The sequence below is a fragment of the Carassius auratus genome, chromosome 9 (genome assembly GCF_003368295.1).
Source record: "Carassius auratus strain Wakin chromosome 9, ASM336829v1, whole genome shotgun sequence".
NCBI classification, from domain to species: Eukaryota; Metazoa; Chordata; class Actinopteri; order Cypriniformes; family Cyprinidae; genus Carassius; species Carassius auratus.
In genome coordinates this window covers 32,335,710-32,405,170 of record NC_039251.1, presented here as the reverse complement: position 1 = coordinate 32,405,170, position 69,461 = coordinate 32,335,710, and the positions used below count along the sequence as shown (strand labels likewise).

The following is a 69,461-nucleotide window of genomic DNA, read 5'->3' as shown; positions in this document are numbered from 1 at the left end:
TAAATTCGTTCATCGGCTTCAATCAAGGTGCGATTCTACGCAATCAGCAGCCAGAAATGATAGAGACCAGATCAATGCTATGAGGTTGGAAATTGACGAGCTGTGCTCCAAGGTGGCAGACATGGAAGACCGAAGTAGAAGGTCCAACCTACGTTTAGTTGGGCTGAGGGAAGGAGCGGAGGGTGACAACTGTATCGCCTTTTTAAAGGCGAATCTATCTCGGTGGATCCCATCTGTCGCTAATTGAGACATAAAAATAGAGCGAGCTCACCGCCTGTACGCGGATAGAAACACCAACGTTAGCTGCCCTCGCACAATTTTATTCAAGTTGCTAGATTATACTGATAGACAAGCAATCCTGAATGGTGCAAGAGCCGTTTTTCCCGTTAAATATGGCACGGACACTTTGCGCTTCTTCCCGGATTTCAGCGCAGACACTACTAAGAAACGAAAGGCCTTTGCCGAGGTGAGAAAGCAGATAGAAGCATCTGGGATTCAAACGTTTCTCTTGTTCCCAGCCACACTGAAGATCACTTACCGCGGCAGGCAAATGTTATGTCGGTCTCCACCTGAGGAGGAACAGTTCATCCTCTCTAACAACCTGCCCTGCAGAAGTGCCAGCTCTTCACCTAGGCGAAGGGGCGAAACGTCGGAGATCCATATGGACACCCACCAGATGGACACAGCAGAGCATCAGCCTACTTTGGCCACTGCAAGCAACATCGCAAGTTAGCTGGTTCAATATTTCAGTACGGGACTGTGGACTTTTTTCTTTGTCATGTCATATGGGTGAAGTATGTTTTTTGTGTTTTTCATTACAATTGAGACTATCTCGACGCCTAAGGTATAGGCATGTAATGTATCACTTGTTATAGGCTAGCTTAGACTGCAAGAGCACCAATAAGACTGGCCTAGTCTTTTTTTTACAAAGGGACATATCAACATACTGCTTTATTTCCCGTTGAATATCGCCTTGTCTATGTTACTCTTTGGGCCGATAGCTGAGGTTTATTTCACTCTTTTTGTCTCCAGCTAGAACCAGGCTAATCATTTTCTTTATTTATTTTATTGGTTTATTGCCCGTTGAATATTGCATCACTGTAACAAGTGGGGTGGGGGAGTTTGCATCATTAGGAGGAGTCATGTCTCTTACAATCTCTAAATTTATACTGGCCAAAGGGGCTCTCATGTACTCCTTGCGGCTTGTAAAGTATGTTTTGTATATAGTTCGGAATGTTATTATTTTGCTGGCAGCTGTAAACTTTATTGCTACTCTTTCCTATTTTGCTCTAAGGGCACCAAATGTTTCTTTGTTAAAGTTGCTTCCAATCCTGTTATACTACTTCCAATCAGACTATGTCTGATCTAAACATTATATCCTGGAATGTGTGTGGCCTGAATACACCGGTTAAGCATACCCGCTGTCTAGAATTTTTACATCGCAAAGCAATAGATATAGCCTTAGTTCAAGAATCGCACTTGAAAAAGGAGGATGTGTCCCGCTTCCAAAATAAAAACTACAAGTTACTGGCATACTTGTGCGCCCCTAATAAATCCAAAGGTGTGCTGATACTTGCAAAGAGGTCGCTACATTTATCCATAGACTTACTGGGAGGAGATGACATTGGCCGTTTTGTGTATGCAGCTGTAACACTAAATCATTCTAAACTCATGCTGGTATCCATCTACGCTCCAAATGAGCCTGATCAGCTTTTTCTGAATAATATCTGTGAAAAACTACTACAATTTAGTGATCTGGACGTCATCATAGGGGGAGATTTCAATGCCTCAATTAATCCTCAACTTGATCGTTCATCTAGTTCTAACCCCTCCATTGCAATGTCCACATCTTCTCTAAATAGGTTCATTACAGAATTAAATTTAATTGACCCATGGCACATACACAATCCCCACACGAAGGGTTATCCCTTATGAAACAAAAATATATTGCAGTATATTGGAAAATATCATGTAATATATTAGGCATATATTCTTATATATATTAATTTTTTCCAATATATTGCAATATTTTGAAAGCGGCAATCATTTGTATATTTTGCAATATATTATATAATATATGTGTCATCAATATATTATTAAATGTATTCAAATATATAAAATATTAGAAATAAAAAGGAAAATAATATATTACAATATATATATATATATATATATATTTTCCTTTCGTAAGGGATACATTCTATTCCCCCAGACACAAATCCTTTTCAAGAATTGACTATATCCTAGTGCCCCTTTGCTTCAGTATATAGCCAATATTGTCATCTTGCCTATTGATTTCAGATCACTCTCCCATTATCTGTAATATCCAGGGCCAGCGCTCCGCACACGCACATCACACACTGCGCGTAGGGCACCAAGTGCTTGGGGGGGCACCAAAAAATCTGGGTCGTGAAAAAATCATCACAATCGCTCTTTGTCAGACACGTGGTTTTGTTGTGTGTGACGTCACCGCGGCACCATTTTTGAGGTATCGCTATTGACTAAAACAACTACGATTACAAGAATAGAAGTAAATAATAGAATAAATAACTAATATAACTACTTAGATAATTATCTAGATAATTAGTAAATATAACTCGCAAACCTGGAGAAGCAAAAGAAGATTGAGAAAAGGCTGTACCAAGATAAATTCCATAAAGATGCCAGGGACCGTTATATCTGGAGAATATTTCAATATGAAGAGAATACTTCAAATTCATTGTGGTCAAAGGCAAGAACGTGCATGTAATGTGTACATGCAATGTGTGACACGCATCTACAAAGCTAGTTTCGAACCCACAAGCTAGTGCTTAGGGCACCCAAATGGCTAGTGCCGGCCCTGGTAATATCACACCTACTACAGCTCATGCTAAACCCCGTAGATGGCGCTTAAATGACTCTCTGCTGTATGATACTACATTTATGGATCAACTCAAATCTGGGCTTAAAGAATTTTTGGAAATGAATATGGTTATCATTCACAGAACTAAGCAAAATTATGGTAACACTTTAGAATACTGTTTCTTACTTACTACATAACTAATAAGGAATTATTGAAGAACTAACAGGTGATTTTTCATTAACACTTAACTCACTACTGTTAACTACTAAGGAAGATGTGTTAACTAATCAGTATGTAATATAATTTTATGATTGTGTTAAGTAACAGTTAGCTAATCAGTAACTAATGTATTCTGTCATACCTCCTGAAGAACTACTATTAATTATCTACTAGTTAGGGTTCAAGAAAAATAACTATGAAGTAACTACTAATGAACAGTTTTTACACAATTACATTGAATTGTGACCCTTCCTTATAAATGTTATTAGCAGTAGTAGTAGTAGTAGTATGAAAATGCAATATTAATAAATGCAATACATTTTATAGAGGTTTTGCCTATGTAGTACATTGATTTGTGAGTGTGTTTTGTAAGAAATCAGCTTCCAATAGGAACCCCACCATGACTCCAGTGCCTTGCGATAACTTACCTTAGTTTTTATATTTTATATGCAGTACTGTATGTGTGCATCCTCAGCATATACAATACCTCATTACCATTAATTTAATTTCTTTATGCAAGGCAAAGCCTGAGGAAAAGTGAAAATACATGTATCCAATTTGTAATTAATAAAGAATTATAAAATAATTCTGCAGGATTTATTTTGAACCTGAAACATTAGGCCTATTTTAAAGTGAAAATGTTGGGAACCCATTAGTAATTAATAAAGAATTATTATACAATTCTGCAGGAATTACTTAGAACCTGAAACAGTATTCTAAAGTGAAAACATGGGGAACCCATTCGTAATTAATAATTAATTATCAAATAATTCTGCAGGACTTATTTTGAACCTAAAACATTAGGACTATTTTAAAGTGAAAATGTTGGGAACCCATTAGTAATTAATAATTAATTATCAAATAATTCTGCAGGACTTATTTTGAACCTAAAACATTAGGCCTATTTTAAAGTGAAAATGTTGGGAACCCATTAGTAATTAATAAAGAATTATTAGATAATTCTGGAGGAATTACTTAGAACCTGAAACAGTATTCTAAAGTGAAAACATAGGGAACCCATTAGTAATTAATAAAAAAATTATCAGGTAATTTTGCAGGACTTACTTAGAACCTGAAACCGAATTCTAAAGTGAACCTATTAGTAAATAAAAATAAACTAAATCATTTTGACTAAAATCTGTTTATTTCAGATGAGAACATTTCTTAATACGGCATATTTTATTCCATTTTAATATGTATACTGCCCACATTTTAACTAATTTAACAAACATTTCATAATCAAAAGTTAAACATTTAGAAGCAAACAAAATCCATATTTCATTTCCAATATAAGCTAATCAGTGGGCTGTAACAAAGTTGCTACTATATTCTTGTCCTTTTACTCAAGTAATTTTGAAAATGAATAGGCCTACTTATAATTTTACTGGAGTAATATTTTATTGGGGTATCTGTACTTTTACTCAAGTACTTGATTTGTGGGGCACAGCCTGATTATTATAGTGATTTTTTGCATATAAATGTTCAGTAGTAGTTATTTCATAGTTATTTTTCTTGAACCTTAACTAGTAGATAATTAATAGTAGTTCTTCAGGAGTTATAACAAAATATATTAGTTACTGATTAGCTAACTGTTACTTAACACAATCAAAAAATTATATTACATACTGACTAGTTAACACATCTTTCTTAGTAGTTAACAATAGTGAGTTAAGTATTAATTAATAATCACCTGTTAGTTCTTCAATAATCCCTTATTAGTTATGTAGTAAGTAAGAAACAGTATTCTAAAGTGTTACCCTTCCATTCAGACAGAATTAGCCATCTGCTTGCACTGAGGTTAAAGGAATCTGAGTCCAAAGCGAATATTGATATGCTACGAAGTAGTGATGGCAAATCAGTTACAGATCCTAGGGCTATTAATAACACCTTTAAAGCATTTTAATCTACACTGTATTCTTCAGAGGTGGTTCTTGACAGACATGCATGCAAACAATTTTTAGAGAACTTGAACCTGCCTAAATTACCAGAAGAGGACAAAAACCTTCTAGAAGAACCTCTAATGTTGGAGGAACTTCACAGTGCGGCCAAATCTCTTAAAAAAGGAAAATCCCCCGGTCCCGATGGAATTCTGCCGGAGCTCTACCTGGCTGTTTGGGATGTTGTTGGGCCCTTAATCTTGAATTCTATGAATTTTGCTATTAAACATGGTATGCTTCACAGGGACCAGAACCTAGCACTTATCATTTTGTTACAAAATAAAAATAAAGACCCATTGAACTGTTCTAGTTACCGTCCAATATCTTTAATTAACAGTGATGTAAAAATTCTGGCCAAAGCCTTGGTTTCCCAGATTGAGCCCCTCATGGATATTTTGATTCATTTTGACCAAATAGGATTTCTTAGAGGGCGGCTGGCTGCAGACAATATGCAACGTTTATTGCACATCATTGAACATTCTCACACTTATACTGACACTTGGGCAGTTTTTTCCCTTGACGCACTCAAAGCTTTTGACAGACTTGAGTGGGACTTTCTATGGACAGTACTGGATCATTTTGGTTTCGGTCCCAAATTTATATATGCCATTCAAACTCTTTATAGTAACCCAACAGCCTCTATTTCAACAGGCACTTATCAGTCTCTATCCTTTCCATTACAGAGGGGTTGTCGTCAAGGCTGTCCCCTATCACCGCTTCTTTTTGCAATTTTATTGGAACCCTTAGCCCAAGCTCTCAGGCAAAGCCAAGTTATTGCACCTATTACTTTACTAGGTTCTCAGCATTATATATCGTTGTATGCAGATGATATTATTCTATACCTTTCAGACTTGAAAAACTCTATACCTAATGTCTTAAAGTTATTCCATCACTTTAGCAGCATTGGGATAAATCCTCCTTAATGGCCCTTAACAATACCTCTCAACACATTTCCCTTCCTAACAATATTGTGTTTACTAAATCATTCACATACCTAGGAATCAAAATAATGAATTCTTTGTCAAGAATCATCCAAGTAAATTTTGGAGAATTTAGCCAGAAAATAAAACTTGATCTTCAAAGATGGACTAAACTTCAAATCTCAATGCAAGCCAGAATCAGTACAATCAAGATGAATATTCTACCACGCCTGAACTTCTTGTTCTTTATGATCCCATTCACACCACCTCCCAAATATTTTAAAGATTTAAACTCTGCAGTATCTAGATTTTTCTGGAATGGCAGACAACCCAGAATACGTTTTTCTGTTTTGCAGCGCACAAAATTAGAAGGTGGTCTTGCCCTCCCTAATTTTCAGATCTATTACTGGACATTCCAGATTAGAGCTATAAGAACATGGACGGACAAAGACAGTAAAGTGCCATGGAGAAGCATATAATCTGCTATTGTACATCCTCATAGACTTCAAGATCTGCCCTTCACAGGCTTAGGACGTCGCAACTCTCACCAAACAATTTGGTAATGTTATCTTATCCACTTTAGCTGCAGTGCTGAAAAAGCAATAGGCCATTCAAAGAAACTCTCTCAGCAATCTCCTCTATGGAACAATGCTCACTTTTTATCTGATCAACAACCTTTTGTTTACCCTTTGTGGCAGTCTAAAGGGGTTTCTACTTTTTCAAATATTTTTGACGGGACTGGTTTGCCCACATTCCAGGATATCCAAGCAGAATACAGCCTACCTGGCTTTTCTTTTTTCTTGTACCTGAGTTTGTGTTCTGCCATGAAAGCTTATGGCGTGCCATGGAATTCTGTTTTGAGTGACCACCCAATGTTTAGTTGGATTGAGCCTGTCAAAGATCCTAGAGGGGTGGTTTCAGTAATTTATAATTCTTTACTCCGTAGTGTTTATAAAACCTTTAAATATACTAGCAACGTGGGATTTGGAACTTTCTTGGTTAGGATTCCACCCTGACTGGGAAACAGTGTGGTCAAACCTTGGCCTTACTTCTAAAAACCTTAGTCATGCACTTATTCATTTTAAGACAATTCATCGTTTCTACTAAACACCTTACAAGCGATATCGCATGAAACTTTTACCCAATCCATACTGCAGCTTCTGTAACACTGACGCCTCTGGTACATTTCTACATATGTTTTGGGACTGTCCAATGATTCAACCATTCTGGAAGTATGTGATTGTTATGTTACATGATCTTACAGGTCTTTATCTGGATCTGGACCCATGTCTACTATTATTGAATGAAGATTCAAAGTACCAATTTTCTTTAGATGACAAAAGAGTGTTGATGGCAGGGTTCACAGCTGCAAAAAAAGCTATTTTACAGCAGTGGATAACCCCAGATACAAATCTGAAACAATTTTGGATCGTCTCTTTTCATTATATAGTTTGCCTTCAGTGTACAACTGCAAAGATCAATAAGGCAAAGACAACCACTGTGAACACCTGGCCTCTGCCCTTAAATAGCTTCTTTGAATATGTTACATTTAATGTAAGTTTGCTGCCAGTGTTTGTTAAGTGTGTTGTGTTCTGTGTGCATGTGTGTTCTTTATTTTTATTTTACTTTATTTTAATGTTATTTATATTCTTAACCGTATGCTCTTTTTGTATGATGTGTTGATTGATGGAAAATAAAAATCACAATCACAAAAAAAAATATGTCATATGTCACCACATGAGCGCTACTTCAGAGAGCAGAAAGTGTCCAACATAATTTCTGTTTTAAAAAAAGTGATGTGACGTACAACCAAGTATGGTGACCCATATTCAGAATTCATGCTCTGCATTTAACCCATCCAAAGTGCACACAGACAGCAGTGAACACACACACTGTGAACACACACCCAGAGCAGTGGGCAGCCATTTATGCTGCTTCGCCTGGGGAGCAGTTGGGGGTTCGGTGCCTTGCTCAAGGGCACCTAAGTCTTGGTATTGCCGGCTCGAGATTAGAACCCACAACCTAGGGTTAGGAGTTAAACTCGCTAACAACTAGGCCACGACTTTCCCCAGTCTGTTCTGAGACTATTATAACTAGACTATTATAAGTGGTTATGACTATTATGAGTGGTTTTCAAGGCCTCCAAGACTGCAACTGACAAATCAAGCTATTACAGATGTAATAGATGTAACATCTCAACCCAAATTTCCTCTTGTACATCACTAGGGTGCCCTCTCCAGGATATGGAACTGTTAGTCTAGTTCCTGTCACATTACTTCCTGCTATTTCATGTTGGAGCATATAGTTTTCTCACTTAGTTGTTGTGATTTTTAATTTTTTTTATCTAGACTGTTATGAGTGGTTTTGAGGTTTTTACTATTTCCATGCCATGTTGTGGATTACCCACCTTTGATTTTAAGGTGTCATTTAGAATTCTTATAAAATTACTGTGAAAAGTTGTATTAAAGGGTTTCCCCACTAGCAGGGAACACTCTTAGAACATTCTTGGCTAACATTCCGTTAAAGAATTTTAAATGTTTAAAAGAAAACATTTGAATGTAACATTTAAAAAAAAAAATGTTCTAAGAATGCTTATAATAATAATTGAAAAAAAGTTCCTATAACGTTAAGTGAAAACAAAGCTAGAACATTCTTCCTGCAACATTTTGAGGATTTTTTGAGGATGTTGTTGAGGTAACATAATATAAAATGTTATCAAAAACACATTGGCACAATGTTTCAAGATAACAAATGAAGAGAATTCTCTCAGCCATATTAGTAGAACGTTATAAGAACATCATTGAGGCTTGAGGTGATTAAATATTTTCATAAAATATTCTTTTAATGTGATGGTTTAACAAACATAGAACATTTTATCCGCAACATTTTGATGATGTTATTCGCGTAATAATAATTATACAATGTTGTCAATAACACATTGGCACAATGTTTCAAGAAAATAATTGACTGATTTTAAGGAGGGAAAAAGCGCTTCCAATTGTGTTCTTGTTAGCAGTGGTTACGTGCATTACGTGCAGCCATCATCACGTTGCATCAGAATGGCCTCAATGCAAAGTTCATCCAAAAATTAAGAATTTGTAAGATAAATATCCATATTCAAAATTGTATAATTAGGGCTGGTAATTTAACATTTTAATTAGATTAATTAATTATGGAGAAAAATAATCCATCGACTCTTACAGCGGACGACTTTGCAGTTTTCTTCACAAATAAAACAAGAACCATCAGTGACCAATTCTCCACACCGCAGACTGAGGACAACTTCAAAATGACCGATGCACACACTTTCTCCTCCTTCTCCCCACTCTCAGAGATGGATGTTTCTAAACTTCTCCTGTCCAATCATCCTTCTACTTGTCCACTTGATCCGATCCCCACTCACCTCCTCCAATCTATCTCTTCTTTAGTCATACCTTCGCTTACTCACATTATCAACTCCTCTCTTCAGTCTGGAACATTTCCCTCAGCATTCAAGCAGGCTCGGGTAAGCCCACTGCTCAAAAAACCATCTCTAAATCCAGCGCTTCTTGAAAACTACAGACCGGTATCCCTTCTACCATTCATTGCAAAGACACTTGAGCGAGCTGTGTTCAACCAACTTTCTATGTTCCTTGTACAGATCAACCTCCTGGACAGCAAACAATATGGCTTCAACAGTGGCCACTCAACTGAGACTCCTCTGCTCTCTGTTACTGAAGCCCTGCGACTAGCAAGAGCAGCTTCAAAATCATCAGTACTCATCTTACTGGACCTGTCTGCTGCTTTTGAAACCATTAATCACCAGATTCTCCTGTCCACCCTCAGAAAGATGGAAATCTCTGGAACCGCACTCCTGTGGGTTAAGTCCTACCTCTCTGACAGATCCTTCAGTGTGTCTTGGAGAGGTGATGTTTCTAAGTCACAACACCTTGCTACTGGGGTTCTTCAAGGCTCAGTACTTGGACCACTTCTCTTCTCCATCTACATGACGTCATTAAGATCTGTCATTCAGAAGATCCTTCAGTGTGTCTTGGAGAGGTGATGTTTCTAAGTCACAACACCTTGGTACTGGGGTTCCTCAAGGCTCAGTACTTGGACCACTTCTCTTCTCCATCTACATGACGTCATTAGGATCTGTCATTCAGAAGCATGGATTTTCTTATCACTGCTACGCTGATGACACCCAACTCTACTTCTCATTCCAACCAGATGACCCGACGGTAGCTGCTCGCATTTCAGCCTGTCTGAGTGACATTTCTAGCTGGATGAATGACCATCACCTTCAGCTTAACCTTACGAAGACAGAACTCCTGGTCATTCCAGCCAACCCATTGCTTCATCACAACTTCTCTATACAGCTGGGTTCATCAACCATTACTCCTTCGAGGACAGCCAGAAACCTAGGAACCTAACATTAGGAACATTAGACCCTTCCTATAAGAGCAAGCCACCCAACTTTTTCTCTCCAGACGGGGCTATTGTAATGCTGGCGGGCCTTCCTGGATATACTGTCAAGCCTCTGCCATTGATCCAGTATGCAGCAGCAAGGGTTGTCTTCAATGAGCCAAAAAAAGCTCTCCTCTCCTCATCAGGTTTCACTGGCTACCAGTAGCCGCTCGCATCAAATTCAAGGTACTGATGCTTGCCTACAAGACGACCACTGGCACGGCACCAACATACCTAAACTCACTGGTTAAATTTTATATGCCCTCCAGAAATTTGCGCTCTGCAAGTGAATGACGACTTGTGGTGCCATCCCAAAGAAGTTCAAAATCACTCTCACGGACCTTTTCCTGGACTGTGCCTAGCTGGTGGAGATTAATTTAATAATGAAAAAAAAAAAAAAAAAACCTGACTGCTTCTATTGTTCTCATTTGTAAGTCGCTTTGGATAAAAGCGTCTGCTAAATGATTAAATGTAAATGATTAAATGTAGGAGGCCTTTGTTCACCCCCTGGAGCCATTTTTTTTATTTTTATGGATTAGCTTTTTATGAAACTTCTCAAAAACCGATGCAGTGCAACACCAACTGAGTGACGTCAAACATCTTGAAAATCAAAGACAATCTTTAAAACAATTCTGACTGGATTCGGATGAAAGAAGAAAGTCATATTCACCTAGGATGACTTCAAGGTGAGTAATTTATATGCTAATTTTCATTTTTGAGTGAACTAACCCTTTAAAATATACTGCAATATTAATGTCTAATATACAATTCCTCTAATACATTATTACATTTAAACTATGACAATGTAAATAAATGCAAATCATTCTTGTGTTAATTTTATTAATTCATACATTTTATATTTTTTTATAAATGTAAAATATTCTAATGCCAACGCAGGCTAAACACCTAAATTCAAAGTGGAATATGTCAAAGATCAATCTAAGAGCTCAATTGTAGAGAAGTTCCCTACATCCTCTACTGCACCTCTTTCTTTCCCTGTGGGTCTCTGGAATTGTCAGTCAGCTGTCAATAAAGCAGACATAATTTCTGGTTTTTACTTAAACTCCATACTCAGCATCTTGGGCTTGACTGATACCTGGATTCATCCATAAAGACTCAGCAACCCCAGCTGCTCTCTCTGACAATTTCTCTTTCTCCCACATCACCTGTCAGGTTAGCCGGGCGAGGGCACTGGCGTTTTCATTTCTAATAATTGGAAATATTCAAACCACTCTCCCCTATGCAATTATAGCTCATTTGAATCTCATGCAATCACTGTAACTGCTCCTATAAAACTTCAGGTAGTGGTAATTTACAGTCCTCCTGGCAAATTCTAGGCACCTTCCTAGAGGAGCTGGATGGCCTGCTGTCCTTATTCCCAAAGGATGGCAGTCCACTTTTAGACTTTGGCAACTTCAACATTCATCTGGAAAAGCCTCATGCTATAGACTTCCATTCACTCCTTGCTTAGTTTGATCTCAAACTACTTACTACTAAAAGCACACACAAATAAGGCAACAAACTTGACTTAATTTACACACACAATTGTCAGGATGTCAATTGTCAAAATTCAGGGCAGCAGAGAGAAAATGGCACAAAAGATCAGTCAGAATGGAGAATGTATCAGTCTTCGCTTTCATCTTTCTCTGCTAAAGTCCATACTGCAAAATAGTCATACTTACACAACAAGATCAACAGCACTCCAGACACACATAATCTCTTTAAAACATCAAATCCTCTCCTCTGACCCACTCCAACACCTCCCACCACTTATATAACAGCTGATGAGTTCCCCACATTCTTCACAGACAAAACCAGAATGATAAGTAGTCAGTTCTCAGACCCGCACACTCACACAGGCCTTCAAACCAGCCACACCTACTGCTAAAACTCCCATCTTCTCTTTCTGTCCATTAAACACTTCACTTACATAAAGCTACAGACCTGTAGCTCTCCTTCCATTCTTAGCAAAAACCCTCAAAAGAGTTGTTTTCAATCAGGTATCATTGTTTCTTTCACAGAACAACAAACTGGACGCTTACCAGTCATGTCTCAGGACTGGCCATTCAAGGGAGATTACTCTCCTTCAGGGAAGCCCTGCATAGTGCAAAAGCTAAATCAAATTCATCAGTTCTTATTCTGCTGGATCTATCTGCTGCTTTTGACATAGTCAATCATCAGATCCTTCTGTCTGCCCTGTCAACAGTGGTCATCACCGGGATTCCACATTTGTTTGAATCATATCTTACCGTTGTCTTTCAGAGGGGGTTTGGCAGGGGAGGTATCCAAAGCACATCAAATTGTCACTGGGGTTCCTCAGGGATCAGTTCTTGCGCCCCTCCTTTTCTCCATATACACTCCAAACGTATTCGCAATTGGTTCTCTCTCCGTGAATCCTTGTATCCCGGTCGCGACAGAAGGACTCTGTCACACAGAGAGCCAGCGGTATGTCTGCTTGTGTCTCCTCCCCAGCCACAGAGCGGGGGAGGAATGGGTTTGAGGGAACTTGCCTGTTGGTTTTTCGGGGGACCATGGAAGGTCGCAGAGGCGGGAGTGGTCGAGAGAAGGCTCAGCATCGCTCTCAGCCATGGCCTCCCTTCGACCCGGGGCTCATGTGGGATGGATCAGAGCCACCATCTCACCATGGCGGAAGGAGAGGGGAGAAGCGCACGTCTGCCATGGTGGCACCACTGCCCATGATGGCCGCTAGACCAGCGCCACGAGGCAGGATGGACGCCAGCATTGCGCCACAGCACAAAGTGGTCACCAGTCCAGCGCCACGGTGCAAGATGGCCGCTAGCTCAGCGCCAACGCCCAAGATGGCCACTGACACATTGCTGGATTATTTCTCCACGCTCTCAAAGATCCTAGAGACTCCCAAAACTGTTCACGTCATGGCTGCTGAGCCAGCGCCACAGCCCAAGATGGCCGCCAGCCCAGCGCCACAACACCAGGTGGTCGCCAGCCCAGCACCACAGCACAAGATGGCCGCTAACCCAGCGCCAATGCCCAAGATGGCCACTGGTCCAGAGTCACGGCCCAAGATGGCCGCCAATCTAGCGCCACAGCACAAGATGGCTGCCAGCCCAGCACCACAGCACAAGATGGCCGCTAACCCAGCGCCAATGCCCAAGATGGCCACTTGTCCAGAGCCACGGTCCAAGATGGCCGCCCGTCCACAGCACAAGATGGCTGCCAGCCCAGTGCCACAGCACAAGATGGCCGCTAACCCAGCGCCAATGCCCAAGTTGGCCTCCGCAGTCAAGTCAGGTTCCAGTTGACCCTCTAGAGTCGAGTCAGGTTTCCAGTGAACTCTCCAGAGTCGAGTCAGGTTCCAGTGAACTCTCCAGAGTCGAGTCAGGTTCCTATTGACCCTCCAGAGTCGAGTCAGGTGTTTGTGGACCCTTCAGAGTCAGGGCTAGTCACCGATGACCCTCCAGAGTCAGGGCTAGTCATCGATGACCCTCCAGAGTCAGGGCTAGTCATCAATGACCCTCCAGAGTCAGGGCTAGTCACCGATGACCCTCTGGAGTCAGGGCTAGTCACTAATGACCCTCCAGAGTCAGGGCTACTCGCCGATGACTCGTCACCAATGTCCTTCCAGAGTCAGGGCTAGTCACTACTGACCTTCCAGAGTCAGGGCTAGTCACTGATGACCTTCCAGAGTCAGGGCCAGGTACCATGGACTTTCCAGAGACAAGGCTTGTCACCGTTGACCTTTCAGAGTCGGGTCAAGTAACTGGTGGTCTTCAAGGACAGAGTCAAGTCACTGGTGATTTTCAAGGACTGAGTCAAGTCGCCGGTGATCTTCAAGGACTGAGTCCAGTCACCGGGATTTTCAGAAACAAAGGCAAGTCACCAATGATTTTCATGAACAAGTACAAGTTACCAATGATCTTCATGAACAAATGCCAGTCACGAATGATCTTCGCAAGCAGAGTCAGGCCAGCGCCAATCTTCTGGAGTCCAGTAGAAACACCAGGGGATTACCAGAGTTTCGTCGTCCCGTTGGTCCGGCCGCACGGAGGTCTGCTCCGCCCTGGGGGGCTCTCGTTCTGATCACACGGTTGTGGTGGTCTTCTGGTCCGCCCTTGGGGGGCATTCGTCTTGACCACACGGTTGTGGTGGTCTTCTGGTCTGCCCTGGGGGGGCCCTCGTCTTGACCACACGGTTGTGCTGGTCTTCTGCTCCGCCCTGGGGGGTTCTCATCCTGACCACATGGCTGTGGTGGTCTTCTGCTCCACCCTGAAGGGCTTCCGCCCTGACCACACGGTTGTGGTGGTCTTCTGCTCCGCCCTGGGGGACTCTCGTCCTGACCACATGGTTGTGGTGGTCTTCTGCTCCGCCCTGGGGGGCTTCCGCCCTGCTCACACGGTTGTGGTGGTCTGCTGCTCCGCCCTGGTGGGCGCCACATGATGTCCTTCTTGGACTTATGTTTTGTGGTTTTTGTTTTCTGTTGTGTTTTCTATCTGTTTCCCTCTGTTAGCCTGGCCCTCCATCCTTGCCCTTGTACCTCCCCCTGTCCTCCTCCCTTCTGGTCTCTGTTTTGTGTCTGTTCCCCATATTTTTTTTTTCTGGCCCTCCGTCCCTCCCCCTGAGCCTCCACCTGTCCTCCTCCCTCCTGGTCTCTGTTTTGTGTCTTGTCGTGGAGCATGTGGGAGCCGCTCCGTAGAGAGGGGGTATTGTCACAGTGTCTGGGTTGTGTTCCCTGGGAATCCACTAGATGTCCTCCTTCTCCACGGTGTCTGTCACTTTATGATCACATTCTTCGCGTTCTCTGCTTAATTATCGCACCCAGCTGTCACTAGTTACCAATCATCACACTCTGTCAATTTCCCATTAGCGTTTGTCTCTCCTTGTGTATTTAACCCGGTCTGTCTTAGCATGTGTCACGGAGTCCTTGTTTATTCATGTCCGTCAGTTCGTGCCCTTGCCCTATGTTCATGTTTAGTTTATGTTTGGATTGATGTTTTGGTTTCGACTCATGCCTGGACTGTTAATTCTCTTTGGATTACCCCTTAATAAAAACGTAATCGCAATTGGTTCTCTCTTCGTGAATCATTGTATCCCGGTCGTGACAAACCTACCATTGCTATGCTTATGACACACAGCTCTCTCTCATTTCAACCAGATGATCCAAAGGTAGCTGGACGGATCTCAGGCTGCTTGGTGGACATCTCGGCATGGATGAAAGAATATCACTTACAGCTCAACCTGGCAAAGACGGAGCTTATAGCTTACTTTTCCCTGCCACTCCAGCTCTACACTATGATTTCACCATCCAGCTAAGCTCTAGAGTCTAGACTACTATTTCTCCATCAACTTCGGTCAGAAATCTTGGTATAAACGTTGTTGACCAGCTGACCTTCAAAGACCACATTAGAAAGCTCGATCTTGCAGGTTTGCATTGCGCAACATCAGAAAGATCAGGCCCTTTTTAACGGAGCATGCTGCACATCTTCTAGCCCAGGCCCTTGTCATTTCTAGGCTGGGCTACTGCAATGCTCTTCTGGATGGACTTCCATCCAGCACAGTCAAACCTGTACAAATGATTCCAAATGCAGCAGCATGACTGGTCTTCAACGATACCAAAAGTGCTCATGTTATACCTCTCTTTGTCTCCTTGCACTGGCTACTAGTTGCGGCTCGCATTAAGTTTAATGCTTGTATATAAAACAGACTCAGCACCCCTCTACTTCCACTCACTATTACGAATCTAGATCCCCTCTAGAAATCTGAGATCCACTAGTGAGCGACGCATCCTGGTACCATTACAGAGATGCTCAAAATCAGAATGCTGAATCCCTGACAATTTTCAAGCTGAAAACTCATCTTTTTCGAAACTTGGCTTCATAAAAAAAAAAAAAAAAAAAAACTTTATCTTTATTTATTCCTTCTTTTTCTAGCTTATACTTATTTTAAGAATGTATAAAATGTGGTATTGCAAGCACTTCATGTGTCTGTTTGCCTCTTTAAGAAGAATCACTTTATGTATCGCCCAATTGTAAGTCACTTTGGATAAAAGCGTCTGCAAAATGACTACCCGTAAATGTAAAGTATACAGGTACAGAAAGTAAAAAAGCAGTAGTGAAACAAGCTCGAAATAGTCAACCTTTGAAGTGGATCAAAAAAATTAATCTAGGTTGTCCTAAGACAAGAATAGGTTATAGGTCTTAGGACAATTTTGATGAAAGGTTTTGGTCCACTTCAAATGTTGACCAGTGTATATCTGCCTAGTTGTGCCAAAAAAGATTGATTGATCTAACATTGGACACTAGACAAGGCTGATATTTCATTCACTAATAATAAAAGAGTAGGGGACAGCGTCTGCTTGTCTGTGGTTATTTCAAATGGTAAACATAATTTTTAAATACTTACAATGCTTGTTTATGAGACTGTTACATATGGCAGGAAAACACGCTGCCTCAAGCATTCCAAGCAGTGACCGCAGAGGACTAAACAGCTCTCCACTGCACACTGAATGTCAAATCTCTTCTCTATCATGTCAGCTCACACAGTAAAGAATTTGATTCTTTCAAATCTAGGATTTTATACTGTGTTGTTTAAGTATTCAACACTATTCTAAATTATATTGTGGTTACACTTTGATATAGGAATGTAGGAAATTATCATATCTTTACAGTATTTAACAGAACAGTGTGAAATCATCACGTCTCTGCCTGCCTGTGCATCATGAGAAACAGAAACTGCTGTGGGTTGAGCTTCAGAGGAAGAACATACTTTTGTGTGGCCAAAGCCCCTCTGTTTGACCACAATATAAATGTTAATATAAATACAGCAAGGAAAGGAAATGCTGATAAGAAAACATGTCTACAATCTACACTGTGCTTACCTCAGCCTTTAAACTAACATTTTCCATATTAAGCCTAATATTATTCAAATGTTATTACATATGAGAAGGAATGATGCATTGAAGAATCACTTTCTCTTATGTGTTATTTTTAGGATGCCCTCTTGTGTTGCAAACTAGTAAACACTACTAAAATGATTAAAGATAAACAATGTTCAGAATAAATTAATGAATATATTCATATATTCACATTCTTTGGTTTCTCTGCTGCCACCGTTTTCTTCAAATCTCACCATAGATTCTCAGGGGACTTTAAATTTAGAAATTTCAAGAACATTCAAGCCAGGAAACCTAAACCAGTCTTTAGCAGATTTAGCTGTACCATTGTCCTTCTAAAAGTCGAATAATCATCATCTCTTTATTTCACTAAATATTCGTCTAGAACTTTCAGAAGCCTATCCAAAATCTTTTTTTTTTTTTTGCATAAGTATAGTGACAAAATACAAACACTGTTACTATGACTAATCAGGCTATATATTTTGGATATTTTTACATTATTAGGTAATAAATATTTTATGTTGACTTTTACTTCACAAATTTTTTAAAAACGAAAATTTACTGTTTCAACAATAACATTTCTCCAGATCTTTTTGTTACATTTGAGATTTGGAGTTAGAAACCCTAAGGTAAGCAGAGGGCGCCCTACACCAAAACAAACATGTTTAAGGCTGTTTCCAAAGATAACTACACACTTCACATTATACATGCCACATGCAACAACGTTCCAAAACTATGGTATTACCTTGGTGTTTTGGAGACGCCAGAGTAAGCTACCTCTGTAAATATCATGATACATGATTTGAATCATTCTACTGTATATGAACCATATACTGTATGAGGTATTCAAATATTCAGTTAGATCCAGTGGGCACAACAGGACAATCCCATTCAATATAAAGCTGACTGACAGACATCAGATCTACACTTCCTTTTCTTACCCGAGTATGACTGTTTATATAGTTGCCATGGTGAGAATGGAGTGTTGTCAACCAACAACACCACACCCACGTTTGCTCTCTCTCAAATCTAATGCTGGTTTGCCAGAAGCGTTCACACCACTGATCTATCATAGATACCTAGCCATCAGTGTATTTATATTCTGGGTTGAAATCAAACCAAAGTACACAAAGTACAATGTACAAGACAAGAAATGAGCCTTCTCAGACTGTCCAGTGTGTGTTAAGACACAGAAAACCCAGTTGTTCATATTAAGGATAGCAAAATTAAGGATTGCAAATTAGGAAAATGAAACCTCCTCTGCCTCGGTGTCCAAGGTTAAGCCTCCTCAAGGCTCGGGAGCTTAACCGGTGTATTCAGGCCACACACATTCCAGGATATAATGTTTAGATCAGACATAGTCTGATTGGAAGAAGTATAACAGGATTGGAAGCAACTTTAACAAAGAAACATTTGGTGCCCTTAGAGCAAAATAGGAAAGAGTAGCAATAAAGTTAACAGCTGCCAGCAAAATAATAACATTCCGAACTATATACAAAACATACTTTACAAGCCGCAAGGAGTACATGAGAGCCCCTTTGGCCAGTATAAAGTTAGAGATTGTAAGAGACGTGACTCCTCCTAATGATGCAAACTCCCCCACCCCACTCGTTACAGTGATGCAATATTCAACGGGCAATAAACCAATAAAATAAAGAAAGAAAATGATTAGCCTGGTTCTAGCTGGAGACAAAAAGAGTGAAATAAACCTCAGCTATCGGCCCAAAGAGTAACATAGACAAGGCGATATTCAACGGGAAATAAAGCAGTATGTTGATATGTCCCTTTGTAAAAAAAAGACTAGGCCAGTCTTATTGGTGCTCTTGCAGTCTAAGCTAGCCTATAACAAGTGATAAATTACATGCCTATACCTTAGGCGTCGAGATAGTCTCAATTGTAATGAAAAACACAAAAATCATACTTCACCCATATGACATTTCAAAGAAAAAAGTCCACAGTCCCGTACTGAAATATTGAACCAGCTAACTTGCGATGTTGCTTGCAGTGGCCAAAGTAGGCTGATGCTCTGCTGTGTCCATCTGGTGTGTGTCCATATGGTTCTCCGACGTTTCGCCCCCTCGCCTAGGTGAAGAGCTGGCACTTCTGCAGGGCAGGTTGTTAGAGAGGATGAACTGTTCCGCCTCAGGTGGAGACCGACATAACGTTTGCCTGCCGCGGTAAGTGATCTTCAGTGTGGCTGGGAACAAGAGAAACGTTTGAATCCCAGATGCTTCTATCTGCTTTCTCACCTCGGCAAAGGCCTTTCGTTTCTTAGTAGTGTCTGCGCTGAAATCCGGGAAGAAGCGCAAAGTGTCCATGCCATATTTAACGGGAAAAACGGCTCTTGCACTATTCAGGATTGCTTGTCTATCAGTATAATCTAGCAACTTGAATAAAATTGTGCGAGGGCAGCTAACGTTGGTGTTTCTATCCGCGTACAGGCGGTGAGCTCGCTCTATTTTTATGTCTCAATTAGCGACAGATGGGATCCACCGAGATCTCCAGTTGTTCAATCTGGCCGGTGGCTGACGTTATAGTGTCCGTGGTGTTCTTCAGTTCAAGTCTAAGGTCCATTATTTGCGGGAGCAGCACATCATCAAAGGCAGCTTTTACCGCAGCAGTGACAATTTGATTTAGCTCAGCTCTCTGCTCAACTAAGGCCTGCTTCACTCCTGCTAAGATGGCGTTGTCCAGGTCCGTTTTGGAGATGCTAGTCTGTGATTCCTTGAATTTCTTCTTGATAGGTGAAAGTTCGGTTTCTTTGGTTGCACCCTTATTATGTGATACCGACATTTTAGAGGATTTGATGTAATTCAACATAATTTGCTTTCTAATAAACTGAAAGTAACGAGTAGTAAGTGGAGCATGCAAGATTCACGTCTGCACTGCCATGAATCAGTCACGTGACCCCATGACATATGATGAATCAGTATAATCTAGCAACTTGAATAAAATTGTGCGAGGGCAGCTAACGTTGGTGTTTCTATCCGCGTACAGGCGGTGAGCTCGCTCTATTTTTATGTCTCAATTAGCGACAGATGGGATCCACCGAGATAGATTCGCCTTTAAAAAGGCGATACAGTTGTCACCCTCCGCTCCTTCCCTCAGCCCAACTAAACGTAGGTTGGACCTTCTACTTCGGTCTTCCATGTCTGCCACCTTGGAGCACAGCTCGTCAATTTTCAACCTCATAGCATTGATCTGGTCTCTATCATGTCTGGCTGCTGATTGCGTAGAATTGCACCTTGATTGAAGCCGATGAACGAATTTACATTAACATAGACATTAATGTATTTTTTTTTCTTTTTTTTTCAGAACAGATTTTGCAACTTTCTGTTAAAATGTAATCACTTTATGGAAACACTCACTGTGTATAATCAAATAATAGTGCATTAAAAAAAAAACAACTGCTGGTATGTTGTATTGTTCTGTCCACATACGCAGTAATGAGAATTTGAGGACATTGACGCATGTGAAGATCAGTGTGGTGCCAGACGACGGGAAACCATATTTATCACACTTGTTTCCTCTTCATGTGATGTCACAGTTGCTTGTTTCAGATAACATATATCAGGTTTAAGGCACTCTCAGTAAAACCTGCAATAACTTAGAGATAAGAAAGCAAACGGATCGATCAGTTTAAGGATGGTAGACTTTTGGTGCCAAAAGTGGAAGCTGCCACTATTGTTGTGTCTCACAGGACTGCTGCAGTGGGGTAAGACTGAACTGAATCACAAATATGAACCTTGACTTATTTTCTCTGAGGATATAGAAGTTTTGGGACATTATTTAATTTTCTCACCCTCATGTTAAATCAAATCTTATGTGAGATGCAAAAAGGCTAATAAACATTCAAGCTGGATTTCCCATACAATGAATGTGGATGGTGATTACTTTCACTACCATAAGGCTTTAAAAATGAAATAAACGTTACATGCAAGTGGTTTATTCAAGGTCAATTTCAAGTCTGCTTTATTGTCAATTTCCACATGTACAGTACATACATACAGAGAATCGAAATTGCGTTACTCTCAGACCCAGGTGCCTACAGATAACATTAACATTAAAGCCTAAAAAAATAACTAGATCAAATATAAAATGTAGATACAACTATACAATAAGGGAATGATAAAAAAAGACACATAATAAAATTAAAAATAAAGTTAAAAATAAAGTTAAATAAAGCAGTGCAAGGTAAATGACAGATATAGTGCAAATCAATGAAGATTTTTTAGTGCAAAAAATCACTTATTAAGAATATCTTATTAAGTCTGATTAAAGTGACAAGTGACCAAGAGCAGTTATTTAACTGACTGATGAGGTAGTGGAATGAGTCAGTTCCATGCCAGATGAGGTAGTGAGGGGTGTTGTAACTGTTGTTGTTGAATAATTATTTAAGATTTTTGGAATAGAAGCATATGTGATGCTAAGTGTAAATAATTATAAACACTTTATTATTTTTATTATGTTTTTGTTTATTTTGAAAGATCGCAATGATGTATCTCACCCTGTTATACTTCAAGTACACACTAAGTATGCTGATAACTTTATTAATCTTTTAGCCTTGTCAAGTAGGTGAGTTGTGTGGCTTTTTTCTTCTTGTGTTCTGAAGTAAAAAGAACGAGAAATATGACATCCGTGTAAGCGTCTCAATCTTCAAGAACTTTTTACTAACATTTTTTGGTGCCGAAACCCGGGATAGCGTCACAGAATGGTCGCGGAATAAGAATCTCAGAGTAGGAAAGTGAAAGTAAGTTTAATGAAGATGGCTGAACAGTTAGAACGGATGAAGAAGAAGAGGAAAACAATCCGCAGCTCAACGACGAAGTTACTGACTCATATGTGTCATGGTTGGTAAACCGTGATCTCGGGTTGTTTACACTTTGTGGTGAATTCTGTGTGTTCTGCGTCTGCACTGATTAGTTGTGGGCGTCTCCGTTAATTGTATCAGCAACAGCTGCCACTCATTACTCATCTCCTATATAATGGCTTGTCTCACGTCTTGTGTTTGTGAGATCGTTGTTTCATGTCGTTGTGTTTACCCCCGTCTGGCTTCTGTGTAGTTTTCGTTGGATGTTTGTGTTTCCCCAGAACCTCATCCACTCTCTGCACGATCACTCAGCCACGGACACTTACCTTCGGCTCTGTTCCCCACAGTTCCTGTGCCACTCTCTCCTGCTGCCTCACGCCGTCAAGACCCGGACTCCTCACCTACACTCCACTACCATCTGGATTTCTCACCGTCCATCGTCTCCCTGGAGTGTTATCGCCTCATCGTCTTTGTGTGTCTTTGTACTATATCTCATCATCTCATTAAATCCTGTTAACTCGCTATTGTTTCCGGACTGTCTTTTCACCAGCCGTCACAATATGCAAGAAGAGATTGGTAAAGAAGAACCAGACTGTGAAAAGCTGCGCGAGTTACTTTCAATGTTATCGACGAAAGAAGAAAGCTTGGTGGATCCTGACAGAGGCATCGAAAACGAAACTCCCACGGACGATCTGGAGAGAGAGACAGAGAGTGCGCTTGATTATCAGGACCGCATTATCATGTGGAAATCCCGTGCAGTGAGAATGATAGAAAGGGAGCGTGAACAAGAGAGTGAACGGGTAAAAAACATCTGTCAAGCTCCCCAAATTGGTTATTGATAAGTTTACAGGAGAAATAAGCAAGTGGCAGGAGTTTTGGAGTCAGTATGAAGCCGCAATTCATTCTAATGAAGCGCTGTGTAAGAAAGAGACATTTGAAAACGCATTTGGCTGACGCAGCGGCCAAAGCAGTGTCAGGGCTCACTCTGACGGACAGTAATTATGATGCAGCTATTGAATTGTTACAGAACAGATTTGGAAGGAAGGATATTGTTATCAGTGCTCACATGTCTAAACTGCTTAATTTGACTCCTGTAAAGAGATCATCAGACGTAAACGCGTTGAGAAGTTTACATGATGAATGTGAAATTCAAATTCGTAGTTTGGAATCTCTGGGTGTTCCTTGTGACACGTATGGCAGTCTTTTATGCCCTGTGTTATTGCAATTGATGCCAGAGGACATTGCTTTAGCTTATACTCGTCAGTTGGACTTTGATGGTGAATGGAAAGTGCCTGAGCTTATTCAATTTCTACAAAAGGAAGTGCAAAGCCTAGAAAGAGCACTGCAACTAACTAGACCAGAAAGTTCAAAAAGGGACAAACAGATGAGTAATAGATCTTTCGCTAAACCTGAGATGATTCATGAACCAAGGCATAAAAAATGGACAATGTCTTCTGCAGCTGCACTGCACACTGTTAGTCATGTTCCCAAGGCTTGTATATATTGTGAGAACCTGAACCAAAGCCTGAAAATTGCTCTGAGTATTCAGTGTCTGCTCGAAAAGACAAGCTAAGAAAAATGGGAAAATGTTTTGCTTGTTTGGGTCCTAAACACATAGCAAAGTTCTGTAGGGTTAAAGGAGTTAACTGTGCTAAGTGTGGACGTAAGCACCATCAGTCAATCTGTGAGCAAAATCATAAGCAGCCTCAGAACAAAAACGACAGTGTGGAAGATAGCAACACTAGCTCTGAAGCTGTAGTGTCGTCTTTGTCGAACACTGTAAAACCAAAGGCTGAAGGGCAACCAACTGTGCTGCTTCAGACAATTAAGGCATGGATAGAAGGTCCAGCAGGTAAAAAATTAGTACGTTGTTTATTGGATGGAGGCAGCCAAAGAAGCTTTGTGCGAGAGAATCTTGTGAAAACACTAGAATTACCAGTGCTGAAAAAAGAGACTTTGAATCTTCACACTTTCGGAGCTGAGTGTCCTGTGAGTACAGAACGTAACATCGTGAAATTGACACTTGAAAGTGTATGGAATGAAAATAAAAAAATAGAAATCGCAGCAATAGGGACGCCTCAAGTCTGTACTGCTGTTATGAAAGTTCCTGGAGAACATGTGCAAAATAAGCTTAAAGCTAAGGCAAGACAAGTTTATTTATATAGCACATTTCGTACACAATGGTAATTCAAAGTGCTTTACATAAAAGAAAGTAAAATAATCATGAAGAAAAAATAATAACAAAAATAAAACAAGTAATTTTAAAACTTTTAAAATGATTAAAACTAAAAAGTTAATAATAAAACAATAATAAAACAATAATAAAACATAAAACAGTGAAAATATAGTGCAATCAGTTCGGACATTGCACAGTGCTCATTCAACAAATGCACAGCTAAAAAGATGCGTTTTGAGTCTAGATTTAAATGTGACTAGTGTTTTAGCACATCTGATCTCTTCTGGAAGCTGATTCCAACTGCGGGCAGCATAGTAACTAAAGGCAGACTCCCCTTGTTTTGTGTGAACCCTTGGTATTTCTAACTGACTTGATCCTAATGATCTGAGTGCTCTGTTAGGTTTATATTCAGTGAACATATCTGCAATATATTTTGGTCCTAAGTCATTTAGTGACTTATATACGAGTAAAAGTACTTTAAAATCAATCCTAAATGTAACTGGAAGCCAGTGTAAGGACCTGAGGACTGGTGTGATATGCTCAGATTTTCTGGTTCTAGTCAGAATCCTGGCAGCAGCGTTCTGGATGAGCTGCAGCTGTCTAATGGTCTTTTTGGGAAGGCCAGTGAGGAGCCCATTACAATAGTCCACCCTGCTGGTGATAAAGGCATGAACAAGTTTCTCCAAGTCTTGACTGGAAACAAAACATCTAATTATTGCGATGTTTTTTAAATGATAGTATGCTGATTTAGTTACTGCTTTGACATGACTACTGAAACTAAGGTCTGTCTCCAAAATCACACCAAGATTCCTGACTTGATTTTTAGTTGTTTGACCCCTAGAGTCAAGGTATGCATTCACCTTGAACACTTCATCTTTGTTTCCAAATGCAATGACTTCAGTTTTTTCCTTGTTTAACTGAAGAAAGTTCTGGCACATCCAATTATTAATTTCTTCAATGCATTGGCAGAGGGAGTCAATGGGGCTGTAGTCATTTGGAGATAAGGCTAGGTAAATCTGGGTATCATCAGCATAGCTGTGATAGGCAATCTGGTTCTTTCTCATTATTTGACTTAGTGGAAGCATATACAGGCTAAACAAGAGCGCTGCAAGAATTGACCCTTGTGGGACTCCGCATGTCATGGACGTCCACTTAGACTTATGCTCTCCTAGACTCACATAATAGCCTCTCCCTTCTAAGTATGATCTGAACCATTTGAGTACCATCCCAGAAAGCCCGACCCAGTTTTCCAGTCTCTCTAGTAGTATGTTATGATCGACAGTGTCAAACGCAGCACTGAGATCTAGCAATACCAGCACCGATATTTTGCCAGAGTCACAATTTAAGCGAATATAATTTATTATCTTAATGAGTGCCGTCTCTGTGCTGTGATGTGGTCGGAAACCAGATTGAAAATTGTCCAGGTATCCATTTGAGTTTAAGTATTTGTTCAGCTGATTAAAAACTACCTTTTCTATAATTTTGCCTATAAAAGGAAGATTAGATATTGGTCTAAAATTGCTCAAAATTGTGTTATCAAGATTGGTCTTTTTCAGGAGGGGCTTTACAACTGCAGTTTTTAGGGAGTTTGTAAATGTCCCAGAAAGAATTGAGGCATTCACCACTTCTAAGAGATCTGCTTTTAAGCAGTCAAGCACACTTTTGAAAAAAGATGTGGGAAGTGTGTCAAGACAACAGGTTGATGATTTTAGTTGCTGCACTATGTCTTCCAGAATTTTGCTATCAATTTTTTCAAAATTAGACATAGTATCTTTTCGATATTTTGGCCGAATCTGTCTGACCTCTGCATTACTTGAGGATGTGCTAATCGCCTTCCTGATATTTATGATCTTCTCAGAAAAGAAAGAAGCAAACTCATTGCATTTGCTGTCTGATAGCATATCAGTGGGAATCTGACTTGGGGGGTTTGTCAGTCTCTCAACAATGGCAAAAAGAGTACGAGTGTTATTTAAGTTACTGTTTATAAGGTTTGAGAAGAAGTTCTGTCTAGCTGTGGCTAGTTTCACATTAAAAGCATGAAGGATGTCTTTATAGATGCTATAGTGAATTTCAAGTTTCGTCTTCCTCCACATCCGCTCGGCTTTTCTGCATTGTCTTTTCATAGTCTGAACTGCTGTTGATCTTCTCCAAACTGATTTCTGTCTGTTTGTTTTCTTACTGACTATTATTGGTGCAATATCATCAATAGCATTCTTAACTTTTGAGTTGAAGGAATCAAGGAGAATATCAACAGAGTCTGCAGAAATGCTTGGTGTTAAAGATATAGCCTCCATAAATTGTACACTTGTGTTCTCATTTATGCATCTCCTTCTGACAGAGACAGATCTAGATTCAGTGGTAGCAGAGATCAATTTATCAAATAAAATACAGAAGGGATCAGATAGTGCTACGTCCTTAATAACAATGGATGAAATGTTTAGACCCCTACTGATGATTAGATCCAGAGTGTGTCCACCTTTGTGTGTGGGTCCATGCACATGCTGAATCAGGTCAAAGGTGTTTAAAACCGTTATCATTTCTTTTGTAGTTTTGTTTTCTGCATTATCTATGTGAATATTAAAATCCCCTGCAATTGTAAAACAGTCAAACTCTGAGGAAATTATTGATAACATTTCTGTGACCTCTTCAACAAAGGCTGGAGAGTATTTTGGAGGCCTGTAAATAATAATAAACAGAATGCGTGGAGCACCTTTCAGCACAATCCCTAGATATTCGAAAGACAAGTACTGACCAAATGACATTTGCTTGCATTGATAAACATCTTTAAATAGAGCAGCTACACCCCCACCTCTCCTAACAGTCCTGCAAACACTCATGTAAGTGAAGTTAGGAGGGGCTGCTTCATTTAGGATTGTTGCACTGCAGCTGTCTTCAAGCCATGTTTAATTTAGAAACATAAAATCCAGATTGTTTGAGGTTATAAAGTCATTGATTAAAAATGATTTATTTTTTAGTGAGCGAATGTTTAAAAGTGCTAGCTTGATGGCAGTGCTATGTGTCTTTACATCAATCTTAGTTTGATGCATAATAGGCCGCAGATTAGATGAGTTTGCCCTTTGGCTTGAGAAGGCCTTAGACTTTCTATCACATGATAAAACTGAAATAGAGAAAGCTACAGGCACACTGGGTTCCCGCTTGTTCAGTAGGCATTTGTGAATGTTGCTGCTATTATAGCGGGGACCCGACACATATCACTGAGAGCTGCTATCAGTTGTTTTTGGTTCACCTTCAGCAGATAGAGGGTTTGGGCCCTGGCGTTGTGGCAGCGGTCGGAGAGCTCTCATAGGAACAGGGCCCACAGGCTTTGGTGGTTGGGGGGCCCGCCGTTTTTTAGTTGATATCTGCGGGCTAGCAGCGAATGAGTGGGAGAGTTTAGTCCCAACATACACCAATTCCTCCATTTTCTGTGAGAAGCACAGAAGTGGAGATGCTGGAGAGAGGGATAATGTGTCTGGTGAGATGGGCTGTGTCTCTGGTGTTTCCGGTGGCTGTGATGTGTTGTCCTGGCTTCCCTGGCTGTTTTCCAGAAAGTCGTCCTTGGGTGGTGAATCTTGTAGCTGTTTTGATACATCACAGTCTGTCTGTGAGGAGCTCTGTGGGCAGGGCTCAGCAGGGATAGTGTCTATCAGCAGTGATTGTTTTGGCTGCATGTTGTTATCAGTGTCCTTGTGGGATATGTCAACCACATGATGACTCGGACCCGGTGTGTGTGTGCTGAATGGATTGACACACTCTGCTGAAGGATGACGAAGGGAGAAGAAGATATTGTCCTTAAACACTCTTGTACCTAGTTTGTTTGGGTGGAGGCCATCCGGTTTAAACAATTGTCTATGGCCCCAGAAAAGATTGAAGTTGTCGATGAAATTTACTCCTTTTATATTACAAGATCTTTGTAGCCATGTGTTCAGCCCAAGAAACCGTGAAAACATATTTGTTCCCCTTGCTGGGAGTGGTCCACTGATGAAAGACTGAACTTTGAGTCAATGAACAGTTCAATGAAGTCCTTCTTAAGGAGTTCTGACTGCTCTTTCCGAATATCATTCTTCCCCACATGGATGATGATTCGATTTGCAGTTTTGTGCTTCATCAGAATGTTCTGAAGTTCCTTGTTCACATCAGAGACCGTTGCTTGAGGAAGGCAGCATGTTGTTGTAGTCCTGCTACGGATGTTTCTGATAACAGAGTCACCCACTATCAGAGTCCTTGGCTCGGCTGCGCTCTGAGCTGAAAGCCGCTGTCTGCTCGTCCTTGAGCGCCTGTTAGTAGCGGTGTTAGCTGCTGGCTGATCAGATCCATATTTAAATAAATTAAATATTTGGGGATTCCTCACCCACATTTATTAATGCTTGAAATCTGTTCTCCAGATGTATAGGGGGTGGTAGAATACCAGCATTTACAAGCCTTGTCATAGTCGAATCTGGGGTAGAGGAAGCTATGGCAGCAATACGAGAAACTCGTGACAATCTGATGTCTCGTGTTCCTTTGGGTCTTGCTCCCTGTTTGTGCCAACGATTAGTGTGGTGATCAGTTTCGGCTTGTTCCTCTACACTTGGTATAAACTGTTGAGATTCAGAAGATTCATGGGACTCACCGGCTGTATGCTGAGAGGGTCCATGACGACGGTCTGCTTAGTGTTCCGTCTGTTTTGGAAGTCCAGAAAGTAACTTTGTTTCAAGAATCACAATCCTTTGTAGAAGTTTGCAGCAGTTCATGCAACAAGTAGATCCAACAGGAGGCATTTTCTCTCTCTTCTGTTTGGTAGGCAGTTGTTTTCCCGTCTCCGGAATGTAAGCTGTTTGCAGTGGGAGACGAAGTCTTCTTTTTGTAGTATTATTCCAGTCCCAGTGTTTTTAGTTTTAGCGTTTGTGCCAAAAATCTGTTGTTTGAGCACTATGCTGATCTGCTGAAGTAAAAATCTTAGAAAAATCTGAGAAAAGTACAGAAATAAGAAGCAAAGCACAGAGCAGTAAGCTAGAACGTCCGAACGGTAGCAAAGCCGGAAGAAGAGTCTAAGGGCTAAGGGTCTGCAACTTGCAGATTTTTTTCTCTGAGGACACCAATGATTCTGAGCTTTCAGTATTAATAGGAGCAGACTACTACTGGCAAATAGTATCAGGTAGAGTTGAGAGATTAACTGAATCTCTTGTAGCCCTGGAAAGTATTTTTGGATGGACTGTTCAAGGACCAATTCCCATGTTGAGTGTACCTGACACAACCTGCATGCAAATTTGTTTAGAAGAAGATACGCAGATTTCAAAACAGTTGCGTGCTTTTTGGGAAGTAGAGTCTTTGGGCATACTAAACAAGACAACTGAGAGTGCAGAAGAAATAGAAGACGTACAACACTTTAACCAGACAGTAAGGTTTAAGGATGGTCGTTATCAGGTTGAATTACCTTGGAAACCAAATAAACAAGAACTACAAAATAATTTCAAGGTGGCTAAGACAAGGTTTGAAAGGCTGCACAAAACTCTAAAAGCTGATGTAACCTTTTACACACAATACAAAGACGTAATACAAGACTATTTACAACAAGGTATTTGTGAAGATGTTCCAGGCAATGATTCACAAGTAAAGGAGACAGGTGCTGTTTAATATTATATACCACACCATGCTGTACTCAGAAAAGACAAACCAACAACTACACTAAGGGTAGTGTTTGATGCATCCTCACATGCGGAGGGTTGTCCATCACTAAACGACTGCTTGCTTGCAGGACCAAACTTGGATCCTGACTTGCTAGATGTGCTTGTCAAGTTCAGATTGCACAAAATTGCATTTACTGCTGACATCACAAAGGCATTCTTGCAGATCGCTTTGGCAGAAAAAGAGAAGGATGCTGTCAGATTCCTGTGGCTACACGGTTCTCCAACTGATGATAAGAAAAATGATATACGCATTATGCGAATGTGTAGAGTGGTTTTCGGAGTGTCCCCAAGTCCATTCCTGTTAGCTGCAACTATTAGGCATCACATTCAACAAAAGGAGTCAGAACAGCCTAAGGCAGTGGAAGCCTTGAGAGAATCGCTCTAAGTGGATGATTTCATTGTGAGTTCTCGTGAAGTGGATGAGGCACACACTATTTCTACAGCTGCCAGAGACATCTTACTGGATGCAGGCATGAAATTGTGTAAATGGGTGACGAATTCACCAGAACTGAGAGCAAGATGGACAGGGAATGCAATGGAGCAAAACTTAGTATCGGACAGTAGTGGAAATGTACTGAAGGTATTAGGTTTAGTATGGAGACCAGAAAGCGATGATTTTGTGTTTGATTTCAAGCAACTGTTGAGTGTTTTGGAGAGGAAAGAAAACACAAAGAGAAATGTGTTGCAAACATCATCCCGTATCTTTGACCCCATAGGATTCCTAACTCCCTTTACTGTTAGAGTGAAATGTCTTCTTCAAGAAATGTGGGAAAGCGGACTTAGTTGGGATGAACATTTGTCTTCTGAATTGTCAAGGATGTGGAATCAGTGGTGTAGTGAAGTGCCACAGCTTCGTTTGATTTCTATACCAAGATGGTACAAAATAGAGAATTAACCTAATGTTCAATCGCACAAATTGCACGTGTTTTGCAATTGTTTGCAATAGTTGCATACCTACAAGGAAAAAATGAAAATGGAGAAACTGTAAACAGTTTTGTAGCATCAAAGGCACGAGTTGCTCCTTTGAAGAAGCTTACTTTACCACGTTTAGAGTTAATAGGAGCTCTAATCGGAGCTAGAATGGGACATAATCTGCTTCGTCCCTTGAAGATGGAGAAAAATCAAATTCACATATGGACAGATTCAGTAATTGTCTTACACTGGATACAGAGTTCTGCACAGAAATGGAAACCATTTGTTGGTAATCGAGTAGCTGAAATACAGAATCTCACAAACCCTGAATCTTGGTCCCATTGTAATGGGAAAGACAATCCCGCTGATTTACCCACTCGAGGAAAGAGCGTAGATGATCTCATACAGAGTGAACTCTGGTGGTATGGGCCGGCATCTTTAGTTCCAGCTCACTTGGAAGAGCCTGAGCAAAATTGTGTTGCTGAAATGAACATTGAACTGAGGTCTAAGTTTCAGGTCACCGTGCAGTTTGGTGGTGTTTCAACAACAGAACCTCTTTTGGATTTATCAAAATTTAGCAGACTGAAGACAGTGTTGCGAATAACTGCATGGATAAAGAGGTTCATAACTAATGCCCGATCAAGATGTAAAATCCAAGGCGAGCTCACAGCAAAAGAACTTCTTGCAGCTGAAATTTACTGGGTAAAGATGACTCAGGAACAGAGTTTCAGCAAGGAAATACATTTGCTCAAACTAGGACAAATGGTTGACAAAGACTCAAAGATCAAGGATTTGAAACCCTTCTTAGATGAAAATGAACTCATTAGTGTAGGTGGACGATTACAACAGTCTTCAGAGTTCAGCTTCAGAGAATGGCACCCATGGGTGCTCCCCACAAAGCAAAGATATTCGGAATTACTAGTTCAGAGTTATCATGAAAGAGTGATGAATTCAGGTGTAAGAGATACACTGGTTCAGGTTAGAGAGAAATATTGGATTTTGCGTGGCCGACAGCTTGTGAAGCAAATACTAGGACATTGTCATGTTTGTAATAGATTGAAAGCCAAGGCAGCTCAGCAAACTACTGCACCTCTGCCAAAGGACAGAGTTACTGAAGCACCACCCTTTGAAGTCACAGGGGTCGATTTTGCTGGCCAATTATATGTTAAATCTAATGGTGTACCAAAAAAGGCATATATTGCACTTTTTACATGTGCTGTTACTCGGGCGATACATTTAGAGTTAGTGTCTGATCAGACCACAGAGAAATTCCTCCTTGCTCTGAAAAGATTTATAGCAAGAAGAGGTCTGTGCAAAATAATATACTCGGACAACGCAAAAACATTCAAAAGGGCAGACCAAGATTTAAAGGAACTGTGGAGATCATTTAAAACCTCTGAGCTTACAGATTACTTTTCTCCAAATTTTATTACTTGGAAATTTATTGTGGAACGCGCAGCATGGTGGGGAGGCTTTTGGGAGAGACTTGTTAGATGAGTAAAGAATTGTCTGAAAAAAGTCCTAGGAAAGGCCTCACTAAACTTTGAAGAGATGACTACTATTTTGACAGAAGTAGAAGCAGTTATAAATTCTAGACCACTTTCGTACGTACACAATGATGCCAATGAGCCCCAACCTCTGACGCCTTCACATTTCCTGGTAGGGCAAAGACTAACCTCTCTGCCACCAGAGACTGTGGTCTCTGAGTCTAATTCCTCTATTCCGACTAAAGAGCATGCTGTTCGCCGAGGGAAGTATCGTCAGAGACTTCTAACTACATTTTGGAACCGCTGGCGAAAAGACTATTTGATGGACTTAAAGTCAGCTCATAAGAGTGATTCAATAAAAGCAACTATGCTGAAGGAAGGTGATGTTGTCCTAGTTGGAGATGACAAAGTACCCCGACAAACTTGGAAAATGGGAAGAATTGAAAAATTGAATTAAGGAAGAGATGGCCTGGTACGTTCATGCATTGTCCGTACTTCATCAGGCAGTGTGTTAAGAAGACCTGTGCAACTGCTATATCCCTTGGAGTTAATTTAATTCAACGTCCTTAAAATTAGTATAGATTAACCTAGTTCATCGGGTGGGAGGATGTTGTAACTTTTGTTGTTGAATAATTATTTAAGATTTTCGGAATAGAAGCATATGTGATGCTAAGTGTAAATAATTATAAACACTTTATTATTTTTATTATGTTTTTGTTTATTTTGAAAGATTGCAATGATGTATCTCACCCTGTTATACTTCAAGTACACACTAAGTATGCTGATAACTTTATTAATCTTTTAGCCTTGTCAAGTAGGTGAGTTGTGTGGCTTTTTTCTTCTTGTGTTCTGAAGTAAAAAGAACGAGAAATATGACATCCATGTAAGCGTCTCAATCTTCAAGAACTTTCACTAACAAGGGGCGAGTGAGCGGACCAATGCTGCACAAGTGACTAGTGCATGCCATCATATAATTAGCGGGGGTGGGGGGTGGGGTCATAGTTCAGTGGTGCCTGGGGAAGAAGAGGTTAGGGGACAGGTTTGGGAGGGAGTTCAGCTTCCTGACAGCCTGGTGGATGAAGCTGTCCTTCAGTCTGCTGGTCCTGGCCTTGAGACTCCGCAGTCTCCTCCCTGATGGTAGCAGGCTGAAGAAGCTGTGTGATGGGTGGGTGGGATCACCTGTGATGCAGAGGACTTTGCGGGTGAGACATGTTCCATAAATGTCCTGGAGGGAGGGGAGAGAGACACCAATGATCTTCTCAGCTGCTCTCACTATGCGTTGCAGAGTTTTGGCAGGACGCGTTGCAGGCGCCATACCACACAGTGATGCAGCTCAACAGAATGCTCTCGATGGTGCCTCTGTAGAAGGTGTACATGATGGGGGGTGGGGCTCTGGCTCTTCTCAGTTTGCGGAGGAAGTAGAGATGCTGTTGTGATTTCTTGGCCAGTGCTGCGGTGTTTTCAGTCCAGGAGAGGTCCTCTGTGATGTGCACACCCAGGAACTTGGTGCTGCTCACTCTCTCCACAGTTATACCGTTGATGGTCAAAGGAACGTGCTGAGTGTGTGCTCTCCTGAAGTCTACAACAATCTCCTTTGTCTTCTCCACGTTCAGAGAGAGATTGTTGTCACTGCACCACTTGGCCAGGCGGCTCACCTCACTCCTGTAGTTTGTCTCATCTTTGTTGCTAATGAAACCCACCACAGTCGTGTCATCGGCAAACTTAATAAAGAGGTTGGAGCTGTGTGACGGTGTGCAGTCATGTGTCAGCAGAGTGAAGAGGAGGGGGCTCAGCACACATCCTTGGGGGGCCCCAGTGTTCAGTGTGATGGTGCTGGATGTGTTGCTGCCGACCCATACTGCCTGAGGTCTTCCAGTCAGAAAGTCCAACAGCCAGTTGCACAGCGAAGTGTTGAGCCCCAGCTGACTCAGCTTGTAGATGAGCTGTTGAGGGATGATTGTGTTGAATGCTGAAATGAAGTCTATGAATAGCATTCTGACATATGAGTCCTTTTTGTCCAGATGGGTGAGTGCTGAGTGGACAGCAGTGGAGATGGCATCATCGGTCGACCTGTTGGACCGATATGCAAACTGGAAGGGGTCCAGGGAGGGGGGGGAGGGCAGACTTGATGTGGTGCATGACTAGCCGTTCAAAGCACTTCATGCGGATGGGGGTAAGTGCAACAGGACGGTAGTCATTGAAGCAGGATGGAGATGGTTTCTTCGGGACTGGGATGATGGTGGTAGTTTTAAAGCATGTGGGAACAACAGGCTGACTCAGTGAGGTGTTAAAAATGTCTGTGAAGACATCAGTGAGTTCTGCTGCACAGACTTTCAGTACACGCCCAGGGATGTTGTCAGGACCCGGAGCTTTGCGGGCATTGATCCTGCTGAAGGATCTCTTCACGCTGTCTGGGGTCAGCGTCATCACCTGGTCGCCGGGAGGAGGTGGAGTATTCTGTGCAGTGGTGCTGTTTTGTTGCTCAAAGCAAGCGAAGAAGGTGTTCAGTTCATTTAGCAGAGAGATGTTGTTGTCACAGGTCCGTGGTGGGGGCTTGTAGTCTGTAATGGTCTGCATCCCCTGCCACAGGTTCCTAGTGTCTCTGCTGTTGCTGAATTGGTGAGCTATCCTCCTGGATTGCTGTCTCTTAGCCTCTCTGATGCCACGGGACAGGTTGGCCCTAGCTGTTCTCAGGCCCACCTCATCTCCAGCTCTGAAGGCAGCGTTCTGTGTCTTCAAGAAGTCTGTAGACCTCCCCTGTCATCCATGGCTTCTGGTTGGCCCGGACAGTGATGGTTTTTGTGACCGTTACATCATCAATACACTTATTGATGTAGGCAGTAACAGTCTAACTGTTTAAACTGTTTGTAAACTGGTTTGGCGACTTTAATGAGTGGTCTGTATGTAGGCATTAGCATAACACCGATGTGGTCTGAGGCTCCGAGGTGGGGGAGGGGGAGGGCTTTGTAAGCTCCTCTCTGTGTGGTGTAAACAAAGTCCAAGATGTTATTACCTCGTGTTGGAAAGTTGATGTGCTGGTGTATTTTTGGAAACACACTCTTAAGGTCAGCATGGTTGAAATCCCCAGCTATGATGAGAAAAGCATCGGGGTGTGCTGTCTGCTGCTCACTGATGTGCTGGTACAGTTCATTTAGTGCGTCGTTCCTGTTGCTGATGATGTTGAATGGGGGAATGTACACCGAAATGAGCAGTATAGCAGTATATTCCCTCGGCAGATAGAACGGCCGGCATTTAATAATCATAAACTCCACCAGGGGTGAGCAGTGTTTGCTGATCACAACAGTATCGCGGCACCACGCGTCATTGATGTAAACACAAAGCCCACCGCTGCGGGTTTTTCCTCCCGCGACGAGAGCTCTGTCCGCTCGATAGCACGTCAGCTGGTCAAGCTGAATATCGCCGTCTGGAACGCTTTTGCTGAGCCATGTTTCCGTGAACACAAAAACACAACAGTCTCTTACAGTCCTCTGAGTTGAGCGTAGTAATCGAATGTAGTCCAGTTTATTGTCCAACGAGCATACGTTAGCCAGTACGACGGTGGGGATAGATGGCTCGTGTGGGTTAGCCGTTAGCCTAGCCTGGATACCTCCGCACCAACCCCTCTTCTGCTTCCTCTCACGCCGCTTGTGGCGCCTCCGCTGCGGGTGAGATGCAGTAGTGGGGGTCGGTGATGGTGAAGGCCTCCGTAGCAGATCGAGATCCCGCAGCTGTTCCGCGTGCACAGAGTTTAACTGTAAAAATGCGGTTCTGCCGACATCGAGCAGAAACTCGCGACTGTATTTGCGCTTACAGACAGGTAGACGCGACGACTGTAACGACAGAAAAAAGAGGAGGAAGCAATTGCAGGCAATCAGATGTTGTTTATTGATAAGGAGTGTCCAGAGTGTTGGCAATGGCAAGGAAGGTCTACGGTGGCGTGCGAAGAGCGGGATGGTGAAGTCAGCGGTGCAGGTGAAGGTGGTCAATGGTTAGAACCAGGAACAGACCGGAACACTGACACGCGGACGACAACACGAATCCAACCAGCACACAAACACGGAAGACGGTAATCCAGTTAGTACGTGGAGACATAAGAGAGGATCTGACAACAGAGAGAGAGCGAGGTGAGTATAAGTAGCAGAGGTATGATGACGATCAGCTGGAGCGAGACAATCAACACCCAGGTGATGACAATCAACTAAACGAACACATGGAGACAACGTAAGTACAAAAACAATAACAAAACATGACACGGAGGAAACACTGGATTTCCTACCGTGACAGTACCCTCTCCCCTAGGACGTCACCTGACGTTCCCAGCCTGCTTTACCTGTAGATTGTAATCATCTATAAGGTGGTGATCCAATATGTCCCGAGCAGGAACCCAACTCCTCTCCTCCGGACCGTAACCTTCCCAATCCACCAAGTACTGAAAACCGCGTCCCCTCCGTCTAGAGTCCAGAATACGATTAACCAAATAGGTGGTTTCCCCATTAACGAGACGAGGCGGGGGGGGAACCGGAGCAGGCGGATTAAGACGGGAAGAAATCACCGATTTAATTTTGGAGACGTGGAACACGGGATGAATCCTCCTGTACGCCGGAGGAAGGCTAAGACGCACGGTAACCGGATTAATAATCTTGGTAATAGAAAACGGGCCAATAAATTTGGGAGCAAGTTTGTTAGAAACGGACCGCATAGGAATGTTCTGGGTAGAAAGCCACACTCTTTGACCGACGACGTAACGGGGAGGCTTCGACCGGTGGCGATCGGCCTTAGCCTTGGTGCGCGACCTAGCCTGGAGCAGAGCTCTGCGAGCTCTGGTCCAGGTGCGGTGACACCTCTGGACTAATGCGTGTGCGGAGGGGACCGAAACCTCGGATTCCGTACTAACAAAATTAGGTGGTTGGTACCCTAAACTACACTTAAATGGAGACATGCCCGTAGATGACACTGGTAAAGAATTGTGTGCGTACTCCACAACTGAGAGTTGCTGACACCAGGACGAAGGATTATTGGAAACCAAACATCGCAAAACCCTCTCGACATCCTGATTGGCTCGTTCGGTTTGACCATTGCTCTGGGGATGGAACCCGGAAGAAAGACTAACAGTCGCTCCTAACAATTTACAAAACTCTCGCCAAAATTTGGACACAAATTGGGGACCCCTGTCAGAAACCACGTCTGTCGGAAGGCCATGTATGCGGAAGACGTGGTCAATGACAGCTACCGCTGTTTCCTTGGCTGAAGGTAATTTGGGCAAGGGAATAAAATGAGTCGCCTTCGAGAACCGGTCCACTACGGTTAAAATCACCGTATTGCCTTTAGAGGGCGGGAGGGCGGTGATAAAATCTAGCGAAATGTGGGACCAGGGTCTTGAAGGGACAGACAGCGGTAAGAGTAACCCATCTGGAGGTCGATTGGAAGTCTTACCAATAGCGCAAACTGAACAAGCCAAGACGAAATCGTGGACGTCACGAGCCATACCAGGCCACCAAAATCGTTGCTTGACCAGAAATCTAGTTCTACTAACCCCTGGGTGACAAGCAACACTGGAACAATGACCCCACTGGAGAACGTCTGACCGTAACCTCTCCGGCACAAACAATCGGTTCGGTGGGCAACGAGCCGGGGGCGTTACCCCTTCTAAGGCGGTCAACACCTTCGATTCGACCTCCCATCTGAGCGCGGAGATAATGATGGTCCCCGGTAAAATGGGCTCGGGAGTAGCAGTACGATCGGAACGCTCAAAAAGACGGGATAAAGCATCGGGTTTGATGTTTTTGGAACCCGGCCGGTAAGAAAGTGTAAAATCGAAACGACCGAAAAACAATGCCCACCGAGCCTGCCTGGAGTTAAGTCTTTTGGCGGTTCTAATGTATTCGAGATTCTTATGGTCCGTCCATACAATGAAAGGTACACCCGACCCTTCAAGCCAGTGACGCCATTCCTCCAGTGCAAGTTTGACTGCCAACAACTCTCGATTGCCAATGTCATAATTAACTTCTGCAGGAGATAAACGGTGAGAATAATACGCGCACGGATGCACCTTTCCGTCTGAGGATGCGCGTTGGGATAACACTGCTCCTACCCCCACCTCTGACGCGTCGACCTCCACTATGAATTGACGTGAGCGATCAGGGGTGACGAGAATGGGAGCTGAAACAAAGCAGCTTTTCAGTTTGGCAAACGCAGCCTCAGCTGCGTCTGACCACCTGAACGTCAAACTAGGGGAGGTCAAGGCGGTCAGAGGAGCGGCTAGTTGGCTGAAATTGCGAATGAAACGCCGGTAAAAATTGGCGAACCCCAGAAATCTCTGCAGGGCCTTGCGAGACTCTGGGGATGGCCAATTTACCACAGCCTTAACCTTCTCAGGATCCATGCGAACACCCTCAGTCGAAATGATGTGTCCTAGAAAAGAAACAGACTGTGCATGAAAAACGCATTTCTCCGCCTTGACAAACAATCCATTCTCTAGCAACCGCAGAAGCACTCGTCGTACGTGTTGCACGTGTTCCTGGAGAGACGAAGAAAAGATCAATATGTCATCCAGGTAAACATATATGAACAGATCGACCATGTCTCGCAACACGTCATTAACGAGTGCTTGAAAGACTGCCGGCGAGTTGGTTAGCCCGAACGGCATAACGCAGTACTCAAAATGGCCTCTAGGGGTGTTAAAGGCAGTCTTCCACTCATCCCCCTCCCTGATGCGGACCAAATGATAAGCATTACGTAAGTCCAATTTAGTGAAAACGGACGCTCCCTGCAACCTCTCAAAAGCTGAAGACATAAGCGGCAAAGGATAGGTATTCTTTACCGTTATGTTGTTCAGCCCTCGGTAGTCAATGCAAGGTCGCAAGGATCCGTCCTTCTTTCCCACAAAAAAGAACCCCGCCCCCGCTGGAGAAGAGGAAGGGCGGATAAACCCCGTTGCTAGAGAACTGGATATATATTTCTCCATGGCCGCCGTCTCTGGAACAGACAAAGAATATAACTTGCCCTTAGGCGGAGAAGTACCTGGCAATAACTCTATCGCACAGTCATAGGGACGATGAGGAGGAAGAGAATCAGCACGAGACTTACTGAACACCTCCTTCAGGTCGTGGTACTCCGCGGGCACGCTAGCCAAATCCACTGCTTCCCCCTGAAACACAGACTCAGAAACATTAACACCAGCAGACAAAAGACAAGACAAATGACATTCCTCGCTCCAGCTAACCACAGATCCAAGGCGCCAATTGATGCTGGGGTTGTGTTTCTGAAGCCAGGTGTGACCGAGAACGATGGGGGATGAAGGTGAGTCCGTAATGTAGAATGATATCTCCTCTGTATGATTGCCAGATGTGGTGAGGGAAACAGGTAAGGTGGTCTGAGTGATGACTGGTAGTCTGTGTCCATTGAGAGCAAAGGGTGCAATGGGGTGTTTGAGGGAGGTGAGAGGAATGTTAAGCTTACTAGCGAACTGGAAGTCCATGAAATTACCCTCTGCCCCAGAATCCAACAAGGCGTGATGCTCGAGTGCGTGGGTGGACCACCGTAGACTCACCGGAAGGAGTGTCGATGTAGAAGAGGTCTTTCTGGCAGAGATCCCACCCGATAGTAGCCTCCGTCTTACTATCGGGCTTGGTCTTTTACCGGACAACGCTGGATGTGATGTTCTTGACTGCCGCAGTATAAACATAGTCCCAGGGATCTCCGCCTGATCCTCTCCTCCCGGGAGAGCCGAGCTCGCCCCACCTGCATGGGTTCAAGATCTCCCGGTGGGCTGACCGCAACATCTGAGCGCTGATACTGAGCCTCCGGTCTGTTCGTGAGAACTGCTCTCCCCCTCCGTCTGGTGGCTTGATCGAGTCGATTCTCCACTCTGATGGTTAGGTCAATCAGACTGTTGAGAGAAGTGGGGAGCTCGACGGCGCGGATCTCCTGTTGGATGCGGTCAGCCAACCCATGCAGGAAGTGATCCCACTGCGCCTCCTCGTTCCACTTACACTCCGCCGCCAGGGTGCGGAACTCAATCGAATAGTCAGAAACGGACCTTTCCCCCTGACGTAGGTCCGTGAGAAGCCAAGCCGCTTCCCTCCCGGCGGCGGAGCGGTCGAAGACCCGTCTCATCTCTTCCGAAAGTGCGTGGAACGAGGCACAGCAGCTGTCTTGGTTCTCCCACACCGCCGTCCCCCAGAGGGCAGCCCTTCCCGTAAGTAGAGATAAGACGAATGCCACCTTCATTTCCTCGGTGTAGAACGTGCGGGGCTGCAGGGCGAAGTGCAGAGAACAATGAGACAGAAAAGATCGACAGAACTCTGGCTCACCCGCATATCTCTCCGGGATGGGGAGGCGTGGATCGGGCTGGGAAATCCCCCCGGAGACGATCGGCGGTGTGGGTGGCGTGGGAGGCGCAGCGGGTGACGATTGTTGTTGTTGTTGCGTCTGGAGAACGAGCTCGGACACCTTCGTCACCATTGCTTGGAAGGCTCGACCCATCTCATCTATCGCCTTGTCTTGGCGATCCATACGACCCACAGCTCGTTGCAGAAATTCTTCGAGATGAGATGGGGAGCGATCGCCTGCTGCTTCCATGATGGTCAGATCCTACTGTAACGACAGAAAAAAGAGGAGGAAGCAATTGCAGGCAATCAGATGTTGTTTATTGATAAGGAGTGTCCAGAGTGTTGGCAATGGCAAGGAAGGTCTACGGTGGCGTGCGAAGAGCGGGATGGTGAAGTCAGCGGTGCAGGTGAAGGTGGTCAATGGTTAGAACCAGGAACAGACCGGAACACTGACACGCGGACGACAACACGAATCCAACCAGCACACAAACACGGAAGACGGTAATCCAGTTAGTACGTGGGACATAAGAGAGGATCTGACAACAGAGAGAGAGCGAGGTGAGTATAAGTAGCAGAGGTATGATGACGATCAGCTGGAGCGAGACAATCAACACCCAGGTGATGACAATCAACTAAACGAACACATGGAGACAACGTAAGTACAAAAACAATAACAAAACATGACACGGAGGAAACACTGGATTTCCTACCGTGACAACGACAACGTACAAAAACACTGCGACTCACAAGACAAAAAACACGAAAACACCGTTCTGTCGGGACAGAGAGAAGCCGCTGCGTGTGGATGCGCCGCCATCTTGTAGAAATTCGTTATCTTGTTATATGACTCAGAAAATATAGCTTTTGAAGCTTTGTGACATTTAAAGGGGGGGTGAAATGCTCATTTTCACTCAATATCCTGTTAATCTTGAATATCTATAGAGTAGTACTGCATCCTTCATAACTCCAAAAAGTATTTAGTTTTATTATATTCATAAGAGAAAGATAGTTTTTACCGATTTTTCCCGGAAAAACACGAGCGCCTAGAGGCGTGACGTGTGGGCGGAGCTAAAGAATCACGAGCGCACGAGCTTTTGCATTGAGAGCGTTTGGAAGCTGTGACAGCTGTGAAGGCTGAAACTGAACGAGAGCAGCAGCAGCAACGACTCGCTCCGAGCAGGGCTCGAACCCGGGTCTCCAATGGGAGGCGGACGCACTAACAAGGAGGCAGAGATATTTTAAGCAGTTTTACTCACCGCCTGTGGTTCCAACACACAATCGTGACCCTTTTTCGTTGGGATTGCATCATCCTTAAGAAATAAACGATATGCAAATCCGTCGTCAAACTGGGCTTTGTTTGTAAAACAAGCATTTTAGAAATGCAGGGAACAAACACAAACACTTGCACAACTCCATTGATGCTCTGTAAAAATAAACTCCATGCACTGGTCCCTTAATGCTGTTTTTTCTTTGGTAATCTGTACAGGGTTGTCTTGCCCTGGCAACCAAAAACACTCCTTTTGTGACATTTCGCGATGCTCTCGCTCTGATCAGCGAATGCCTGTTGTGCTCTCACTCAGTGCTCTGCTATACAGGAGCGTGCGCTCTTCCGGCAGACGTGCCCTCAGGACCCATGTAAGGAAATTCGGCTCTATCTAACGTCACACAGAGCCATACTCGAAAAAAACTTTCCGAAACTTGTGACAAACCGGAAGGAGTATTTTTGGAACAGAAATACTCCTTCAAACGTACAACTTAATTTTTGAAACTTTGTCCATGTTTAGCATGGGAATCCAACTCTTTAACAGTGTAAAAAACTCAGTATGCATGAAATAGCATTTCACCCCCCCTTTAAGGGTTATTAACTAATAATTTACTTAGCTGAAGATCTTATATCTTGTATGCACTGCTTTTCTTTTTACTTTTGTAAATTAAAAAAAGGTTAAAGAGAATGAACAAATCAGAGATTCTTGATTTATTGAATTTTTTAAAAATGTCCCAGCTTGTCTGGAACTGGGGTTGTGTTTCTGTGTAAAATATATCTGATATTAACCCGTCTAATGCTTCTCTCCACATAGATCTGTGCAGTGGTCAGATTCAGGTCCAGATCCAGAAAGGTCCTCTGTATAGAATGAAGGGATACCCCATCTCCATATCCTGTAATGTTACAGGGTTTACAGGGCCATCTAAACAGGATTTTGAGTTCATTCTCAAGAAACAAAATATGGAGTTAAATATGATCAGTACCAGTGACCCAAACTTTGCCTACGGAATGTTCTCCGATAGAATAAGAAAAAAAGAGATTTATATTGAAAGGCTGTCAGGATCTTCAGTTATCTTGTGGATCAAAGATTTGCAGGAGAATGATGCAGGTGATCTGCTCTGTGCAACTCTACACACAGGTGGTGAATATTTCGGAGATTATGGTGCTGAGTCAAAGCTTAATGGTAAGATATCTATTTATTTTCAGGGTTTGGGTGATTAATGAGATGATCTGAGAGAAATCTATTCTTTAAAATCCATTCACATTCCCATGTTTCCCAAAAGAAGGCGTTTGGCTGAAAGCTATATTCATATTAAACACTACTGCATCATCCTTCAGTCACTGATGTAGTATCAGATGATATCAGTTCTATAGATGCTGGTACTGGCTTGAAAAATGCATGTTGGCTAATCACTTCTTTTTTTTTCTTTTTTTTTTTACAGTCACTTTGTTAATACATTTCAATGATAAAAAAGGGGAAAAGACCATGATATTGGTAAACATTCTGTTTTCTCCACAGTGATAGCAGACACCCTGGAGGCATCGTACTCGGGCTCTCCCTCACAGAGCTTGTCTGAAGGGGATCCTCTTCAGCTTGAGTGCCAGGTCTCCAGCCAGACTTGTCAACACTCTCATCTGTCGGTCACCTGGTTTCTTCATGGTGAAGATGATGAAAACCCCTGGCCAATCATTACTCTGGACAAAGATCTGACTGTAAAGCCAGGAGCTGGATTTGAGGATCGCTATCGTGCTGGTCTTATCAGCATGGATAAGGTGGAGGACACAACCTACAGACTGAAGATGCCTCAAGTGCAGCAGTCCGACCAGGGGAAGTTCTTCTGCAAAGCCATTGAGTGGATCCAAGACCCAGACCGTTCCTGGACACAGATTGCCCACAAAACCACCAAAGCATGTGATGTAGAGATTAAACGAATCGGTGAGATTTATATTCTGTCATGTAAACCAGAGGCTCTCTGATTTTTACTTACACTTAGAAATCTAAGACAAAGTTTAATGTACGAAAGTAACAATTATATCCTTACAATCAAATGTTGATGTTTATTCCCATTTATCTATCCATTTGTCTAAATAGCTCTTGAATTGTAATAGTTTCATGCTCTTTTCAGTCAAAAATTTACAGCAGAGAGAGAGAAAAAAAATCACTGAACCTGTGTTAATGTATTTTGTGTCAAATTTGCTGTTACCTGAAGCAGTTTGTAAATGTTTGTAAATAAATTGTTTTTGAGGATGGCATTGGCATGATGGCATTTTTAGCTTCTACCAAATGACAGATAAATTTTTAGCATAATAATGTTCTGCAGATGTCATTGTGACTACTTTGTAACTACTTAGTCAGAACCTGTTGTAATGTCTGAGTGAGTATGAGTGCAGTCATACACAGGAAGTTGTGTAAGAGAACATGTTTAATCTCATGCTGTTTCCTGTGTCTCAGAAGTGGCCCGTGATGCAGGTTCCTTCAGTGTTAATCTGATGCTTGCATTAAAACACTGACATTGGCAAGTTTTTTTTTTTTTTTTGTCTGTCTGTCTGGTCAGAGAGTAATCTGGCGGTGGTCATGCTGATGAATGATGCGGTGACTGAGGGAGATGCACTACATGTCTCCTGCTCAGTGTCAGGATTCAAGGGTCCTTTATCAGTGTCATGGCAACACAAGAAAGCCCTGGGGGCTTTCTTCAGTGATGTCGTTAGTCTGACCCATGAGGGAGTGATGAAAGATGTTGGGGCAAGGTATCAGAGCAGAAACGTCCAGACATTTCATTCTCCAGCTGGAAGCTTTACTCTACAGCTTGGTGCTTCTTCAATATCTGACAACGGAGAATATAAGTGCATTGTGTCTGAATGGACAGTACAGAGCAATGGAGAGATGAAAGCCATCACCCAATCTCAGCAAAAAGCCATTACAGTTAAATCTGTTGGTAAGATTACTATATAATAACATTATTCTCAGTAATAGAGAAAACTGTCAAGAAATTCTGTCATAAATTCTTTGTCATTACGTTGCTCAAATTTGTACTGTTACTGACGTTAGAATTTTAATAATCACTGCAGACGTTTCTTTTCAGAATCTCTAATGGCGGTGAGCTTGACAAGTCGTACAACAAATCTATCTATAGATTCTTCAGTACAACTGCTATGTCGAGTCAGAGGGCCTAAAGTGTCTTTGGCTCTACGCTGGATGTTTCAGCCCCACAATTCAGCTGCTCAAATAAATATTTTATCCATAAGTCACACTGGAGAAATGGAATGGAGAGCAGATCAGAGAAACTATCAGCTGAACATTCAAGCACAGCCGGGAGACACTTGTTTCACTCTCATGGTGCCGAGAGCCAGCAAACAACAAGAAGGACAGTACCAGTGTCAAGTTGATGCCTATCAAAAGGATGTACAGAAAGCCTTTAAGAACTCCAACCTGTTAGCTGTGATTGTACACAAACCTGGTAAATACAGCTACTTTTTCAAAAATAATGTATTTATTTCAAGGTTCATTGCTCATCAAACATTTGGATCTTTTATATCTTAAGGCATATTCCTATGCTGAAATGCATGCAATTAGTTTTGAAGAAAAGTATAAATTGTTTTATATATTAATTTCTTTACAGTTTTATGTACAGTATGTTTGGACTGCATAGTGAAACAGCTAACAAGAGTACATCATACTTCCTGCTTAAAATAATACTCTTTAAAAGAATCCCAGGATGCACCTGGTTGAGTAAATTTCCTGAGTGAACAGAGCTGTAAAATAAATAATATCAAATCTAAGAGGGTTTGAACCCACATTATATTAGATGTCTTTAACAAATACTGTATGTACATACATATAAAATGTCTGTTAAATAAGCCACAGTAAGTTGTTACGTTGTAGTTACAGTTAAAGGACAGTTGTACAATTACACATGTAATCATAATTTTGACCATACCACAATCCTATAATTACTATACTTTTTCCTTATTCTCATTAATTTGCAACTACATGTCTACTAACCCTCAGAGTAGACTGTAAGATCAGGTTTAGGGTCAGTAAAATAAGTTGACATATACTAGCAAAGATTCTTATAGTCAGTACATTGTGGGCCCATCAAAGTAAAGTGTTAGAAAATATTAAGCAGACAGTCTGAACCATTTAATTATTTAACATTTTTAGTCATAAAAAAATTCCCAAACTTCCATTTGTATTATTTACAGTAGTAAATAATTTAAAAGTATTTACATAGTAAAGTATTTAAAATATTTTTATATTATTACAATGTGTAATAAATAGAGATAAACAACAAGTAGGTACATCTAAATTTTTGACTGTTAATAACTGTGGACACCAGGTCTTTCAGTAAGGAAACATAAAGGAGAACAGGAAAAACTAAGCCATGCGGCATAAACACAAATTAGCAGTAATAAGACAGACCGGTGCTAGCATACATACCTACTACAAAAGAGACTTTATTAATTTTTTTGTAAATAAAGCATTTAGATAAATGTAGATTCAGCTGTTTGATATCCCTATCTCTCTTTCTTCCTTACTTTGTAATGTTTAATACAGACAGCAAGATGAGCCTGCTCTCACCCACTTCTCGTCTGGAAACCACTGTCGACACTGATGCTAAGCTTGAATGCTCAGTCATGAAAACAACCACAATTACGTCTCGTTTCACAGTAACATGGATGTTTGGGTCCCAGGTGCTCTTAACTATGGACTTAGATGCTGTTGTCAAGTTTGGCCCTGCAGCCGGCCTAGAGATGGACCAGAGGATCCGTTTGGAAATAAGACAGAAACAGAACTTCCAGCTGACTATCCAGCAGGTCAGAACATCTGACAGTGGACAATATCACTGTGAGGTGGAAGAGTGGCTCCAGGATCCTCTTGGTGACTGGTATTCCCTCAAGAAAATGTCTGTTTCCACAGAGCTGGTTGTCAAAGAGAAAGGTAAAAACATATTTATTTATATATTTTTTTCCTTTTTCACTGAACTGTGTTTTACACAAACATAAGTTTAACTGATTATTAATGGTTCTTGTAAGTGAAAACAAATCTAATGTTGATTTCAAAAGTGTTAAAATGTTTTAACTGCCATTTTCAAAGGAACAAAACAATAAAAGACAACTTTTTAATGAAAACAAAGTTTTACAAGGTGGTAATTTTGTATGCATACATTCAATGTAATTTGTATGGAAACATTTGATAAAAAAAAAAAAAAAAAAAAAAAAAAAAAAACATAAAATAAAAATAATTAGCCACCTAATACAACAAAACATAAACTAGTTACGAACTGACTTGAAAGTATGTTGGGACAAAAAATTACTTAAAAAAAAAATTAAATGTGCTAAGTATAGATTTAAATCATTGCATGCATGCACGTATTTTTGAATAAATAAAAAATATATAATACATTCTATAATTAATACATTTAAAATTGAAAATAAAAACAACATGATCCAATTACTGATACTGTACTTATTGTTTTTTTTTTTTTTTTTTGGTTTCAGCCAGTTATTTCAAAATGAATAAAGCTGATACTCAGTTGAAGGTTGAAGAGGGAAAGCAGGTAAAGTTGAAATGCTCAGTGGAGGGCATTGGGTCTGATCCCACTCTTCGTTACTCCCTTACCTGGATGTTTAACCAATACCAGTCCACCAGTTCTGCACTTCTGACATATAGCCATGATGGCCTTCTGAAGTACAAAAGCTTTGACTCAGAGCTTGTGGGGCGACTTCACTTCTCCACCCCAGAAGTGGGTGTCTTTCACTTGACTATCCATAGATCCATCCAGGAAGACAGGGGGCGTTACTACTGTGAAGTTCAACAGTACCAGCTGGACTGTAAAGGTCAATGGTCACGCAAGGCAAGGGACAAGTCAGGTTTTACCAATGTTACTGTTCAGCTTATAGGTGAGTACTCTAAATTTCAATTAAGAAATTTTGAAATCGTCAGAAAATTGAAAAGAACATTAATGCATTTCTCCACCCCCCACAAAAAAAAAAAAAAAAAAAAAAAAAAAAAAAAAATTAGAGAACAAACTGCAGGTTAACAAGGAGGAAAAAGCCTGACCATTACCAATCTACAAGCAGGGTTCACCATTGACTGTGTCATTAAGTCACGGTCCAGTGATAAATCTTTGTTTGAGGTGACTTGGTCCAGGGGTCTGATAAATGAACGACCTGTCATCATCTTCAATGCCAGCCGTGATGGTACCTTACACAGTGCAATCGATGATAAAGAGCTGGTGTTTGGACGCCCAAGTGCCATGCGCTTTAAGCTGACAGTGCCAAACGTCAACCCCACTGATACTGGCCTTTACCACTGTCAGGTTGTTGAATGGATTCAGACAGCTGCAAATAAGTGGAGAAGTATAGGTCAAGACATATCTGGGAAGATATCTGTCCATGTTGACACTGAGGATCAACAAAAAAATTTCAGCTTTACCATGGACAAGAAAGACAATAATCTTGACATCAAAGAAGGAGAGCAGTTTGATCTTGAATGCTCCCTGAATATAGAAAAAGATGACCCTACTCATCACTACAGTCTCAGATGGGTGTTTAATAGACCAGGGTCAACTAGTGGGATAGCATTACTGTCCTACTCTCATGATGGTCGTCTACAGTACCATACAGAGAATCAGGACAGGTTACGCTTCTCCAGACCTAATTCTGATACTTTCTGTCTGGCAGTATTAAACTCTGATATAGGTGATAGTGGAGGCTACCAGTGCAGAGTTGAGCAGTACCAGCATGATTGCAATGGCCAGTGGAAACCAATGGCACTTGCCCAGTCAGGCACTACTACAGTCACAGTTCGCAGTATCGGTAATGCAACCATTTACATTTTGTCCATGTTTAATCTCTAAATGCAGACTAACCATTGATTTTCCAAACCCTGTCTTATTGCTTGTGACTATCAACATAGGATATTCCTTCAGAGGTGTCTGTATGTTTTGTTCTTGTTGATTGATCTTTGAATTTGTGTTTAATTTAAACAGAAAGAAAACTGCGTGTTCAGAAGGACAATCAAATGCTCAACATTACAAATCATCAGACTTCATTCACCATTGACTGTGTCATTGACTCACAATCCAGTGATACATCTGTCTTTGAGGTCACCTGGTTCAAGGTTCAGGAAGAAGGACCACTCACCATGTTCTCTGCCAGGCATGATGGTACCTTACACAGTGCAATTCCTGATAAAAACCTTTTGTTTGGACGACCACTTGCCACACACTATAAACTGACTGTGCTACAGATCAGCCCCACTGATATTGGGCAATACTACTGTCAGGTTGAGGAGTGGCTTCTAACTGCTAACACCTGGAAGAAATTGGCTTCAGATAAATCTGGAGAGCTCTCCATCTACGTTCACACTGAAGGTAACTATCCAGAATGCAGCATGATTTTAGAGAATCCCTGCAGTGAGTGATTTGATAATTACCACTGGCCTTTAGTCACTAAATTATTCTGTCTAATCAGACCACCCAGTCAGATTTAAGGGTTAGGTTTAAGACTAATGTCAGGGCTAGGGTCTTGTACACCTGGGGATTCCATGTTTAATCTCTAAGTGCAGTCTAACCATTGATTTTCAAAACCCTGTCATATTGATTGTGACTATCAACATAGGATCTTTCTTTAGAGGTGTCTGTATGTTTTTTTATTATTGATTGATCTTTGAATTTGGGTTTGATTTAAACAGAAAGTAAACTGAGTGTTCAGAAGAACAATCGGATGATCAACATTACAAACGATCAGACTTCATTCACCATTGACTGTGTCATTGACTCACAATCCAGTGATACGTCTGGCTTTGAGGTCACCTGGTTCAAGGTGCAGGAAGAAGGACCACTCACCATGTTCTCTGCCAGGCATGACGGTACCTTACACAGTGCAATTCCTGATAAAAATCTTCTGTTTGGACGACCACTTGCCAAACACTATAAACTGACTGTGCTACAGATCAGCCCCACTGATATTGGGCAATACTACTGTCAGGTTGAGGAGTGGCTTCTAACTGCTAATACCTGGAAGAAATTGGCTTCAGATAAATCTGGAGAGCTCTCCATCTATGTTCACACTGAAGGTAACTATCCAGAATGCAGCATGTTTTTAAAGAATCCCTGCTGTAAGTGATTTGATAATTACCACTGGGCTTTAGTCACTAAATTATTCTGTCTAATCAGACCACCCAGTCAGATTTAAGGGTTAGGTTTAACACTAATGTCAGGGCTAGGGTCTTGTACACCTGGGGATTCCATGTTTAACCTCTAAGTGCAGTCTAACCATTGATTTTCAAAACCCTGTCATATTGCTTGTGACAATCAACATAGGATCTTCCTTTAGAGGTGTCTGTATGTTTTGTTCTTGTTGATTGATCTTTGAATTTGTGTTTAATTTAAACAGAAAGTAAACTGCATGTTCAGAAGAACAATCGGATGATCAACATTACAAACGATCAGACTTCATTCACCATTGACTGTGTCATTGACTCACAATCCAGTGATACGTCTGGCTTTGAGGTCACCTGGTTCAAGGTGCAGGAAGAAGGACCACTCACCATGTTCTCTGCCAGGCATGACGGTACCTTACACAGTGCAATTCCTGATAAAAATCTTCTGTTTGGACGACCACTTGCCAAACACTATAAACTGACTGTGCTACAGATCAGCCCCACTGATATTGGGCAATACTACTGTCAGGTTGAGGAGTGGCTTCTAACTGCTAATACCTGGAAGAAATTGGCTTCAGATAAATCTGGAGAGCTCTCCATCTATGTTCACACTGAAGGTAACTATCCAGAATGCAGCATGTTTTTAAAGAATCCCTGCTGTAAGTGATTTGATAATTACCACTGGGCTTTAGTCACTAAATTATTCTGTCTAATCAGACCACCCAGTCAGATTTAAGGGTTAGGTTTAAGACTAATGTCAGGGCTAGGGTCTTGTACACCTGGGGATTCCATGTTTAACCTCTAAGTGCAGTCTAACCATTGATTTTCAAAACCCTGTCATATTGCTTGTGACAATCAACATAGGATCTTCCTTTAGAGGTGTCTGTATGTTTTGTTCTTGTTGATTGATCTTTGAATTTGTGTTTAATTTAAAACGTGAAATTGGCTTCAGATAAATCTGGAGAGCTCTCCATCTATGTTCACACTGAAGGTAACTATCCAGAATGCACCATGTTTTTAGAGAATCAGTGGTGGACGAAGTACACAAAGTACTTGAGTAAAAGTACAGATACGTATAATAAAATATTACTCCAGTAAAAGTAAAAGTACTCCTTTTTCAATTTTACTCAAGAGAAAGTACAAAAGTACTCGATTTTTTATGTACTTAGGTAAAAAAGATAGATGTTTGGAATTTTATATAGGCTACTAAATTTTATTTTATATTAGCAAATATTTTTTATAATCCTACTGCTCAAAATACCTGGGATTTTTTCCAAAATTACCACTATATGTAGTCAAGATATATTTTTGTTGTTGATATTGACTACGCTGATGAGAGTGATGTTCACTGTGAAGCATACACTGTGATGTACCTGAGAGAAAACAGAGATGACCATCTGATTTTCACCAGTAAGAACAAAGTATTTTAAAGTTTGTTGTTTTACAGAACATCAAAGTTATATATGACATGATAATAAGGCCTGAAGTTAGGAAGAACATTTTAAGGAAAATATAATTATATTTTCATAATGACTTTTTCCTTCTCAAACCTTGTCTGTGGTTTAAAAACACCCCTGGCCAAATGGGGTGCATCTCTTTGATAATTACTGTAGTTACCATGTTCTGAACATCACATCCTTTCTTTTCTCCCCAGATGTAATCTACATATCAATCTACATGTGTGCGTGTATATATATATATATATATATATATATATATATATATATATATATATATATATATATATATATATATATATATATATATAGGTGGTTGAATAAAACTATTTGGACATTATTTATAAATATTACCTCAACTTAGCACCAGCAAGCTTGTTAGCTAGACATATTTACTTTTTTTCAGTACGGTTATGAATAAACATTCATGTCTGTCTACTCCTCTAATTAATCCAAAAAATATAAATATGTATAACGTTACTGTTGATAAACAATATAAAAACAGACGTCACATAGGACAAGGATGGTAGCATTTTAATAAAACTGTTAACATTATGGCAACGGGGAATTTTAACGTGCACGAGTTATTTTTTATTTAATCTGCATTATTTTAATGTGTGGGTTTTTTATTTTATTTTACTTAAAACACAGAGACGCTGATTGATGTGTCTGCATCGTCTGCATTCGAGCATTTCAGTGGACTTAAATAGATTATTCTTTACAATGCATTTAGTTCCCAAACAACTGACAATTTTGACCTAAATATTATTTTTAGTTGCAATAATTAATCCTAAAGTTCGACATTAATAACTTACTTTTAGCAACATCAGACGCAAGCGCACTCACAAGATCTCCCAGTTCTTACTTCTGTAGACTCGCACTAAACGGTTCATTTGAAACAGTCAGTGGTCGACTCCAGAATAGCTGCAATCGGATAATTCTAATTCGTAAATTAATCATTTGGTGTGATTTGCGATACGATTTAAAAGTTTATTTTGAAAAGATTCAGTACGTTCGTGATGAATCAGACACCGCTTCTGCATGTTGGAGCATGTGATATATTATAGGGAGTAATGATATGTTTTATGAAATGTAGTGAAGTTAAAAGTACGATCTTATGCTTTGGAATGTAGTGAAGTAAAAGTAAAAGTTACTCAAAATAAAACTGCTCCAGTAAATTACAGATACTTGAAAAATTTACTTAAGTACAGTAACGAAGTAAAGCTACTCTGTTACTGTCCACCACTGTAGAGAATCCCTTCTGTATGTGGCCTTACAGTATTAACTAATCCAGATTGATCTATCCCACATATATTATAACTGCCACTCCCATTAATTGGACTGGGATGGGAGACCCAACTAGTACCCCAGAATAAAGATATACCCCACGCTAAGTGAATAAAACAACTGAAGGCTGACATAACAAAAGCAAGATAAACATTTATTTATGATAAAACCAACCATTAATGACAGTAATACATCAGAAGCACTTACATGAATTCTCAGAGACCAATATTCATATGAAAATCTACACTAAATAATGTTGGGCCGGACCACAGTGCTCAATTTTGACAGGGATCAACCTTTAATTCACCATGAGTACAAGGCTCCAAAAAGGTTCAGCACACCAACGTCAGAAATCGAGGTTACACTGCATCAACCATAAAGTGCTTTGCACCAGCCAGTGCACACGGATGAAGGAACGCACAGAACCTGGTATAATGACAGGCTACACTTTAGGCTAGACCGCCCGCACCAACACACAGCAGCAACACACCCTGTAACGCCAGCACAGTCTGTAAAAAAAAAAACAAAAAAACATGTGATATACATATACTCCATTTACCTGCCCCTTATACAAAATAAACCACATAAAAATCACCCCACCACATCTCACGACTCACATCAACACCAATGTGAGTAGCTTCCACGATTCAGTTACTGGTGACCACATGCACACATGCACTTCCACACGTGGGACGCCAACACCTGGCTGCCTATACTCACTTATACTCCTGGTTCCACTACCCTCCGTTTCCTGTCTAAGCCGCCAACAAAGCGCAAGATCCGCCCTTAAGACCTCCTACATTTAAGCCCTTACTGCTCATTCTTGAGTCCTAAAGTCCCACTGGCTACATCTACCCCCCTTTTACAAATATCACCGTCCCGGTGACCATGCTCATATTGCCGGAACCAACCACCACATGTGGCGAGACATTAGACAATACCGTAGCACTGAAGACTGCTTGGACTATAGACTTCTCCACTTGTAACTATTGTTACACCACCGACCAGGGTAGGTTAAAAGGATTAGGATGGTGATGCGCTGTTGAACGTGAGTTCGCCTGACCAATTCCAGGCCCATCTCCTCCTGTACAACCGAGGGTGTTGAAGGGTTATTTTCCTGGGTCACTGGTGAATGAATTACCCTTTGTAGTGGGATCTCTTGTCTTACTATTACCCAGTCACCAGACAACTCTTCATACATTGGCATGGCCGAGTCATCAGGGACAGTACTATCCTCTTCTAAGGGTGCAACAGTAGACACCATTGGTGGGGGGGGGGGGGGGAGTTCACCTTGGGTGGAAGGGGTCTTAATTCGGTTCGGTGAATATTTTTCTCTAAGCCCGCCTGGTCTCACGGCTTGATTTTATACAATGTCACCACGTCATCCAGACACCGAACCACTACATAGGGAATGGAGTCCCATATATCTTGTCTCTTATGTCTACCTTGGGATGATTAGGGACAGTGTTTGGAACACCACGTCCCCTACAGATGGCTGCCACTTCTAAGTGCTCCCGAGCATCCTTATAGACTGAAGCCAAGTGTTTCTGATGTTCATCGACCCAATCGCTTACCCCTCCCTCCACTGACTTATCCTTCTCCACACCGAGGAGGGGGTCTATTGGTAGGTGGGGCTTACAGCCACACATTAGCTCGTAAGGAGAATTTCCGGTAGACTGGTGAACCGTGGTGTTGTATGCAATTACTACATGAGGTAAGTGGACTGGCCACCGCCTCTTCTTTGTTGCAGGCAGTGTGCGCAAAAGATTGTGCAGGGTTCTGTTGAATCTCTCACACTGTCCATTGCCTGCTGGGTGATATGGACTTGTGCAAGACTTTTCTATCCCATACAGCTGTCACAGATGTTTGAGAAGTTCTCCCTCGAATTGTTTCCCTTGATCAGTGTGAATACGTTGCGGGACACCATAATTATAGAACCACTTTTCTGTCAGTACTTTGACCACCGTTCCTGACTTTTGGTCTGGTGTAGGGAAAGCCTGTGTATACTTGGGAAACACATCTGTGATCACTAACAGGTGTTCAAATCCATCACTAGACCGCTAAATCTAATGCAAGGATTTCCAAGGGCCTGGAAGCCATTAGGCTTCCCATGAAAGTCCTGATTTTTGGTTGTACTGCTTTGGCAGTTACACACCGGTCAGTTTTTCTACCACTGTTCAATGTCTCAATGCATAAATGGCCAAAAACCACGCTGCTGAACCAGGCTGGTGGTACGCTCCACCCCCTGATGCCCATGGTTATCACGCAGAGTAGTTAGCACCTCTGTCTGTAAAACTTGTGGTACCAGCAGCTACAAGCATGGCTCCCATCCTCCAGGCTCATGGGTGGCACGATACAGCACCTCGTCTTTCTCCTGGATCCGGGCCCACTGTCGAACTAACTCCACAACAGTGGGTGGTTCCTGTGCTCGCTCAATTCCTGTAGGGGGTACGCCTGATTGCCAGTAGTGTCTAAAGACACTAATCACTGGATCTAAAATCTGCAGACTTTTCAAGTCCACCCTTTTCCGGTGGGGAATGGCCTCGATGGCGGAAGAGGTGGTCAACCATGACCTACCAGGCTCCAATGAGTGGCTTTGGATCTCTGCGGGAATAATAATTCCAGCTGCCACCTCATCCATAGAGCAAGGGGACGTATCATCTGGCAATCTTGATAGGGTGTCCGCATTTTTGTTGGTGGACCCTGGTCTATACACCACTTTAAAATTAAACAAAGCCAACTGTGATGCCCAACGCTGTTCTACAGCTCCAAGCTTTGCTGTTTGAAGGTAACAGAAAGGGTTATGGAACCCCAATGAGATATTCTCTAAATTTTTCAATTACAGCCCATTTCAGGGCAAGTGACTCCAATTTCATTGCTCTATAGTTGGACATGTTCTTTTCTGTAAGTCGCAGGCCACGGCTTGCATAAGCTATAGGGCAGTGTTGCACCCCCCTGCTCCTGGGACAACACCGCCCCCAAACCCAAGCTACTGGCATCAACCTCCATTACAAAGGCCTGCTGAAATCCCCATATCCCAAAACCGGTGCACTCACCAGCTTATCTTTTAATGTCTTAAACGCTTATTCACAGCTCCAATCCCAGTAGCTATGCAAAGAGCTGCCAGATCAAGATGGAGATGGTCTTTTTCACCATGGCTGCAACTTTGACACTAGTTTGTGGAGGGGGGCTGCATATTTTGCGAATCACTCAACAAAACGACGATAGTAAGAGGCAAAGCCTAAAAACGACCTCAGTTGCCCGACTGTTGTTGGGGTCTTCCAATCTTTGACTGGACTGATTTTATCTGGGTCTGTAGAGACACCCTTAGCTGATATTACATGCCCCAGGTACTTAACTTCTGACTTGAAGAAATGGCACTTACTGAGCTTTAGCTTCAGCCCATATTGCCATAGTCGGTCCAAAACCAACTTCAACTGCCGTAGGTGCTCCTGGAAAGAGGTAGAAAAAAATGACCACATCGTCCAAGTAACAACGAATGGAAACTTTGGTCGCCATAAAATCCTCTCCATTAAAGGGGTCATGACATGGGTTTTTTTATTTTATTATTATGGTCCCCTAGGTGCAATTATAGTATTACTATAGTTGAAAAAAAAAAAAAAAAAACTTTTAAAATGTAGTGAATTATGACATTTTCCCACCCTGTTTCTCATCCTTTGATTCAAACAGTCTGTTTTGGGTTGTTTCCCCTTTAAGAGTTCAGTGTTAACGCCCACTGTTATGATTGTAACGACATTTGACGGAACATTTGCGGATTGAGCGTAACTGTTTAGTAGCGAGTGATGCATTCGAAGCGATGGCTCTTGCAATGATAAAACCTTATATGTTTGAGCCGGAATCAGATGAGGAATCAGAGGAAAATGAACCATCACCACAACAACGAAGACTGGATCAGCCCGTGTCCACATGGAAAGTGAAACTATTTTGAATTAATAAAAAAATTGTAACCCGAGACACTTGAAAACGGTTTATTGTTGCATAATTATTCTATAGTTTAATATGCTAACAGTTCAACATTATTTACCTAATTTCAATGAAATGATAGGGTGTACTGCGGACAAAAATGCATGCACAGGCCATATTTGAAGATGCAGCATTGATAAGGCAACATTTTTAATCTTCTATTACATGTAGGCCTACTAGAAAGGCGACATATTTTCAAGATTCTCTTATACAAATAAACTGCATCCATTTTTCCCTGACGTCAGGATCTTTCGGCAGCGTATTCAAAGATGTTGTTTGTCCACAGCCAGGAACAGCACATCTGCGTGGCATTGTAATTTTCCTGTACACAGACCCACTCGCTGTCCGTTGACTGAACACTTGTGAGGCGCGCAGCGCGACAACGATCCGAAATGAGCGTAGTTGTCTTGTGCTGGAGGCGGTCATATGCAAATGGTTGGAACGTCACTTCGCACCGTGACGTCACTTCTTACCATGGATCCAGAACGAGCTGTATTTAGAGCTTGATTAAATAAATGGCTCGTTTATAATGGGGAGGACGTCTTAAGCTATGAAACTTGCAGGACGTTTTAATGGTACAAAGACCTCTTATATTCCAAAAGATCAAGGCAAATTTGGTTTCTCATTTCATGACCCCTTTAAGCGTTGGAAAGTCCCCTGCACATTGCACAAACCAAATGGCATTCGATTAAATTCACAGAGGCCAAATTGGGTACAAAACATAATTTTTGCATTGTCAAATAGCGTTGCTCCAGAGAGTGCATCCAGTGACTCTTCAATTCTTGGTAATGTTAAAGCATCACGTCGGGTTTTAGCGTAAAGTTGACGATAGTCCACACAGAGGCTTGCACTAAACACACAAATGCCGGAGCGCGCACCAGCCAGTGCGCAAGGATGAAGGCACACACGGAACCTGGTATAATGATGGCCTACACTTTAGGCTAGACCGCCTGCACCAACACACAGCAGCAACACACCCTGTAACACCAGCACAGTCTGTTAAAAAAAAAAACATGGGATCTAAATATATTCCATGCGTAAAGCAGGGGACCGTCTCAATGTCTTTTTGACTATACGCACCTGGACACGAGTTTACTGTTTACCCGCCCCTTCTACAAAATAAACCAGATTATATTCACCCCACCACATCTCACGACTCACGTCAACACCACACCCTTTAAGGAAAGCATACTGCCGGCGTTACACTCCACAACACTTCCACCATTCAGTTACTGGTGACCGCATGCACACATACACTTCCACACGTGGGACGCCAACACCTGGCTGCCTATACGCACTTATACTCGTGGTTCCACTCCCCTCTGTTTCCTGTCTAAGCCACCAACAAAGCGCAAGACATGCCCTTAAGACCTTCTACATTTAAGCCCTCACTGCTCATTCCTGGGTCCTAAAGTCCCACTGGCTACATGTAAGCGATTTGATAACTACCACTGGGCTTTAGTCACTAAGTTATTCTGTCTAATCAGACCACCCAGTCAGATTTAAGGGTTAGGTTTAGGACTAATATCAGGTCTAGGGTCTTGTACACCTGGGGATTCCAGGCACTGGACATTTTTTTCAAAGGATCAGATGATCTAAATCTGGAAAAGTTCTTTATTTTTTGTAACTGATTTCAAAAAAGCAAACCTTCTCATATTCTAGATTCATTGCACACAAACTGAAATATTTCAAGAGTTTTTTTAGTTTTAATTCTATATTATAATAGTTATAATAAATAAATAAATACATACATACATATATTCACACATTATATATATATATATATATATATATATATATATATATATATATATATATATATATATATATATATATATATATATATATATATATATATATATATATATTCTAAACAGAAATGTTCAAGTTCTCCAATTATGCACTCAGTACTTGGTTGGAAATGTTTACACAAATTACTGCATTAATGTGGTGTGGTATGGCGGTGTTTAGTCTGTGGCACTGCTGAGGCATTACTGAATTGCTTTGATAGTGGCCTTCAGTTCCTCTGTATATTTTGTCAGATGTTACTTATCTTCCTCTTCACAGTACCCAATAGATTCTCTGTGAGGTTCAGGTCAGGTGAGTTGACTGGCCAATCAATCGCAGTATTATATTATGGTCATCAAACCACTTGGAAGTGGTTTTGGCACTGTGGGCAGGTGCTAAAGTGTTTTTTGAGATACTGAACTTTTTATTTTCCTAAGCTGTAAATCATAACCATCACTTCATCTACAGCGATATCATTGACTTGATTGCAAATAAATGCACAGACACTATTTAAACTGAACAGAGATGACATACCTGAATTCAATGATGAACTGCCTTAACTGTCATTTTGCATTATTGAGACACTGTTTTCCAAATGAATGTTGTTCAGTGCTTTGACGCAATGTATTTTGTTTAAAGCACTATATAAATAAAAGTGATTGATTGATTGATCTGAATTAAAAAAAAAAAAAAAAAATGTGTGCACTGCATCTAGAATATAAGAAAATTTGCTTTTTTAAATTAAATTACAAAAAATAAATACCTTTTTTCATGATATTCACATTTTTCGAAGATGCACCTGTACACATTTTGAGTAATGCACTTTAGTTGTAATTGACTAATCACTCTGGAGATGCAGGAAGTGACATAATGACACTAACACTAACTCTAATAGTATTTTTAAAATCACTTAAAGCATGTGTATCCATAAATCTTATATCTAAAAGCTAATTCTAACATTTAATTGGTCTCCTCAGGTGATTCTAAAAAACAGACAGACCCGTTGGGAACAGCACTGGGAGTCACCATTCCTCTGATTTGCTTTCTTGTTTTGGTCATAATATTGTTGTTGATAAAGGATCACAAGAGGAATTCTGAACTGAAGAAGAAGAAAGACAGTCTGTGGGCTGAAAATAACCCCCTTACTCCTCTACCTGAGGGGACTTGTGTTGCAGAGGATCATTCCTAGTATTAGTGCAGTAATACGCAATTACATACACAAAATGTTGTTACTGAGGGATATCTATTTTCAAAGTTAACTTACCCCTACATTTAAGGATAATGTATTTGCATTGCTATAAATCCATTTATTATGAGGCAAGATAAGAAGAATATTTAAACCAGTGTTTCTGGTTTTGTTTCAGGGACTTGATTTTACATACATACTAAACAAGAGTGTTTGTTTATATGAGCATGACAGATGTAACAGCCTTGTCTTTACAGTTTGAGCATCTCTTGAGTTTCGTTTCGTACTCTTAACTATTCATTAATCTGTCCTGAAAACATATTTCATGTATCGTAGGTTGCATTTTACCTCGCTTAGTTTTGCTCTTTGTTTTTTGAGAATGATATTTTTTAATGCAACCTCTCCATGCTAATTTCTGCTGAGTGAAAGAAAAAAAAATATGTGCCAGCAGTTTGTTTGTTTGCACAGTCTTCGAAGTCAACATAAAAAACATAAGAAACATGTTTTCCAATTTGTATATATTTTTTTTTTACTTGGTTTTTGCAGTTGTAATTGCATATTATTATAGAGTTCACATTTGAATTGTGCTGTATACATAACATGGCTATAATAAAATTGAAGTTATAGTTCTGATGATGCCATATTTTCAATTGAATGCAGTTCAGTTTATGACATTTACCTTTTCACTCGTTTTACTTATTAATGGGCAGTTCAATAGCAACAGCAATCACCGCACATGCTGTGTAGACATTTCCATGGTAGACGGGAAGTCAAGATGCTCTGAGCAGATCTGTTTAGCAATCACTATGCAGTGGTTGTGGGTTTTTTTATTTTTTATTTTTTTGCTCAAGACTGTTGGGCTGATCTCACAATGAAGTCAAAGAGGAAAATGCTTTCTTTGCAAAAGCACGGCGCATGACTGAAACCACTAAAAGACATTTGGTTTTTAAAGCCAGTTTACTGTCACTTTTTTGCCATGGGAACCCTGGACAGAAGAAAGCCATGTCATGGTTTATGATAAATGTGTGTAGTTTTTAAATGTGTTTTGTAATCGATTTTAGAATCTGTTTAACCCTCTTCAGTCAATGTATGGTACTGCACCTAAATAAAAGCTTGTCTGAGATGTCAGCCCCACATTCGGACACACCTTATTTAGAATTGTAGTTTTAGATTTTTAATCGTAAAATGTTTTTTAGAAAATATATTGTAAATATAAAAAAAAAATTGTATTTGGTCAAATAGTATTTTTCTTTTTCACTTTTTATAACCTTTTACACTTTTAGAGTCTTCTTTAAAAAAAAAAAAGAGAGAGACCAAACATAAGTCTGTTTTTCAAAGCATTCAAGATTTGCTACAGTTGGATTTGAAAATGTTCTATGCTCAAAAATTTACAATAGACAATAAATGGATTATAACTACGTTATATATATATATATATATATATATATATATATATATATATATATATATATATATATATATATATATATATATATAATAAAATAAAAATATATATTTTCATACTGTTATTGTCTTTCACACACTACGACCCAAAAAATGTTCCAGTATCTATACGCTTTTATATGGTGTAAAAGAAAACAACTTTTCATGTATTTCACACAGCACTGTATCTGCAAATTTAGTTATAGCCACAAACATGTTTTCTGCATAACCACATTTTCTACTTCTGCTTATATCTTTTTGTTGAAATACTTATATAGTTTGTTTAAAAAATAGAGTCCCTTATGGAGAGAGACTATATAAGAACCTTATGTTCACACACAAAAAAAGTTATATTTAAGACGTTTACTTCACTTTGTTTCTCAAAAGAATCTTGCATCATACTGAAGATATGGATACACATCACTCTCTAGTGGTGAAAAGTGTCCTCACAGCATCCAGTGATTTCATACCATGTTATACAGCAGTGGCTCCCAATCCTGGTCCTGGAGAACCCCAACACTGCACATTTGAGATGTCTCCCTATTCAAACACACCTGATTCAACTCATCAGCTCAGCAGTGAAGACTCCAAGACCTCAAATGTCTGGGTCAGATAAGAAAGACACCAAAAGTGTGCAGTGTTGGAGGTTCTCCAGGATTGGGAACCACTGCTATACAGTCTGCATCACATGTGCAATGGAATCTGCTACTGCAGGTTATGACTACACAAAGGTTGTTTGCTAACTGTGATTTATGAGCTAAATAATAAAAAGTGATTCATTTAGTAATGTGTGTCCTTATAGTGTAACCAACATCATGATATTCCATTCTCTTTTATTAAAGAGGCCATTTTTGCTTAAGGGCCCCAAAGAATGAATGTCCATCACCTTACCATTCACCTAGCGCCATCTAGTGTTGTAACCGAGCAATAACATTATAAGGGCACACAAGAGACACACTATTCGTTGCTCATAGTTAAGTTAAAGAATCGGAATGAGGCACTTGGACAAATGTTAACTCATTGTATTTAACATAAAGCTGTTTGAACATAGCAAAGTTTGAGTGAGGGCAGATAATCACCATCACCACCTACTTGTAAAACAAAATTTTTGTTTGTTTGTTTGTTTGTTTTTGTTGTTTTCCAGAACAAACTTGTGGAAAATAACAAAATAAATGCCATGCATTATATGCTCATGCCCTAAGATTAGACAACATGTTTAAAATGATGCCACTGAAAATGAAACAGGTCACAGTTCAAAAGTTTGAGTTAGTTTTTTTGTATTCGACTGGCTAAAAAAGAAAACTGGTTGTGATTCTGTCACAGATAACACATTCTGCTTGGATATGATGACACCCAGGCGGATGCAGTCACAGATGCTGCCTTGTGTGGCTCTCTAACAGCAATAATAAACATCAAGTTCCACTGAAAAACGGAAACAACCACAGAAATCCATTTAAACAATATTTCACTTTTTTATTTTAAATAAATGTTAAACATCTATTCTGTGCGAACAGTATAATCAAACATTTTTACTGCAGAATACAATGTGGATTATGATAACCCTGCATGGATTGTCCAAGCATCTATGTATTGTCGATTTATATGCAAGCATTTATATATTCTTTATATTTGTCAGTTGCATGTAGCTGATTGCACACCTATATTATTACTCTATTACTTAAACATAAATGTAACAAATTGTGCATTATGAAATGATTTGTGCATAAGGCTTGGCCTGGTCTGAATGTTTTTCCACATTTTCTGTGCTGATATCTGCTGAATGGCTATTACATTCTTAGAAGCAAAAGCCTTTCATTACCGTGAAGCTTTCTGAGGGTTCACATTTTGTGTTTGTCTCAATTCTCTTACAGTTTCAGATATAATACGTGTAGTAGTAAGTTTTAGTATTTTTGATGGGGTTTAACAACTAAAGAATTTGTTCCAAGTAAGGTAACTGTATGTAGTATAATGATGCATCCCCTGTATCTTCAAAGCTGATAAGATATAGAATTACACCACTTTTTGATAAGATAAAAAACAAAATCATTAAATTAAGTTAAATGTGCAGTGGGTCCTAGCGCCCCAGTGTAGTGATGGGGACACTATACTGTCAACAAGCACCGTCCTTCGGATGAGACGTTAAACCGAGGTCCTGACTCTCTGTGGTCATTAAAAATCCCAGGATGTCTTTCGGAAAGAGTAGAGGTGTGACCTCGGCATCCTGGCTAAATTCGCCCATTGGTCTCTGACCATCATGGCCTCCTAACAATCCCCATATCTACTGATTGGCTTCATCACTCTGTCTCCTCTCCACCAGTAAGCTGGTGTGTGGTGGGCGTTCTGGCGCAATATGGCTGCCGTCGCATCATCCAGGTGGATGCTGCACACTGGTGGTGGATGAGGAGATACCCCCTGTCTATGTAAAGCGCTTTGAGTATCTAGAAAAGCGCTATATAAATGTAAAGAATTATTATTATTATTATTAAATGTAAAAAAATGTGCAAAGGCATGATTTTGTGCATGGTCTATAAGACTGTATTGCATGCAGGCAGAGAATTATCTTTATTATTTTACAAAACTAAGAGCAGATGAAAGCGTATTTTATGTCATACATCACAAATACAGAAAGACATTACGTGAATGTTATACCTTTCAATTCTTAAGAGCTTTCGGTTGTACTCTTAATTTTGGCTCTTGTTTTGGAGCGTGTGTTGACTTCTGACGTCGAAGGCGTTGGGGACACAGCAGTATGCAGCTCAAATGGGGGATCGTCTTCCTCTTTTACTTCCCTGTCCTCACATCCGTCCATCTCTGTCTGATGTTTTCTGCAGTGTTTCTCAAAAGTGGACATCTTCACAAAGATTGTGTTGCACACCTTGCAATGGAAAAGCTGCTCTCCGTTTTGCAAGTGCAGTTTGAGCTGCAGATAGGAGGAATGAGCGAAGGCCCCCGAGCACACGCTACAACACAGCATCCCGCTGCCCTGGTGGCTTTTCTCGTGTTGTTTTAGCATGGACACTGACCTGAAGCCCTTGTTGCACGTGGCACTGTTGTATCTTCCCTCTCCCAGCTCCAGAGCCTGATGGTTAAGCAGGTGGGCTGACGTGCGGAAGGCCTTGCCACATTTCTCACACTTAAAAGGGCGCTCACCTGTGTGCAAGCGCAAGTGTATAATAAGTCCGGCCTTTTGCGTAAAAGCCCTTTCATACTGTGTGCATTTGAAGGGTTTTTCACCAGTGTGGAGCCTACGGTGGGTTTTCAGGTGTGAGGCACAGCCGAAGCACTTATTGCAATCTGGGCATTTGAAGGGTTTCTCACCAGTGTGGATGGTCTTGTGGCGCATAAGCTGGGACGATTGCATGAACATTTTGGAACATGCACTGCATTTGTACTTCCTCTCTCCGCTGTGAGAGCGCAGGTGCAAGGCAAGGTGAGCCAACGAGATGAAGGTCTTGGAGCAAAGCCGGCAGGTATGAGGCTTCTCCGCAGCATGGGAGCGTTTATGTAGAACCAGGCGAGAGGTGTGCAGCTGCTGGTGTCTGGTGAGCATGGATATCTGGGCAAAAGATTTGTCGCAAAGGCCACAAGGATGGGATCGAGGCTTGGAAGAGTGAGACATGTCGGATTACTCAGAGCAGAACAAAAGCCATCACACCTAATGACAAAAAAACATTAATAAAACTTATAGTTTAGTCTGATTATATGCTGTCACACACAAAAAATTTTTTTTATGCCAAATAAATCTGTTTTAGTAATTCAATATACCACTTGCTAATTCTTTATAATTATTTGTGAAATTGATTCAATTTCTAAAATAAAATTATTTTTACATCCATTTTTATTTTTCATTGTACAGTGAAACATTTATTACAGGTGCAATTAAGGGGCAGTATTGAATGGCAGTCATTGCCTACTCGGATGGGGGGGGGGGGGGGGATCCACATATTTATTCTAAATAAACATAATAATAAAACATAAATTAAAAAATAAAAATGCCTCTTGTAGTATAACTAATTACATATAATTAAATATGAACTGACAAGTCCTTTGAATCAGCTCTTGGTTAAATTAAGGACTTATATACAATTTTTGAAATCAATATTTAAATATCAAATACATTATCATATGGCCTAGCTAGAAGATATTTACCAGAGCCTAAACTTTATGCAGGGCTCCTACAAGGGTGAAATGTATTTTTCCTGGCATTTGATGTCTCAGCTCAAGGTTGGAGTTGCACTGTATTTATTAGTGGGACAATATTCATACAATACTACAACCTAGAAATAATTTGCAGGTCACGGCAGCATGAATTATGTGCCCAGCTACATCTGATTCAAATATTATGCTAATTAACAGTGAGCGGTGGTTTCAGACATTACAGTGCTTCACGCGCACTGACTCTTATTCTTGTCTGAAAGAATGAAAAGACCGAGCTGACGGTTGAGCGATTCGGCCAATCAGATGAAAGCAGCGTTTCAGCTCCGCCCACAAGAGCGAATGAAATATTGAAGCCATAAACCGAAATGATCAAATCGTGTACAGGCCAACTGTCTTGTCCATGTTCTCTCACTTGAATCCTCTCGAATCTTGAGTCTCTTGACCTTCTGCAAGGCCCGCCTTTTTCATGCAGTGATTGACATGGTGCGAGGGGGCGGACACGTGATCGGCTCGGAATGCATTTTCAGTGTACACATTGAATTTTGCTACATTCATTGCGGGACATTGAATGAAAATGCAATCGTAAGTGTCTTGACTGTGAGTGTTAATACAATTAAGAAAAATAGCATTTGAATGATAATCTTGAACATGTTATACATATCTAATCATTTCTGTAATACATTTTAATTTTAATTTTTGCAACTTATAAAGCGTTAACATTAGTATTCATTTTACAAATTAAAACTAGTGTGTGAAATGGCAAAGGAAAATTATGTAATTTATTTTTCATTATCATTTTGCACCATACGTTGCACAAATGTATTGGAAAATGTAAACTGAAATTTGAAATTTGTTCCCCTGTCAGACTACAGTTCCATTGGTGTTTGCCTTCGTGCAACAAACCGCCTAAAGACCATCAGGAAGGAATCATTATTCATGGTACTGAGGAGGTCCAAGTGCACTGCTCTAGTAGTTAGACACTTAAAGATTATCCCCCAGCGTTTTTCTGTGCGTCTCCCAATTTTAATCAGCATTGGCCCAAAGCAGTCTACACCACATGAGTAAAACGCAGGTTTGTGGAGACGGAGACGGGCAGAAGGCAAGTCTGCCATTTTAGGAATAGGTGCCTGTGCCCTCCAACGCTGACAATTCTGGACACCCATGCTGGTGCCGACGAATGGCTTCACGGCCATAAATAATCCAATAATGGTGTTGGATTTCGGCAAAAACACGCTCAGCTCCTGGGTGATGTAACTTACAATCATAATGCTTAGTCAGTAGACGGGTGACTGGATGATGAGCGTCCAATACAATGGGGTGTAAGGTACATTCTTCTATGGACTCAGCTCTCATCAATCGACCTCCCACTCGGATTAAACCACTAAATCTGTCCAGTTCAGGAGCTAAGGTAAGAAGATTACTGTCAGAAGACACTGGCTTCCCTTTCTCCAAATGTTGATAGTCATTGGGAAAAGACTCCTGCTGTACTCGCTTGAGAATAAGGATCTCAGCTTGATTCCCTGTTAGTTCCTGGATTTCGGCAAATCTATTGCCAACAAAAACTTTGTAATGGCATGATTCCGAGTTCAGTCAGGTAAGACTAGTGGAGGAGTCTGTCCACAACACCGTGGTCTCAATTTGCAAAGTCAATTCCCTCTGAAGCAATCTGGCTAACTGAGCAGCCACAAGAGCTCCACAAAGTTCCAGTCGAGGAATGGAATGAGAACGTTTGGGTTCTACTCAGGATCGAGCTACCATGAAAGACAGGTACACTTGGCCTCTTTTGTCAGTGGTCCTCATGTATGCCACAGCTCCATATGCCTGTTCTGAGGCATCTGAAACGATGTGAACTTCATGTATGGCACCATCCTTCTCCACCACAGGAGGGACATAAGTCCTAGGGAGGGTTATGCTTGGTAGGTACTGAAGTTCATTCTCCCAGATGCGCCATGACTGCAAAAGTTCATGAGGTAAGTTTGGATCATCCCAACCCCTCTGCTTATTCCATAGCTGCCTAATGATGACCTTGGCTCGAGTAGCGTACGGCAAAAGAAGTCCGAGAGGGTCATATTGAGTGGCTAGGACCTTGTAGATGTTCCTGAGGGTGGGAGTCTTATACACGACAGGGCGGCTCTTGAATGACAGTTAATCATTCTGCCAGTTCCAGTGTAGACCTAAGGTTGACTCTGATATGTCGGTCTTGTCTTGAGCTAACCAAAGTTCCAAGCTCTCAGCTTGAGCTTCTGTGGGTAAGTGACTCAGAACTCCGGGAACATTGCTGGCCCACTGTCATATCTCAAATCCAGCTGTAGAAAGCATCTCTCTCAATCCGTCAACCAGATACCTCGCCACTTCAGGGGTGCTCAGACTCTGAAGGCAATTGTCCACATAAAACATTTCTCTACTGAGAACCTGATGGACTCATCAGCCACACTGTGCTCGGTCACATGGCGCTGCAGAGCATAAGTGGCACAGCACGGACTGCATACATCTTTCCGCCATAACAAGGGTGTTGCAAGTCGAAGAATGCCATTGACTTCTGTGCGGATGGTCTTGGTTTCGAGTAACTTTGAAGCCTCCTGATCTTGTTTAGATCGAGTCACCTCTTTCTCATCTCTGTGTGGAACAGTTTCTATCTGCCAGAGCCTTTGGACATTCTTAAAGAGCTAATCTTGAGGTGGAAGGACAGATGTCAGCTGGCATTGTTGGCGGGATGCAGGCCGCCCCATGAATGATGCAGGGCGCAGGAGGGTCCATCCCAGGAGTGTGAGGACAGCAGCAGGTCCACCTGGAGAACCTAATCTAGCAGGTTCAATTGGGGTAATGAGATGGGGCTGATCTGACCCAATCAGAAGTAGAGGCTTTCATATTTTTCATCTTTAATTTGCAGGATGGGAAGACCATGTAAGTGGTAATACTTCTTCTGCAGCTGATCCACAGGATAATACTGTCGTGACAAATTGAGGCTATCAGCAGTGAAGGCATGTTCAATTTTGTAAAGAATTTGAGGCTTGGGGGTTGAGGATACTTGGAAGGAGATAGATGACCCACAAAGAACTTCAATGTCTTGTCGAACAGTATGCAAGGAGAGATCTTCAGGTGTACCCTGTATGCCGAGGGCTTTGGCAGCAGTAGGGAGCAAGATGGTCCTCTCAGAGCCATCATCCAGAAGTGCAAATGTATCTAAAGTGTGGTCTTCATAATGAACATGGATAGGTACTACCTTCAGCATGACACAGTTGCCAACCACTGGTTTGTCCAGGTGAAATCTGTCTGGAGAGGAATTGGTAAAGGCAGGTTTTGTCAATATTAACTATATCCTCTTGGGAAGATCTAACGTTTACATGGTGTAGACGTCAAAAGTGTTTGACTTGACATAGGTTGCAGGGCTTCTTCAGGTCACACTGAGCAGCGTGGTGAGTCCTGGCACAGCGCCAACAATGATTATTTTCTCAAATCCAGTCTTTGGCCTGATCAGTGGTAAGTTTAGCAAATGCTTTGCACTGACTCAAATAATGCTCTGTGCTATCAGAGAATGGGCAGAACTGTTTCATTTCACTTGACTTGGTCCTTTGAGTAGTACCCTTCTGAGGTGATAAGGAAGTTAAATTATGAGCCTCTCCAACTCCATGAAGAATGGCTACAGTCCTTTTACTCTGTACAGGTCGGAAAGTCTTGACGGTCTTGAGCTCCTCATGAGGCAATTTCAACATCAAAGTCATGGCACCAAGCTTCATAGCGGAGCCAGTTTGAAAGGTCATGCAGAGTAGGTACGGTTCCAGGTTGCCGGAACTGCTCAGAAGGAAGTTTACTCACAAGGCGTGCAACATATGACCCACAATTCAATTCAATGTCACCTTCAGGTCCTAAAGTTTTCAACAAACCCACCAACGACTGTACCTGAAGAGCAAACTTCTGGAATGCAACAGTATCCCCACGCCTTACATCAGGGGCTTCCAGAACACTAGCAATTTTCCTCAATGCTAGTTGGTGGGGCTGACCAAACTTCTCATGGAGGGTCACCATGGTGTCAGTATATGGGGTAGGCGAGTTCAGAAAGGCATCCGCAATCAGCTTAGCTTCATCCAACTTTAAATGGTCCACCAGTATT

At 41.3% G+C, this 69,461-nt stretch overlaps 2 protein-coding genes across 2 annotated transcripts; one reads left to right on the top strand and one right to left on the bottom strand.

Moving 5' to 3' along the window:
* The first annotated feature begins 20,846 nt into the window (after positions 1 to 20,846).
* LOC113109048 (immunoglobulin superfamily member 3-like) lies at positions 20,847 to 51,051 on the top strand. The gene is given in 12 exon segments (XM_026272569.1): positions 20,847 to 20,947; positions 42,695 to 43,063; positions 43,400 to 43,816; positions 44,436 to 44,816; positions 44,964 to 45,338; positions 46,436 to 46,819; positions 47,380 to 47,781; positions 47,903 to 47,929; positions 47,932 to 48,699; positions 48,873 to 49,256; positions 49,577 to 49,960; positions 50,281 to 51,051. Coding segments are annotated over 12 exon segments (4,395 nt in total). The 5' UTR covers positions 20,847 to 20,877; the 3' UTR covers positions 50,715 to 51,051.
* A 12,800-nt stretch (positions 51,052 to 63,851) lies between these two features.
* Positions 63,852 to 64,811, bottom strand: LOC113108089 (oocyte zinc finger protein XlCOF19-like). Its single transcript, XM_026270906.1, has one exon. The coding sequence runs from the start codon at positions 64,809 to 64,811 to the stop codon at positions 63,852 to 63,854; it is 960 nt and encodes a 319-aa protein (XP_026126691.1).
* Positions 64,812 to 69,461: the final 4,650 nt, after the last annotated feature.

Bases quoted from the DNA above. Each gene is read 5' to 3' on its own strand.
- LOC113108089 (XM_026270906.1), bottom strand. From the start codon at position 64,811: ATGTCTCACTCTTCCAAGCCTCGATCCCATCCTTGTGGCCTTTGCGAC.